Here is a 72,089-nt window from a genome sequence, read left to right on the forward strand (position 1 = left end):
TTATTGGAGCCCTTTTAATTATGTTGGAAGCTGTCTTGCATCTCAAGCGTGGGAGAAAGTTGGGATATAGATCAAATAAATATAAATAAATTGTTGTGGTTGTTATGGGATTATGTAATCTCCTACACATCAAATTATACAGCAGCATTAGCTTTATTAAAAAAAATTGGGAGGAACAAAATAAAAAGTGACATCTTAGGGATTAATAGTGTTTACGCAGATCACAGTTCATACGATAATAGCAAAATGTTGGAAAACTGCAGAATTGTTAGCATTACATTCTTGGTACATAGAGCTATGGAAAATCCCTGTGGCAGAAAAATTGACAAAAATCAGTGTAGGTTAGTAAATGATTTTATTTTATATACAAACCAGAAAGGTATTCAATATCTGCCAAGGTCCTTCCTCAAACTACAGAACAGAGATCAAATACAAATTATAACACAGAGAACCAAACAAATAATCCCTAAACTATTATTGGATTCATTTCATAATTGTAATATAAAAGAGGAAAATACGTTCAGTATCTCTGAACTTATTTTCACCGTCAACCATCTATCTCACCTTTATGTGCTTTCTTTTCTACTTACTTTTTATTTTGTCATTTGCAAATTCATTTTTTAAAAATTATATACACACCACAGCCTCTTATTCTTCTAGGAATTCAAAGGACACCCCTCCTCCTCCCCCCCCCCTCTTTCGCAGTAAAACAGCTATCTGAAATCTGGTCAGGGCTCCAAAGAAAGGCATGGGTGTAATGCAGGAGGCCACAGGGCTAAATATTGTTTACTTTTGGTTTTTGTTTGGGAAGATCCTTCTCCATTTGAGATACTAGCCAGTTGAAGCAGACCAGATAGGCTAGATGGATAAATGGTCAGATCTGAGTAATTTCCTAAAAACCATCTCCAGGACTGTTCTCCCCCTATGGAAGGAAGACATGGCACACTGCACATTTAAACTGCCATGACTCCATCCTATGGAATCATGGACACTCTAGTTTGTTGAGGTGCCCTCCTCTGAAAGTCAGCCCTAGGGACCTTGTCAGATGTGTCGATGGAATTGCCATGGATCACCTTGGATCATGGTGATTCTGGTAGTGCCCACCCAGGGGGTGTGTGAACCTGTCATCCCGCGTCATCCCGACCTTCCCCCATCTCATCACACAAGGGAAAGTGTGAAGAAAACGGCTCTTTCCGTTGATTTCAAGAGAAAGATGGGAAGCTTCCTGTCTTTCGTTGCCATCTTATTTTCAGCAGTGGCAGGGGTTTTTTTTTGTTTTTTGTTTTAGTTCAAACATGGAGGCTCCCCAGAAGTACTTCTCCAGGGTGTGATGGGAGCCGTCAGCCTCCATGGTCAAACTTACAAAAACCCATTGCTGCCACCAAAAATAGACCCATGTGAATAGGTCCTATAGCTCTCTATCAGAGAATTCTGAGTACCTCGCAAAATTTGCAGATCTCAAAATTACATAGCATAAGCAGCATACCAATTGTTCTAACTTTGTGGTGTGGATCCACCTCTAGATAGACGGAAAGGTATGACCAGTACAGTTGAGACTACTACTAAACATGGCTCCTCCCTTTGCCTTGCAATACATTGTCTGCTGATTTGCCACCAGGGAAAATTGGCTGAGCAATATACTTTTCCAGACTTGTTTATTTGCTCAAGGTTCCTCTCTGCCAGACTATGCCAAATACACCAAACACTAGATTTTTCCTGGCATCTTATTTGTAAGGGAATTGAAGCATAGCCAAAAACAAGGCAGATGATTTCTGTATCCAAAGACCAGGGTATAGATTCAGGTCAGATCTGCAATAGCCATTTACACCTTTCCAACTGTCCTAGTATTTATTCAAACTCTCAAAGGTGCTGGACCCAGATGAGTCACCAGCGTTGTCCTCTTTGCCACAACCAACCACCTAATCACTCCAGAACCCTAAGTGATGCGTCCAAGCAGGTGTTTGCATTAGATTGTTATCTTCATAGTATGCTTAACAGGGAATAATGAGCTTCAATGCAAACTTATAAAAGGCATGACAGTTTCCCTTCTTGAGACATAACTGAGGGTGGGATTACAATATTATTAATTTTCAATAAAACACACCATCAAGCTAACAATTTTCAACATCTTTTTGAGCCAGGAAAATTAAACAGAAAATGATGGTGTGGGAATGAGATAAACAATTCTGCTTCCTTTCTGGATGCAATTAAAGGTATGATCTGTTTCATTTAAAAACCCATGCAAATACAATTCCTTTAACACAACAAACATGAATAGTATACATTTTCAAGGGTACTTTTCCCCAAGCTTTCAGAAGCAACTTACTGATGAAGAAAGAATTATAACACTGCAAGATGCTATGTATACAAATGGCCAGCTAGTTCTGTCACGTTTAGTCAATCTGCTCCATTGTTGTTGTCAGGTTGACTTCAATTTACAGAAACCCTATGAATGAGGGACCTCCAAGTTGCTGTTATCTAAGGGGTTCTTAGATCTTGCAAACTCGAGGCCATGGTTTCCTGGATTGAATATATTCACCTCTAAAATGCTCTTCTTTCACTACTGCCTTCTACTTTACCAAGTACTATGGTCTTTTCTAATGTCACGTCATCTCATGATATCTCATGGATCTTCTCCTACAGGGTTTGAAAAAGATTGTTTTTTTCTTTTTAAGAAGATGTATTTTGGTGTTTTCTAGTAGATCACCATTGTTTATGTAATCAAAGCTTTGGTCATCTTTGTATTCAAGTATAATAAATGAGTCATCAGTACTGAGATTTCTACTCTACAACCAAGAGAGAACTTTCATCCTTAATTCCTTGTGTGAAATTCAGACTTTATACATGGCATGATATTGTCCATGCAGCAAGTGAATCCCAAGAAAACAACTCTGCCTTTTGCATGTTTTTGCATTCTACAGCCAATAACAGAGAACTGGCTGTAGGAAGACTTGTCATATAAGGCTTGGTCTTCCTCAGTTCCTTTTTTCTCGCCCCCCCCCCACTCACACACACACAATGTTATGTTTTTTCCTCCATGTGAGTTTGCACACATCTGTGCAGCCTAAACATGGTTTATTTACTCCCTATTTTGGTATCCCTCTGAAGGATTGGGCAATTTTCTTCTGCTCCAAGGTCCTAGAGAGATCTAGAGATCACACTTCAGGATCCCTTTACTGCTTCTTGAATGTCCACTAGGCTAATGTTTGTCCCTAAGTCCCATCAGTCCAATTAAATCACTGTACCAAAGAGGATTTTGTTCCTCTAATGCTTCTGTTTATTTTGTAAATCACTTTGTCACCTTTCTGTGTGTCATTTTACTAAGCTTGTGCCCTGAAATTCATTAAAATTTTGCACAGCAAAATGATAACCTTAATTATCCAGACAACCTGTGTGACCCAAATTACTTGATGCATTAAAGCAGTACTAGATGCTATCAGAGGTTGCCCACAAATCTTGCCCTCAAAGTTTGTGTGAAGGAGAGTTTGTGGACACACATAAAGAGAGAATAAAAAGAGGTAACACACTTCCTACTAAATATGTTTCCATATAAATGTTACGTCGTGTATTAGAAAGCAATACTACAATATTTAACAAGGCTTGGTAAATGTGTATGTGCGTATGCATTTCTAAGTTGTTTTCAAATTCATCTTCCTGTGAGCAAATGGCACTACAGCTGTAGTATATTATGCAGCTGTAGTATATTACTGGTATATCCAGTGAAACCTGCTTTCATTTTCTTACCATTCAGATTCCATTTCTGAGACTAATTGCTGAGCGTGTTATCTCAAGTTTCTCAAATACTAATCATTTTTAGCTGTAGAAATTCTGAAAAAAGTACTTACATTGTAACATTCCATACAAAAGACACAGCAAGGTGATTACTAAGGTTCACAGTGCAAAAGCTATTTGTGTTTCAGCCTGTTCTAGAAATTGTAATTTATTGTAATTGTTCTAAATCCAACAGACAATTGTTTGATAGTAGGGCATGACAGCATGCTTAGGCACACTTCAGTGGTTTCACCAATATCTTTCTTAGAAAATAAAATACCTAAACTGGCATGGAGAATTCTCACAGCCTTTGCAGATGTTGCCGAACACCAACACCCATTATCCCTAACGAGGGTCATATTGTGTTGAGTACTGTGGGTAAACCCCAAATGGACTCCCCTTAGCTCAATGTTGGGGTCACAAAAATTGGCAACAGTAAAAGGTTTCTGAACACCACCAAGACATTTACTCAACACTAAGAGGTTTCCAAAGACCACCATGGTATTTACACAATGTGCAGTGTTGACAGTGAATTCTGCAGAAAGTGCTTTAGCTGTACTTCATAAAAAGGAAATTCTGGCTATTTAGTACACTTTGCAAAATTTATTATCAATTAATATTTGATATGTTTACCTTTTTTATATACCTATATACCCGGGATCATGTAAAAATTTCTCAGGTGAAAAAGGATTGAGTGGACAAAGTTTGAGAAACCCTGGGTTGAGAGCTGATGGGAACTGAGATCCAACACCATCTAGAGTGCCACAGGTTTCTGACCTGTAGCCTCAGAAAAAGTAGGAAATGTGCAGCCCTCCAGATGTTGTTGAATTGCAACTCGGAGCATTCATCACCACTGACTTTGCGACTCCCAGCATTCAACACCATCTAGGGCAGGAGTCCTCAAACTTTTAAGCAGAGGGCCGTCCTTCAGATTGTTTGGGGGCCGGACTATAGTTTGAAAAAAACCTAAACCGATTCTTACATACACCACACACATCTTATCTGTAGTGCAAAAAAAAATAAAAATAGAAGAGCAATACAATATTTCAAACAAAGAACAATGTTAACTGACATAAACTTACCAGTATTTCAATGGGAAGTGTGGGCCTGCTTTTAGCTGAGAAGAGAGTCAAGTGAATTAGGATTGCTGTTGTTGTGTGCCTTCAAGTCATTTCAGTTTTAGGGTGACCCTAAGTTGGATAAATTATCTTGGGGGGGGGGCATATCCAGCCCATGGGCCTTAGTTTGGGGACTCCCAAGTTTGCCCAATTCTCATCCTTGATCTAATAGGGCTCCCACTCTGTGTTTTAAGGTCCTTCATTTTACATTTCTGCCTGCCTACCTGGAAGCATATCCCTTGAGTGGAATTTACTGCTGAAACAGTGTGCTTAGGATTCAGGTGCATCTCCCTAGCTTTCTACAGACAACACTAGAAGACAAGTCACGTGATGCTTTACATTAAGAAAAAAACATACACATTCCCAATATACATGAAAGGTTTTCAGGACAATGTTATGGATCAGCTCTGTTCTAGTCTTCCATTTAATTGCGATTAAAAGGAGCAAAAGAGTTCTCTTCACCAAGCTGTAACAAGTCAAGACCTGTAGCACATTACTGGCATCAGAGCCCACAGCTTGCAGCCCATTTTTATAGCCGTTCTGAAGTCAAAAGCATTCTCTCCAGAAGGCATCCTTGGCCGAGTCAAGCAAAGCCACCCCCCTCCCCACTGTCACCCAAACAGGGTAATAACTTTATGCACTGCAGGTTGAACTTGCAAAAAATCAGCCCAGACTTGTCTTTGCTCTTCATAGGTTTGCAATGAGATCATTGTGCTCCATTGAGAGCTCAAATTCTTTAGCTTGACAAAAGACATAGGTGAACGTGTCACGCTTTTACTGTTTTGCAGAGCTCAGATTCTGCAAAGATAACACGAGCTGTTCAGTGCTTGCCTAGGCTCTGAACGTGTGTTAATCTAAAATGGCTGCTCGGTAATACTTTAATTGCAGTTTCATGGCAACAAATTGCCACTTAGCTGTAATAAATTTTCTTGTGGCTTAGTCGGACTAACAATGAAGGCATGCACCTGAAAGAAAAGAAGACAATGGGAATCCAGAATGTTATGTTCTACAACGTCAAGGCACGGGGGAGCAAACCACAATGCCAAGCCAAAAGAGTTTTACACCAAAATATTTGGCACAAAGAAATATACACATGCCACAATCTCACTTCTCATCTTTATTATGAGAGCACTCTTCATAATACATTTCCCGGGTACCAGAGCACTGTATATTTTTAAGATCATTTAAAAATAATCTAGATGACAAATAAATATGAACTGATTGGCTAGCAGTCAACTTTTTGTAGCATTAAAATAGCAGTACTGTTCTCTTGACTACTTAACATAAACAATCTGTGCGAACATATATGGCCAATGCTGTACAGTAACAGAGCTAAATGTTTAAAGCAGAAGTGAAGAATGTTTCCTTTCAATGGTCCCTGATGCAAAGAAATGTAGGTGGTGAATGGAGCTGGATCAAAATCACCTACATTTTCAAGACTGCATATTTACATCCAGTCCCAATCCCTCAGTGTCCCTCTCCCATGAAAATTAAGTCAACAATATTTTCCACAAGTAACCTTTTTCTATTATGTTACAGTTATAATTCTCTTTTATATAAGACACTGGAATCAAAATCATAAAGGACAAAGAAAGACCCTCTGACATGGCATATAGGATTTGCTTGGGAAAAGCTTGAATCATCCAGAGCATGGTGGAATGAGTAGATCTAATGGCTGGTAAACTAGAGAGATATTACCTATTAACAAAGCAGCCCATTTTTTCAAAATTAGTTCATCAAAAATAATAATCATGAATCAATATTACATAATATAAACATGAGAACTGTATTAATTCATGGGGATGATTTCAGATTAGTTCAATTGCCCGTTCAATACCTGAAAGCTGCAGATTTTGAACATTCAAAAGCATCTGTAAGCAAGATATACATAACATGGATTCTTGAGATCTTTGTGCCTACAGTAACTTCTTGATATAGAGAAGTTTTCCTTCCTTGTCCTAAACTTTAAGGTGGGAGTTGTGGTCAGGAGGGCCACCATTTTAAATAGTTCTTCATATAAGAGCAAGCTTTTCCAGTGCCCCTCCCAAACCGCCACTTACTTCCCCACCATTACAGCCCCTTTTTATTGTTTGATATGCCTCTAGTTTCAAGAGTGTTTTACCCCAGGCAAGCATACTAGTTAAATATGTTCCATTGTATATTCATAACTCCATCAGTCCTCCTCCAATTTAGCACATCAAAGCAAAAGCTTCATCACTTGCATGTGGATTAGGCTAACATGAGTGACATTTGTAATCTTATAGGTCTGCAACTTAAGAAATGCTTTTAAGCTTGCTATTAAATAGGTAGCTGTGCTTTAAGAACCAGTCATATAATAGTTTATTTAAAGACTTTAATGAACTTCAGCCTCTTCATCGCTAAATGCCACACTATATTACTTACTGAAAATTATTAGCCATCATCTTAGTACTTCTAGGTTATATTAGACAACTGTAAACCTGGCACATTCTGCTTTAACAGCCGCAGGATGAGTGCTTATATACGGAAAGAATGAATTTTAAAAGGATGTCTACAAGAGTGCTAATACATAAGCTTTATACTTCTATGCCTCAATCTCCTCAAAGGAAATCAGACAGCATAACTCACCGACTTCTACTGGCTCAAATATTTTAGTGGAACCCTGTTAAGGTTCACCTCTAAAACCATTTTTGTGTTTTATTGATTGTTCCTTGGATTTGGACCAGAATCATTTGAATATACAGGATGTTGAGAAATATTCATGTCACATATTTCAAAAAAAAAAAAAGACCTGTAAATGTATGCAACAAACTGACATAAATGTGTTTGCTTCATGGGTTGAGAATACACTCAGTTTGACTGGACACAAAGGAGCTGCTAACTCATACTCCATCTCCTCTTCTTCATTCAGATTTCCAGAGTTTAATGCAAATTATAATATCTCAATTGTAATTTAACAATTTCAACAAGATGTACCAGGGTTAGAAACCATTAATTCCTCAGCTCAGATGTAATGGCAAACTATGATCTGCAATACAATTAGAGGTCAATGAGAATGCAAGGGGGAAAAAGCCATACTTATGGTTTTTTCATGCAACATGGAAGCTTAGTTTAGAAATGTACCTGAACAAACCCATAAGATACTCCAAGAAAGAGATCCACCACTGAAATGTGCATTAATTTTCACATTGGAATCTGAAGAATAGACACCTAGCATTTTCCTAGTATGTGTATTTTCTACAAAATATCACATTCAAGACTCCAAATTTCTAATTACTTTGTCAACAGGCCTGAGAGATAGAATTACACAACACAATCTAATTGGCAGATTGATATCGAACACCACAAGATCCTGCATTAGATTAGGAAGTAACTCAGGCACCACATAGCTTCCTCTGTTACTCTTGAACTATTACTCTTCTAATAGTTCAAGAGTACTCTTCTAATGTGAAATTTAATCTGAATACAGAATTATCCATCTCATACCTTTCATTTAGACTTTCAGTCAATGTATTTAGAATTGTCGGATATTTATATAAAAGGAAAATGAACATTTCACATTTGCCAGTCCTGGAACAACAGTGGTAATTCCTATGTGGAGATACTGAACACTGTTCCAGGAAATAAAGTTGATTCCGTATTAAACTGGATACTGTTGGAAGTCTTCTCTTATTACACTTTAGCATTGGCATCTTTGGTCACAGAAAGGATCCAGTTTTACCTCCCATACAAGAATAAGTCCATATTTCAGAGCTAATTCTTCTGCTGTGCTTTTTTCCAAAAGTAACTTGTGATATTCTGTGAAAATATTTCAACAGTTACAACTGAAGTTTCTTGAGGGCCTTAGCTTGCCACCCCACTAATCATTTACCAATGTCGGATGCGCTCTTGCTTCATGTCAACAACATATTTACATTTCATGTTTTCTCTTTTCTTCCACTCACTTTTGAGAACCATTCACCTTTGGGAAAATAGCTGTTACCAGTCCTCAGCTATTACATTTTCTTTCTAGTATTTTCAATATATGTGCATTGTTTTCTAAATGCGCACACATTATCACAGCTGTATTAGGTTTGTATGTTAGCTGCCGTGTACTTGCTTTTGAATTTTGTATACCATGCTGTGTTCCCCTTCTCTGTATACATCATGCTGTGTTTCAGATTAACTGGATAAAATAGAAGGGTTTTGCATGTATCTCACCTTTCTTTTCCTTGGCAAACTATTTAATGAAACTTTCCAGCAAGTTTCCATTATGTTACACCTTTGCAGCATCAGAACACAATAAGCACATGCGGCCTATTATTAGAGACAAAGGGCATTAGGAAGAAATTGAACTGCACCACCATTTTATCGACTATAATGCCACAGAAGGATCTGAAGTGAAGTTGTTCTCTCAACATGGTGTTTTATATTGCAAACTAGAGTCCTAAACCAGTCTCCAAACCCAGGAAAAATTTGAACTTCAAAATCTGGATGGTACAACAGTTTTTGGATGCAGCCCAGCCTTCTCAATTCACATAGAAATGATTGTATAGAGCAAGGTAGGAAAACACACACACACACACTTCCTATTGTTAACAAAGTTTAGGTGACTTAGGTGAAGAAAGCACAAGATTAATCGCACCAAGAGCTTAACTAATGAAACACCGCTGTTATCTGAATAAATATTTGAATGACTAGACGTTGCTTTTCAGTTCTACAGAGCTGCCAAAACTGACCCGTTATTTAGAGTTCAATGCATTCCTTACTCCCATAAAACTGTTGAAAAGCAGGAAAGTCAGATTTTGAAGTTTTTAAAAGTGCCCTTAAAAGTGACAGCGATGTAAGCTTTCATTCCTTGACAGAGGTTTTCCATGGCATACTGAAGTCCAAACTCAATTAAGGATGTTTTCATTTTAAGTTTTTATTATTTAAATACACCATACTAGAGCAAATGTCTCTGAAAGTATCACAAATAAAAGATTTTTTTTCTTCTTCATTCAGCAAATTAGGAGTAGGTGAAAATTTCTACACAGTAGCTGCTATGAGCTTGATTTTTTTTTCTTTTTTGTGTCATGGGAAGTAGCAACATTAGGACAAAACACACTTACATGCATACATACATTGTATTTTACAGAGATACAACAAAAGTGTTTGTGATAGAATATCACAAGAGCCCCATCCTTCCTTTAGCTCATGTCTGAGTTTTGAAACACATTTCCTTACAACACTTAAATATACAAAGAGCAAAGAGAATGTTGTTAAGGTAAAACACAGGGTACAAATTCTGGCCAGTGCCCTGCTAATTGTTAATGAGGGTAGAAAGCAGACTTGAAAGCTTATTTTAATTAGCTTCATTAGTCATTTTCCCCACCCCTCCCACCCAAAGTTGTTCTCCTCCAGTGGATTTTTTTTTCATTTTTCTCTACAGTCTCCCATTAGCCCAGATTCATGGAGTCCTTAATGTTCATTTTCAGTCATTGTAATACACCAATAAATGTGGGAAGGGCAACCAAGAGTAAAGAAGGTGCAATGGCATGAAGCTGGCACTGATGCTAGCTACAAGGTGACTTGTCTACTGGAGACATGGGATCCATCTGTGATGAACAAAGTTTGAGATGAAGGCACGCATTCTGCAGTACTCTGACCTTTTAGCAGACCTGGAAGAAATAAAAATGGGCATCTTAGCTAAAAACGTTTGACTTGAGCTGAACATAACTGCTTTCATCTCCTCCTTATTCACTTATTTTATTACATTAGTTCCCAACTGTGACTCAATTAAAGGTTTTTCTGCAACAGTCATCTAAATCCCTAAAGAATCCAGATGGGAAAATAGACCACAAAATATTTTTTTTCTAGTTTGACACCAAGATACACTTTCACAATTAATAATTACAAAAAAGAGCTTCTGGTGGGAAATTCTACAATTCCTTATTTTCTTTTGCACAAGATGCATTTCCTTTGGACGGGGATGAAATGGCACGCCTTGCCTTTGAAGCACCAAGTACAGTGATCGTCTAAATTAGGAAAAATTCTGTCTAAAGAAAATAAGATACCCTCCCCAGGCAAGGCTGGTTAACATGCTGCATAGCACAAAAGCTAAATATAGACATTTTGGAATATTTTCCTCCCATTTAAGATTCCTCGTCTGCTATGTTAGTTAATGTTACATAAACTCTGTAATATATGAAGTCAAACATGTGCCTCCACTGTGATGTGTTAATGAATTGCGATAATTAAAAATGCCTAGCTAGAGAGAAGCCTAACTTCCACGGATAAAGTAAAAACGATCGACAGTTTTAAAATGCAATCTGTTTGCAATTACCAAAATGAAATAATATATTTGATTTTTATGGTTTTTAAATGACATTTTGAGCTTCCTAAGAAGTTTTTTTTCTACCCTTTCTGTAAGTTACTAAAAGCCTGAGGTCTATTAGTAACTGCAACCCCCCACTTTCAAGCTAATTAAAGTGGTGGAAGCTTGGAGGTTTAATTCCCCAGAGCTGATGCTCAGTGTGAGAAAGGTAATTTGTCTGTCCAGAACAAAGATTAGGGAGCAGCCAGCAAGCATATTTAATAAATGAGCATCAAGTGTCCTCTACTATGGACACAGACAATACCAATTATGTAAGTACAAGGGAATTGTTGAGCGATATGTAAACTAGAAGATTCTGTGCAAGAGAGAGAATAGCAAAACGTAATCTAACTCATGCTTTATTTAAAAGTATAGGAGCAAGAGCCAAGTGAATACTCCGATCACTACCAATGAAAGGAAAAAGTATACCTTGTAAAATAGGGGCAGCATGAAGGGGATCAAGCATACCACCATGAGCTTTAAAGGAAAGCCCTCAGCTGCAAAGCATCCATCAATCTCCATGGAGTTTGTTTGGTCGTTTAACTATGATTATTTTAATATCCAAGTCACTGGTGATTGTTAGTTTGTTTATCGGAAGGATACTATTTAAGAAGCATCTTCCCACACAAAGCCTAATAGGAAGCAGTTCTGTTCAGGAACTTAATGTTTTGGTGTATAACATTCACCCACATCTGATGAGCAAAATGCACATAGGGTCAGACTAGCCATTTCTCTAGAAACTACTGCTCACCCTAGGCAAGCAGATAATTACAACACTGATAACTCGTGAATGCTTAGCCTAAGGCATAATGTGTGTTCAAACAAAAGAAAAGAAAAAAGGAAGAGATGTGCCACTTTGGTCCATAAAATTATGACGTTTCTCTCTTATATAAGAAAAGATACTGGAACCAGCTCCTTATTCTCAAGACCTGACCAACATCAACTCCTGATACCAATTTAAAGACAGAAAAAACTGATGAAACTCAACTCCATTATTCTCTAGAGAGATTATTTGGCTAACTTCAGATGATTAACCTTTTATTAAACCAGGGAGGTGATAAAGGAGAATATGGCTTATTGTTTTCAAGTAAGATAAGGGGGATATCACTGGGGCTTTCATCATGCCTTCTTCTGCACCTATTAAAACCAGAGGCATTTGTGTTGGCTCCTATATACAGCAATCACTATTTGAATGGCTAGCAAAGCAAAGCCTTCCATGGTACAAGTGGAATGGCGCTACTGACACTCCCCTCTGAGTAATGGGCGCATAAGGAACTACAGAACATGCAGTACTGGAAGAGGGCACAAACCACTTTTTCTTAAGACAATGTAACTCTACTGAATGACAGTACTACCATTCTCATCCAAATACATCCATGGGCATTATGAACCACGCATTGTGCTATACTGGTATCATGCATTGATAGGGTCACTTTGCTGCCTTCTGTTTTTCTTCTTCCCTTTTAAAACATGGTAGCAATGTCTAACAACCACAGAAGAATGTGCTCTTACTGTACCCTTCCATCATAATGAGTTACATTTAGGATGGATGCAGTTTTGTAATTGCAGCATATGCTTGTTTCATTTCTACACTGACCGCCGACATGACTGTACTTTTGCAGAAGCACAGAAAGACATGCAAACATATTAAACTTTAGCACACATACACAATACGTAGATAAAAATGAAATGCTAGACCATTTCACTCTTCAAAACGCAAAATATCTTGCCTACTTTAATGAAGCCATTTGCTAGTAAAATTTGCCAGCTAGGGCCGAGGCTGTATGTCTTAGGATTCCAAAAAGAGTATCAAAAACTCTCTTATTTAGGAACAAGCACCAATGAACTCAGAAGGATTTACTTTCTTAGAACATGTATTCAAGCTCTCAGCTTTAAATGTGCTCATAATTATTATATAAGTGCCAATATTTAACCACATTCTGGAGTATAGAGAACTACTAAGTGACAATTTCATGTTTTCTGAACATATTTACCCTCTAATGGCAGACATTTATGTATTCTCTTTGAAGCTGCCGAATTCATGAGCTGCCCAAGGCTTGCTTTTTAAAAACTTTATCCTCAAAATTCCTACTAACAGATAAATGTTATTTTTTGCTATCCTTAGAACAGACATTAATGAAGTTCCTATTGTAAATCCATAAAGAATTACCAAGTGAAGTGTGCACTTTGTTTCAATGCAATAACTCAGTGCTGTGTGATTGCCTGGGTTAATGATGAAAAAGTCAAATATACTATCAGAGCTGATGGAAAAATCCATCACCAATTTGAAATTAAAATTCATCTGTGGTCAATAAGATTTAATATCCATGCAAGTGGCGCTGTAAAGAGTAAATGAATCAATGTCATCAATACATAATCAGTATGAAATATGATGCGAATAAAATTATGTGCAAGACTTGTGCATTCAGTGTTTTCTGGATCAGTGTGGAATGAACAGTCCCTTAACTGAAGGTTGACAGTAATTATTATAAATTAGGCATAGCAGTTATCAAAATCCACTCACTTCCATAGCAACTATGGGACTTATTAGGGAGATTAAAATAGATGTAAGAACTGTCCAGTTTCAGCATAGACACAAGACAACTGTTGATCAAAATTGTTTCCTATTCTGCTACTGCAAACCAACTATATTGTACATTAGAATTGAAATCCAAGTGATATGACACATACATAACTGAATGGAGCCAACAGGAAGTGAGAACATATTTCTTCAAATCTGGCCAACTCAAGCTATTGGACAAAATAAACTTAGTTACTTTCCTAATGCTTACATGATGGTTATAAAACCCACTACTGCACAGGTAACATATTTGTTATCTTTCTGAATATGTACTTATGAAGAAGCTAGACTGCATGTACAATAGCCAAAAATTTGACAAAACGTTTCATCAAACAAGCCACAAGACACTACCATCCCTCAATCCATTTATGTGGGATCCAGATTAAACAGCAGCCACTTCTCAAACTCAAAAAAACCTCTACATTTAGATTTCCCTGTTAACTACATTCAGTTATGTGACACCATTTGAAAAGATAGGTAGTACAGGCTGGACATACGTTATTCCCAGCTTAGCTCTAATAAAAGCTATAAGCAATTGTTCAGTATTCACCTTCTGGTCTGGCAGTAGTGGATTGCTCTGAAGTGAATTCAAATGGCCATTGATGAGAGCTGTAGGTCTATCATGTTCGCAGAATAAACTGCCATTGATATAGTGAAACCTGTCTCCGGGGACCAGGCGGTTCCGGCAGGTAGAGCACGTAAAACACTGAAATGGATGAACAAAAGCAAGGTTAAACTTTGGTCTTGACAGTGCCAAAATGTGCTAACATTTGGATTAGAGAAATAAAGGATGCACGGCTTTGTCCCAAAACAGAAACTGCACCTGTTGGAACTGAGTTGTACTTTTAGACATGGAGTGCCTCTAATCACCAGGATGACAAATGCATTATATAAAGCCATTTTATTCATAACTAAGGCCATGTAAACCTCAGGAAATGTAAATTATATTCCAACATATATATATAAAGCTTTGAATTGAAGCTGCAACATGGAAAAGGTGATAGAGGGGATAAGTGTCAGTAAGACAAGCTTTCTTACCTTAAGATGATAGACATTCCCTTGTGCCCTCATAACCAGCTCACTAGCAGGAATTGACTGCCCACAAGCACTGCAAGCGCCACTATTTCCAAATAACCTGAAAACAAGAAAGTTGACACTTGTTACTTCCTCCCTATGAAGGAATAAGCCAGCACTGAAATAGCCATTTCAGCTTGTAAAAATCCTCTTCTGAAACCTGTTTGCATACTCTGGATACAGTAACTTCAAAATGCAACACAAGCCACAGAGTCGTAGAAGCATCCCATGCCTCTCAAGATGTGGATGCACGGGATCTAATAAAATATTGACTTGCATCTTGCAACACAAACCAATTCTCTGCAACACTTTTTATCAGATTACTGGGGTTTGTCATAAAAAAGGGGGAGACAGAATTCATGACTAGGGTTTAAATGCATTGTGTCCTTGAAATTATATGAAGAACTTTTTTGTACTTTAATCATATCTTGCGAGATGAGTCATCAAAAGGGTTAAGAGGATTTGATTGTATATCTAAGACGACATCATGCTCAGTGTATTGAAACTCCAGTAAACCTCCATCAGGGCAGAGTTTCCATTAGAAACTCTCGGCTATCCAGGTTGATATATAATGTGTATGGGTTAACCTTTTCAATCATGGTGTCAACACTTTAGATTTGCCTCTGCTCATCTCTTTCATCCTAACCTTCTCTCTCTCTCTTGATAATGAAATGCTTGCTCCAACTTCCCTCTATCTGCTCCTGAGTCCACAATTTAGATTACTTCATCTCTGCTAGCAACAAACTGAATGAAATTTCGATTTGAGCAGAAAGTAATTTACCGGGATCTGGACCCATTTGTCATCATATCTCTCTGGGTGTTTGCTGTATCACTGCAGTTTTCCTATGCAATCAAATGAGACCACAACATCTGCCATGGGTGGGGGGGGGGGGGGAGAGAGCAGAGGAAAAGCAGAGGGGGAAGGGGGGGGAAGAGGACTGTAGAAAAATATACACAATTCCTTTAATGCATTTGAAGCCGCATATACAGTGGAGATAATAATTTAATGAATATTGAACTCCCACTTTTACAGTGTGTAAGATTTTTTTTAGAGATTTGTAGTTGCTGTTTGCTTTCCTGCAGTTTCTCACTGCAACCAGAATATATTTAAATGATGAACCCAGACACAACTGCCTTGGGTTCAAGCAGGGGGATCCTGAATTAACTGGCTCACACCTCACAGGGTAAGAAAAAGAGCACTGGATGTTAAAGCATTAACATAGTGGTGTTGTAGTAAAGATGAATTGTTTGCACTGCTTTTTTCTTTTGTCCAACAGTAAAGTCATACAATTTTTGTATGGTCTAACAGTTTGGAGGATTATTTTTTTTAAAAAAAGAACAACAACCAGAAAATGCTATAATCTGAATGTTTGCTGCATGCTTCTGTATCAAGGAGACAGAGAAAGAAAAAAAATAATTGCTTTTGAGTTTTCCAGAATCAGTGCTTGCAGAGGGAGGCTTGTCATGTTCAAACTACTAATTTGCTGTCGCCACTTTATTGAAAATAGCCTGTAAGTTGTTATTAAATGTATCGACTGAACGACAGGGAGAGTAGTAAAACTGCCCCTTAAGATGGCTTTTAATAGGAAGCCTGAGAAACAAATTTTGCAGCAGCATCGATTTGAAGAGTTCAATCAAAACTCCATTTCAAAACTAATTAGTCTGAGATCCGCAACACACTGACACTTTCTTGTGAGTCAGAATGGGTACAAAGGGAAAGCTGAAGTGATACACTGCCAAGACCTCCAGCCTTAAAAGGACAGAACTGTCTAGAAAACTGGAGGGATGCTATTTTGGTATCGGCTCAATCAGAAGGACCAGTACAAAGTATTTACAAGCAGTACTGCAATTCCATACCCAGCATTACTATGTGTATTACCCTTTCCCCTTCCATCTACCCAATCACCATAAGCACCTATGGCAGTAGTCTATAAGAAAGTCATTTAAAGAGGCAGTAGGCAAAGCTTCTCGGGGGCTATCCATAAAACTGTGATCAAAGAGGCAACAAAATTTACAACAGAGGGTCTTTCAGTGTGGCAAAGTGAAATCTCATTGCTCCATTAATGTTCTCTTCCTAGAAAAAAAGAGACAGAGAGAAGGCACATGTGCACCTATACACACACATACACAGACGTATATAAATCTCCTTAGGAGGCAGCAAACACAGCAAAACTATCTCACAGTTTGCTGGTGAAGAGGGGGGAAATTCAAATGCTGCAAACCACTGAAAAGTATTTTTCATCATTTTGATTTTATTCTGCCTCATCTCCTCAAAAAGCATTCTGTCCTAACTCCTCCAAAACAATTGTACATTTGCAATTGAAACGAGAATGTATTTTAATGACTGCAACAGTCAAAACTGCAACCCAAGAGCTACCTGGGCATGAGCACTCTACACACACACACAATATTTATTTTCTTAAATAATGATTTTGTATTTAAAATATTCTTCAAATATTTATTAATTTGCTGCATTAAGCCACTGCTACTAATGAAGTGTCCTCATTTTATCTACTTTTTTTTTAAAAAAGTGTATTATTCTTCCAGTTAATGGCCACATACTCTATAGTAATTCCAGTGGAAATTTTAAGAATGTTTTGTTTTCCTAAGGAACAAGACAATGACTGCTAACTATCCTCTTTCTGAAAAGTTGCTTTTACATGGATTCTGTGAGAGAGCAAAGTTAATTAGCTAATCAGGGAGACTGTCCAGGACAGTATTTAATTTAAAAGGCTGGAGGCTTTAGGTGCTCAATTAAGTAGCTATCGGTCTCAGACTGGACTTTAATGGGCTCTTTTCTCTTTAACTCCAGCAATGGGGGAGAGATACCCCAGGTCAGGCTAATTAAAGCCAGGGGACTCTTTAATTGCGATGACAGAAGTGGTTTCAGTTTCCTTTCTTTGGGTCTTGGAGTCCAAGAAGGTTGTTAATATTTCAACATTTGGGCAACATAATCAATCACCAGCACTGAGATGTTGTATACATGGATGAAAGGCAGGTTTTACATCTTGTAGTATTATGTAATGCCGCCTTAAAATAAATCTACCTCTTTCCCCTTCCCAACCCACAGTCAAAACTTTAACAAAGGGGCCAAGGACAGTAAATTGGAGACAAAAGGACAATTTGGGCACCTTAGTCAAAAAAATCAGTTTACCTATTTGTAATAAACTGTAGAAATATAATGCACAGAGTAAAGATTGTGAGCATTGTGGAGATACCACAGAAACCAAAAAGCCCTGGATGATTAGGTTCTGAAGTCACCTTTTCTCTTTGCATGTAAAGAAAGGGTGGCATATCTGTACCTGAATACATCCAAATTTTCATTTGAAAGAACTGCATATTTAGATCTACTGATCCACAAGCAATTGGTTTTCCTACACTGGATCCAAATTCTGCACCAGTTGTATCAGATGTAACAAAGACTACATTGAAAATTATGCCTCAAGCCAAGTCCATTAAAGGTACTTCAGCATAACTACAGCCCAAGCACCTTAAAAGCACCAGAAGCTATTGATACTTAAAAGGGGGGGGGGGGGGGAGGCGGCTGTGGAAGTGCTGCATTAGGGAAGGGGGAAGAGGGAAAAAAATATCAGCCAAATTACGCTTGGTTAATTCAGAGTAACAGATCTGCCCCCAAGTGAATTGGAGGCCTTGAATTAATTCTGTTATGACAAATCAAGATAAACGTTCCCCCTAAATTGCATGCGATTTAATTAATTTTTGAGATCCTGGATTTTTTTTCCAAGCTAATAGTTCACATGCTCCTGTGCTGTCATTGTGCTTGAGTGGGCAGACTTCAAAGTGATATTAAATAACCAACTATTAGATTTACCTAGCACGTCCTATTGGAAAAATGCCATTTAATTACCTAGCCTGTTCAATTAAAGGGACAGTATTCCCTGAATATAGCAGCTTGCTGTTGATTACCAGAAAAATGAACCCGTTGCCTGGCGGCTCTCTTGCTTTCCTCCCCTCCTCAAATAGCTCCTACTGTGGGATAGCCATGTGAATGGCAATGAGAGTATCAAGGAGGAAGGAGAGCATCTTTTGCCTACTGGAAAGGGGATCAAGCATCCGCCCTCCCATGTCAGGCACAGCAACTGCCCTCCATCCTGAGCTCAGTTTGGACGGCTGGGTTGCTGAACACCTTGCTCTAACCATTATCCAGGCAATCTGATCAGGCCATTAATAAACTACAGCTCTGTCTCCCCACCAACACCCCCACAAAACCCAACTTCCTTCCCCTCCAGACTGGGCATAAGGAATCACAGAGCTATACTCAGAGACACTTGTACAGAAAGAGTTCTCAAACACTAGCCCTTTAAGAAATGCCTATTCTGCTTCTCCATGTTCCTTCCCCCCACTTTTCCAATCCTATCCTCGCCAATTCTCTCTTGCTCTCTCCAAGGCCAATTTTGTTAATTAAATGTTTTGTTTGCGACACAGCTCTCATTCATTTCGGACACGTCATTCCAGGCAGATCTAAGCCAGGGACGAGATCTCATTAGATAAAACCTATCAGAACTAAGAGAAAATGGAGGAGACACTAATTAAAGCTCTTAATTGTGTAGATTCACTGCCACACTGCTGCTTTATCAAGAATCTCATGGCTGGGGGGGGGGGCGCTACCCACCACTCTCCTCCCTTCCCAAAAAAGCTTTCAGTTCCCCCAGGGTAGCAGTGTTACAAGTTACGGGCCAAAAAAAGAGTCAATGGGCTTCCATTTCTCCAAACACACACACAGATACAAATCTGGAGCAGTTCTTAGACAGATTGGGTAAGACTGACTTCATAAAGCCCCAGCTCAGAAGCTGTTTAAAGGCTCCTTGCTTTAAGGAGAGGGGTAAGGGGGCTGGCTACATACCTATCATAACATAACATCTATTCATTTCAGAGGCTGCATAACAACTTTTCTTTCCACTTAATAAACATATCCCACTGTAACTACAATTAAGGACATTTTTTTGAATTTCTGCAAGTCCTAAAACAACAATCCAGTACTCAATTCTCACTCCCTTCCTACCCAAACCTCAATTAAAATGGCAAACATATATTGCAGAATGCTGATGAAATGATAGATTAGGACACTTAGTTATACACATGCCCAAAAGCCATCAGGGTCACAAATGGAAATTTATACAACTGCTTCAGTAGGCTCTTATGCTATGGGATGGATAAGTGCATACCTGATATAACTGAAGTGTGCTGGATTGTCATTATATTGGGCAAGCTGCTTAGTTCTATTGAACAGTCAGAAGGATGGAACAAAATCCAGTCCAAATTTACTATCTGATAAGGCACCCTATTTATAATCGCCTATAGTAGGACTGTAATAAGTTTTGGGCACACAAAAACCTGAGGCAGAGATTCCAATAAGCTGGTCTGAACTTGCCTTAGGGATACAGTAGGCAAGTTCTCTTTTTAATTAGTAGTGATCAGAAGAGGTTTGTTTGATGGTTTTAGTAGAGAGGGATGGAATCTGTACCGTTCATTGAATCTGAACAGTAGTGTCAATTTTTCCACTTCAAACAAACCTCTTTTTCTAACCGTTCTGCTCTATTTAATTAGAATTCTGTCTCGCTTATACAGTTACTTCGGACAGGGATCAAGAATACATCACTGTAAGCCTGCACATACTGATTTTCGAGCATTTACTTTAAAAATCCAGACACTTAGCAAAATTAATGTAGCAATCCTTTAAAACCTCTCTACAGCTATTTTGTTTCCTGTATTATGCTTAGATGATTAAAGGTGCCAGTATTACAATGGGGAGAAAGGCTCAGGTGCCATTATTACTTTAGTAACATTTTTCAAAAACAGCGATTGATGCCTCTAAAGTCACCCTAAGGTTTCCAAAATCCAACATCACACTACATACAGCTATTCCATAGTCACATAAAAGTTCAAAGCAGGAGAAGATTCAATAATGTTTGTAACCAAGTATCTGATGAGAGAACATAATAAGATTTCAACTGGGAAGATGGTTCCTTTTTCCCATCCAGGACCTGGGATATTTCCTCAAATGTAATATGAACAGTGAAGCTTCAGACTATAATGCCAACACCCCACATCGCCTTTGCTTTGCTTTTTTTCTGTGCCAAAAAAAGGTGGAAGGGGGCTGTTTAATTACGGATTGCTGAACTAGAACACCTCCTTAAAGCATTCATGTGCATCAGTCTATCAAGTCATTTACTCAAATTAGATGTGTAATCCTTCAAAATGCCTCCTTGCAAAATGAGTTTAAAGGAGTTCGGAGTTCACCTGAAAAGATCCAATGGGCACCTGACCGCTTAAATTCCTTTTCATTAATTGCTCCACAACTAATTGGGGGAGAGGGGAAGATAATATATCTTTGTAACTTAAAACAGAGAAGATTAAGAACTCCTGCTGTAATTATAAATGTCTGAGCCTTTAGCCATATATACAGGCATTTTCATCTACACTGAAAGATACACTCCACAACAACATGAAAGGGACTGGGCTGTGTGTATCCACTTTTTGTTGAAGATGCACCCCTGACCTTCTTAACAGTTAATCAACTCTTTCCCAATGAATGCAGATAATGAGTCACTCCCTTTCCAATTAAAGGTGTGCAATGCAAAGAATAGTACAATATGTTGTCGAAGGCTTTCATGGCCAGAATCGCTGGGTTGCTGTGAGTTTTCCAGGCTGTTCCAGAAGCATTCTCTCCGGATGTTTTGCCCACATCTATGGCAGACATCCTCAGAGGATGTGGGATCTGTTGGAAACTAGGCAAGTGAATACCTCCCAACAAAGGATCCACCCAGCCAGCAACCAGCCAGACTTTGAAACTGCAAGGCTATTCAATGCTAATGAAGGTGGCCAATTGCAACATTCACACTTGCCTCAAGCAGACAAGAGTTCTTTCTCCCACCCTGGACATTGCACAGATATATAAACCTCACTTATCTAGTTTCCAACAGACCTCACAATCTCTGAGGATGCTTGCCATAGATGTGGGCAAAACATCAGGAGAGAATGCTTCTGAAACATGGCCATACAGCCTGGAATACTCACTGCAACCCAATAGTACAATAGTTACTGAATAGACAGCTGTTCCACTTTTTTTGCCCATCCACCAGTCCTAGTTAACTCTACAATTGCTGTCCTACATAGGGCTGGGATAAACACACACTTCATCCCTACAACAGTCTTTGGCAGGGCTCTGTTTTAGAGACCTTAAATGTTCAGAAGCCCCCTAAATGTTTTATCTACTTACTCTCGTCACAACTGGTCCAATATTTCCACCATAACTCAAGGAATTGCTGCAACAAATCAGGATTGTAGCTTTGAACTACCACCACTTGCAGGCACCTGGTCATTTTTCTTTGCTTCACAGAGAGATATGAAGTTGGTATCCATATTTACAAACACCTGTGGGTCCCCAGATGTTTTGGCCTTCAACTGCCAGAAATCCGAACAGCTGAGAGTTGGAGGCCAAAACAACTGGGGACTCACAGATTGAAAACCGCTGACATACACAGACCATTTAAAAACCTAGCCAATGAATGCAGCCTACCTTCCCTCTGCCTCTCTTACCTGATATAATCGTTTCTGCACAGGATCATGCCGCTTTTAGTGTAGCAGGATGTGCCAATTTCTCCCAGTTGGGCTTGGCAGCAGGAACACTTCAGGCACCGGCTGTGCCAATAACTATCCATGGCATAGAGCAAGAAGCGGTCAGCAATCTTCCCTCCACAGCCTGCGCATCTCTTCCATGAGAGGGAGCCACTGGTGACCGGGGGAGGCTGCGAGCTGCTGCCCGGGTTCACCATGTTCTGGACAGGAAAGAGAGCAAAATGAGAAGAAGAGAAGGTTAACTTATCAGCCAGGGAGCCCTTGCATCTTGCCTAATGCAGCATAATGTGAGGAGGAGCGGGAGGAGGGAGGGAGAAGGATGGGGAACAGCCGCTTGTTTACTTTCCAGAGTCTTTGTTCTGGGTTAATTAGCCGCCTCCCTTTCCAAGTTGGCTAGCGGTGCCCAATGACAGTGTGAGCCTGCAATGCTCCTGTCAAACTCAGAGTGACCCCCGCTTTGTTTGCTGCTAGGAAAGTACACACACCTGGAGTCACACAGTCTGCATGGCCCTCCCAGATATAAATTGTTGGGGCCCCACAACACTAAAAAGAGAAGGGTGGGAGCACAGCCGAAATGCCTGGCTACAACTCTTGGGAGCCCCCGGTGGCGCAATGGGTTAAACCCCTGTGCTAGCAGAACTGGTCAGTAGTTTGAATCCAGGGACAGCGGGTTGAGCTCCCTCTGTCAGCTCCAGCTCTCCATGCGGGGACATGAGAGAAGCCTCCCACAAGGATGGTAAAACATCCAGGCATCCCCTGGGCAACGTCCTTGCAGACAGCCAATTCTCTCACACCAGAAGCAACTTGCAGTTTCTCAAGTTTTAGAGAGGGGGGGGAAAAAACTCTTGGGAAGCACAGCTGCACTTCACAAGTTGGAAACAGTTCTGGGGCTTGTTTCATTCTATTTTACAAGCGGGGGAAACCTACGAAGCTGGGAAACTGGTTTTTCAAGGTCTCCTTTCTCATTCCATTGTTATCAGCAGGGGCCCAACGACAATTATCCCCATTTACTGTTTAGTTTTTTTGAAAAAAGATCAAATGAGGCGGAGGAGGTCTTCCCTCGCCCCCCTGCAAGAGAACGCTTTGCCGAATAATAATAGATCACTAGACTTTTAAGAAGCCTGTTAACTTCCTATACAAACACAATCTACTTTTGTCTCACTAATCTGCCCTTGATCAGCAATTTAAATGCTAAACGCTTTGTTGCCCTGCTAAAAAAAAAAGTTTGGAGGTAATAGCAAAGAGGCACAAAACAATCAAGTATGCCCCACTCAGGAAACAGTGAGCATGGCTGGGGTGGAAAAAAAGGATACAAACAAATGTACAAGTGTGTTTTTCCGCTTGGTAATACATTCTTCATAAAAGCAGGGCACTGGGGAGATTAATAATGGAAACAATTCATAAAGCTTGCTTGAAACTGATTAATGCACCCGGAGGAGTCCAACAGACTTGGGTTTCTTCATTCCTTTATACCAGGCATGGGCAAACTTCAGCCCTCCGGGTGTTTTGGACTACAACTCCCACAATTCCTGGCCTCAGGCCCTTTCCTTTTCCCCCTCAGCCGCTTAAGCGGCTGAGGGAGAAAAGGAAGGGGCCTGAGGCCAGGAATTGTGGGAGTTGTAGTCCAAAACTCCTGGAAAGCCAAAGTTTGCCCATGCCTGCATTCAGATATCAAAAATATCAAGTTATTTACTGTCAATTTAGCAGTGTTTCTCCTTTCATTAAAGGTCCCTGCTCACTTTAAGGCATTCAGCTATAACAACACATAGGAGGAAACAGAATAGCAAACTTTTTCAACTTAGTTACAACAGCAGTTTCCTTAAAATAGGCCTTTTTTAAGAGAGAGAGAGCGAGAGAAGCAGGTTTTCCTTCCAAATAACTCCTGATCATATGGTTCAGTTGACCACACAATAAACCAGCCTGCGAACTGCACCAATTAAGACTGTAACTAAAAACCCCGAGACTTGGGGGAAAGAGAACCACTCTAAAAGCCATTAGCATTGCATTTCTCTGAATGCATCATATACCTTTATGTAAATTGATTTCTGATGCATTTAAACTCACGAAATGGCCTTTTGTTACCATTTCCAGCAATACGAACCTGGCCTTTTTTTCTGACTTTCTGATTAGAAACAAATCCTATTTCCACACCTCCTGTAAAGAACCCCAAAAGTGTCCCCCTCAAATGCAAACCCACTTGTGCCTTGTCCACCAGGGTCTATGTGGGAAAAGAAAAAGTAAATATTGTACCTAAAGGGGAAACGTTACCCTGACAGAAGCACCCAGTAACCCCATTAAGCCAAAGCTCTTAAGGACAAGCAATACCTTAATGCTGATTAGATCTAAAAGAGATGAATCAAGAGGACTGACCAGAAAGTGACTCCTTCCCTCGCTCACGAAGGAAGGATGGGGGCCCTGATCAAGTTTCAGGCAGAGTTGGGGAGGTGGCAGGAAAGAAGGAAGAGAAAAAATACACACACACAGGGAGAGAAAGAGAGAGACAGAGAGGAGGAAAAGCTTTTAACTGAACTAGCCTCGCTCTGGTAATTACACAGCCATTTCGGGTCCTGGAAACAGAGGCAATGAAACAAAAAGGAGAGGCGAAACACACACAGAGGGAGAAAAAGAGAGGGGGAGGAAGGGAGGGAGAAAGAGAGGGAAAGAAGGAAGGGAGAGAGAGGGGGAGAAAGAGAAGAAGAAAGAGAGGGGGAGAGAAAGACTGGGGAGGAGAAAGAAGGGAGAGCGAGAGAGAAGAAAGAGCAAGATAGGAAGAGAAAGGAGAGGGGAGAAAGAGGGAGAGAGAAGAAAAAGAAGGGAGAGTGAGAGAGAATAAAGAGCTGGAGAGGGAAAGGAGAGGGGGGGAGAAAGAAGTGAGAGAGTTTAGAAAGGGGGAGAGAGAGAGAGAGAAGAGAAAGAAGGGAGGGAGAGGGGAGAAAGAGAAGAAGAGGGGGAGAGAAAGAAGAGAGAGACCGGAGAGGAGAAAGCAAGGGAGAGAGAGAAGGAGAGGAGAAAAAGAGGGAGAGAGAAGAGAAAGAAGGGAGAGTGATAGAGAATAAAGAGCGGGAGAGGGAAAGGAGAAAGGGAGGGAGAGAAAGAAGAGAGAGGGTAGAAAGGGGGGAGAGAGGGAGAGAGAAGAGAAAGAAAAAGAAGGGAGAGAAAGGAGAAAGAGGGAGAGAAGGGAGAGAGAGAGAAGAGAGGGGGAGAGGAAGAGAAAAAAGAGGAAGAGAAAGAAGAGAGGAAGGGGGGAGAGAGAGGAGAAAGAGGGGAAAGAGAAGGAGAGAGGGGGAGAAAAAAGAGGGAGGGGGAGAGGAGAAAGAGAGAGAAAGAAGAGAAATAGAGGGAGAGAAAGGAGAGAAATAGAGGGAGGGGAGAAATAGAGAAGGAGAGAGCCCTTTGACAGAGACTATTCATAGAGACACAGCTTGCAACTCCAAAAATTGAAAATAATAATAATGGGATGCTTTAATTCACGGCTTGTTTTGAAATCAGCTCGATCCGGGGGGAGAGAGAGAGAGGGAGGGAGGAAAGAAAATGCCTCCTCCTCCTCCTCCTCACTTGAGATTTCTTTCTCTTGCCACTGTTTCCCAAGGAGTGTTTAGCTGCGAAGAAAGAAGTGCAAAGGAGGGGGGGGGGAGTTGACGGGCTTGTTTGGCTTCCAAATGCGGGGAGACGAAGGGAGGAAGGAAGGAGGGCAAGGGCAAGGGAAAGGAAGGGCAAGGGCCCGCCGAAGCCGCCGTACCTGTTTCCCCTCTATGGTGCAAGAGGCCGAGGATAACGTGGTGGAGGAAAGGCGGGGAGGCTCTTCGTGGCCAGAAAGCGGAGAGGCGGGAAAAGGGGGAGGTTGTTGACGGAGCAAGGCAGCGAGCGAGCCCGCACGGCGCGGGCGAGAGGGGGAGAAGCAGCGCCCCTTCTCTCGCGTCTCTCGCCTCCGGAGTCAGCAAGCAAGCGAGTGAGTCCGTCCTTCCTTCCTGCTTCCTTCCCTCCTTCCTTCCCTTCCTCGGCGGCTAAGTTTTGGCCCGCTGCTGCTGCTGCTGCTCCTCCTCCGAGCCCGGGTCCTCCCTCTTCCTCTTCCTCTTCCAAAATGGGCTCCTCGGTGTTTAAAAGTCCCGAAAGCGGCGGGTTGGTTCAGCGGGCGGGAAGCGGAACAGCTCCGGCTCCCAGGCTGGGTCGGCGCTCCTTCCTGCTCTCGAAGTGGAGGGAAGAGGAGGAGTTGTGGCCGCGGTGGCGTCGCTGTGGTCGGCGGGACGCGCGCAGGGAGGCCCCGCTCTGGCTCTGGCTCTGGCTCTGCTTGCTCGGCTTCTGCTGCTCCTCTCCCTCCTCCGCCTCTGCGCTCTTCTGGCCCATGTGTTACTGACAGAGCAAAATCCCAACAAGTCCGCAGCTCGGCCCCCCGCGTCACAGCGCCTCGCCCAATCCCCGCGCCGCTTGTTCAGGCGGAATAATAAAACCGCCCAATCGCGAGCAGGGCGAAGGAACCAGGGGGCGGGGAAAAGGCCGAAGCAGGAGGGGGGAGGAGGAGGAATCGAATAGAGAGAAGGGTGCTTCTCTCTACTCTTAACGCGCTTCCACACCGCTTTAACTACTCTGCCTCATTCCTCTGTTTTTTTTAGAGCCTTCTCTAAAGCCAGTGGGATTTTGGCCTGCATCAATAGGAGTCTAGTATCTGCATCTAGGGAAGTCATGCTACCCCTCTATTCTGCCTTGGTTAGACCACATCTGGAATACTGTGTCCAATTCTGGCCACCAAAATTGAAGGGAGATGTTGAGAAGCTGAAATGTGTTCAGATGAGGGCAACTAAAATGACCAAGGGTCTCGAGAACAAGCCCTACGAGGAGCGGCTGAAAGAGCTGGGTATGTTTAGCCTGAAAACGAGAAGGCTGAGAGGAGACATGATAGCCATGTATAAATGCGTGAGAGGAAGTCATAGGGAGGAGGGAGCAAGCTTGTTTTCTGCTTCCCTGGAGACTAGGACGCACAACAATGGCTTCAGACTACAAGAGAGGAGATTCCATCTGAATATTAGGAAGAACTTCCTGACTGTGGAACTCTCTGCCCCGGAGTGTGGTGGAGGCTCCTTCTTTGGAAGCTTTGAAACAGAGGCTGGATGGCCATCTGTTGGGGGTGCTTTGAATGCAATTTTCCTGCTTCTTGGCCGAGGGTTTGACTGGATGGCCCATGAGGTCTCTTCCAACTCTATGATTCTCCTCCCCAGGAGCATCAACAAACTATAACTCCCAGAAATGGATAGCATTGAGCCTTGGCAGTTAAAGCAGGGCCAAACTGCATGAATTCCACTGTGCAGATCAAAGAGTTGGAAGAGACCTCATGGGCCATCCAGTCCAAGAAGCACTTCTGACAAAGCACCATCCAGCCTCTGTTTAAAAGCCTCCAAAGAAGGAGCTTCTACCACACTCTGGGGCAGAGAGTTCCACTTCTGAACAGCCCTCACAGTCAGGAAGCTCTTCCTAATGTTCAGATGGAATCTCCTTTCTTGTAGTTTCTTGTCCTTTCTTGTAGATGTCCCAAAGGCCCTTCCACACAGCCCTATCAAAAAATTTGGCTTGCGGAAGCAAGAATTCGTAATACAGCTTCAGTGGAGACACCTTTTCCAATGATAACTCTTTCAGGAATGAATTTCCCATCCTAGAGGTAGATTTCTTTCACTTATTTATTATTTATTTAAAACATTAATACCCCGTCCTTCTCAACCTCCGAAGAAGGACTCAGGATGGCTTCCAACAGGCAACAATATAGAGCATACCATAAAATATAACCATTTCTTGTTGTCTCATCCTTGTTCTTAACTATGAGCCGTTTGTAAGTCGGATACTTGTAACTCAGGGACTGCCTGTACTGACTAGGGTTGATGGGACAAGCTTCTATCACTGTTTATAGGGATGCTTCCTCTGCAATAAAATCCCATTTTATTTAGTTGTCATTTCTGTGGCGTAATGTAAAATAAACCACGTGTAGTTCACATTTGATCAGCTCACACACTGCCTTGCCAGAGAAAGAAAATAAGCCACGCAGATGAACAGCGAAAAAAAAAGTAGTTTACTCTTTGTCAATCAGAACAACATATTTACAATGTGTTCAGTTGCATCAACTCACATAATGTCCTTTTATGAGAGATTTAAAATGGTCTTTGTCCATGTGGAGAAATTCCTACAGCAGCTCATTAAGCAAGAGTACACTCTAAGCTATCTCTCTGGGTGCTTTACTCTTCTCTCTCTGCTGGACACCTGCATAGCTCTGCTGAACAAAAATGTAACGGTAACCAAAAGTCCCAGGCTCAGCTCAGGCATTGCCTGACCAATCAGATTCATGCATCTTATTTTGCAATTGACACACACACACTCAATGATTCCTTGAAGGCTCCAACAATTTCTACATAAATATATGCTTCCTAAGCTCAGAGGGAAGAATGCTCTTCTCTTATCAAACAGAACTCCAGCCATGTACATTGAGCATCCCTTATTTGGGATTCCAACATCCAGAAATATTAAAAAGTCATCCACTTGGGTGGCGGAGGTAGGGATGCCTTTGCTTTCTGATGGGTCACTATACTCACACGTAGTTTCATGCACTAAATTATTTGAAATACTGTGTATAAAATTGCCTTCAGACCTTAAAAGATATATATGAGACATAAATGAACACCATGTTTAGACTCCGGTCTCACCTCCAATTGTGAACGGATGTGCAAAGAGAAGTATTTCAAAAATCGGGGGCGGAGGGAAGTGGGAACTAAACCTCTGATCCCAGGCTTTTCAGACCAGGGATAGCTTTATCTGGAGTCTGTGTTTCATATGCTTTTCGAGGTGTGCAGCACCTGTCTGCAAAAGTGCCCTGTGTATTAGCTAGGCCAGAGCCACCCAGTGGACTACACAACAGATGACAGGAGGTTTGAAATGGCATTATATGATCAGTGTTGACTCATCTAACGCAGTTTAACAGTGTTATATGAGTCTACACCAGGCATGGGCAAACTTCAGCCCTCCAGGTGTTTTGGACTTCAACTCTCACAATGTTAGGAATTGTGGGAGTTGAAGTCCAAAACATCTGGAGGGTCGAAGTTTGCCCATGCCTGGTTTACACTGATCATGTAATACCATTTGCAAATAGCAATGCAGATGGGGCCCAAGAGGTCCTCCTTTGTACCTCCTTGTACTTTATCACACCAAGAAAGGTGCTTTCAGACACAACAGGTTTTGTAGTCTGCTCCAACAAGCGTAGGACTTTCCTAGTCAATATTTTTCATAGAATCATAGAGTTGGAAGAAACCACATGGGCCATCCAGCCCAAGCCCTTGCCCTGCAGAAAAAGCACAATCAAGCACTCCAAATAGATGGCCACCCAACTTCTGTTTAAAAGCGTTCAAAGAAAGACCCTCCGTCACACACAGAGGCAGAGAGTTCCACAATTGAACAGCTCTCACGGTCTGAAAGTTTTTCCTAATGTTCAGGTAGAATCTCCTTTCTTGTTCTTTGAACCTATTGCTCCAATCCTATTATCTAGGGCAGCAGATATATATATATTTCCTACAGATATACAACAAATCAGTACAGCATGGTTTTTCATATTAGTGCAAAAACTTGGAGCATCCCAACTTAGAAATGATGAGTAGTTTGTAAGCCACTTTTTGAAAATAATATATCTAAAGTACATGAATTACTGTAATTTCTATCCCACCTTTCTTCCAATATGGAACTCAAGGTGGCTTTCAGTATATTTACAAACGGAGTATAGATAAAACAATGTATGGTGCAAAATTTCAAAATAATATGTTTTAAAAGGCACTACTTTAAAACATGACTCATGAATATGGAAGAACAACACATGCCATTAAGAGATCTTTCTACAACAGCAAATTTGCAGCCAGAGGCCTAAACAAAAAGGTCTTTGCCTGCAGGTGGAAGAAGAACCAAACAAGATTCTTGTAGGAGGGAATGCCTAGGAGAAGCCATAAAGAAGATCTTCTTTGAGTAAATCTACACTAGAAATAATCAAGTTTGACACCACTGTAACTGCTATGGTTCAATGCTGTGAAATCATGGGAGTTGTCGTGTTTAGCCATCTCTGTGCTGGTACCTCACAAAATTACAGTACTCAGGGTTCCATAGAATTGAGCCATGGCAGTTAAAGTGGTGTCAAATGGCATTAATTGTGCAGTGTAGATTCACTTTTAGTCCTTGTCACAGGGTGGGACCAAGAGAAAGCCCTCCCCGCTTATCTTAAAATTTGAGCAGGCTGATACAGCATTTCCATGCCAGACAATAATATAATCTAACATTTTAAAAATAAATCGAATATTTTAATGTAAATTTTAATACATTAAACGTAAACATAATGCTAGATAATAAGAAAAATATTCATGTTAATAAATAACATAAACAGGTTAATTGGTTAAGCAGGGTGAACATAACTTTGGATCTCCCTCTCCAAGTCTCATTGTACGTATACAGACTACTGGACTAATATCCTTTATGTTTATAATACAAGCGATCATTTAGCCTTCAAGTCTGCTGAGAAAAATTACCAAATCACTCATTTACAGGCACTTTTCTCAGTCATTTCTGGCCCCAAAGAATCGGCTTTCCTGTCTGGTTGTCTAGACAGATTGCTTACCTGTCCAAGGTGAACAGATAAGTATTTGCAAGCCTTCTTTGATCATGGAGGAACTCGGACTTTTGAATCCAAAGATTCATGTATGTAAAAAAAAATGTTGATCTATTTGGAACAAAATTCCCATGCTTTAGAAGTCTCTCTTCCTTCTGTAAACCATGTTAGTGCAGTTAATTTGGATTTAGATAATGAATAACATTGAATAAGACAGTAAAGAAGGTGCAGATAATCAAGAGAGACCTCTGCAAATCACTTACTCCAGGGCAGGCAGCCTGATGTCAATGGAGTGGGACTACTCTAAAGAGCAAACCAGAGGTATTAATGCTGATTATGTTGATATTAAAGTAATATGGGGTGAGGCCTACTAGGCTGCGTATTCCCCGGAAATTGCAGAGAGCAATTTTGGATTCACACACTTAACACTTCACCAGCTCCTTATGTGCTGTGCTCCTTGGGACAAAATTCGATCCTCTGATTGGAAAAGTTTTTTTTTCAAAACCCACCCATGTGAGCAGCGTCCCACTCATCAAAGCAGTGGCCATTGATTTTTAAGTACTCCTTGTTGAAATCAATGGGGAGTTCAGCTTAAAAATTAATGCTACTGTAACTCGCTGTTATTAATACCCCATAAAATTTTAAAAGAGGAATATGTTTTACGTTCAACTGGCAGTTAGCAGCGCATTGTGCCATTTAAAAAGGCAATACCATCGGTCTTTAAAACAAACAGCGGAGCAAACTTGAACCGAGTCGGAACCAGTTAAAGGAATTAAATACCCAGTAGCATAAAATTCTAATGGAAAAATGAAATATTAATTCCGCGCATAGGACAGTTGTCGAGTCCCATACATAACAAAAGTTATGAGCAAACATTCTCAAAAGAAGGAATATTCATAAAGGTGGCGGTGGAAAGGGGAGCTTTAGGTGTGTACAATGCTATCCGCATGTAATGGGTAACAAGTAAGTGCAATCTAATAGTCTAGCTGCGTAAAGTCTATATGCTAGGTATGTATTAGATCGGCCCCCTCCCTCCTGACCTTTTGGAAAAGAGTAAAAACCTGACTCTTTGAGCAAGCTTTTGGTAACATGGCGTAATTGGATAAATACATTATGATGAAATAAAGGACACGGAACAGCTTAGGCGATGCAAATGGATAAGGAGTCGAACTGGTAGACATTAATTATTATAGTTTTAATTGGTTTTTATATGGATTTTTATTCTGTGATATTAAATGTTTTTAATTGATATGTATGTGTATGTATATTTATGGCATCTAATTGTTGCCAATCTGTACGCCGCCCTGAGTCGCCTTCAGGCTAAAAAGAGCGGGATAAAAATGCTGTAAATAAATAAATTCCCCGCCCTTTGTTGGTTCAAAACTTGAAAAGATGACTTGCATTATTTGACATACTTTGATAAGATTGAACTATAGAATCTAAACATTATTTATTTATTTATTTACCATATATATACCCTGCCTTTCTCAACCCTGACGGCTTATTCAGTGCCTTAAAAACAACATACAATTAAAAGAAACATATAAATTAAGGGGGAACCTATTGAGTAGATCAATAGGTACCGCTTTGGCAGGAAGCTAACGGTGCTTCAAGCAGTCATGTTGGCCAAATGACTTTGGAGGTGTTTATGGACAACTCTGGCTCTTCGGCTTAGAAGTGGAGATGAGCACCACCCCCCAGAGTCGGACACGACTAGACTTAATGTCAAGGGGGAAACCTTTTCAGAGGCCTGTTCAAGAACTGTTCACCTCTGAGGAAGCTTGCCATAGATGCAGGCGAAACGTCAGGAGAAATGCCTCTAGAACATGGCCATATAGCCCGAAAAAACCCACAAGAACTGAGTGTTTCCTCAATCTCTCTTACTCTCTCTGGACCGCTCTTGCCCAGAGGGAAACAATATAGATGCAAATGAACTAGGAAAGTGGGCTGATCAACAAAATGACTTCAACAGAGACAAATGCAAAATTCTACATTTAGGCCACAAAACCCAAAAGCACAAGTATAAGATGGGGGACACATGGCTCTGCAGTACTACATATGACAAGGACCTTGGGATCGTTGTTGATCATAAGCTGAACATGAGCCAGCTGTACGATGCTGCAGCAAAAAAGAGGAATACTATTTCATCTGTATCAATAGAAAGGAGTAATTGTTCCACATAATTCTTTGGTGTCTTCAGCTGGAGTACTTCATTAAGAGGGATATAGACAAGTTGGCACAGGTTCTCAAAGAGCAACAAAGATGATCAGAAAAATGGATAACAAAATGCAAAATGGATAACAAAATGCATGAGGAAAGACTGAAAGATTTGCAGACATAGCCTCTGCTACCCTAGAAGACAGGGTCTAGTGCAGTGTTTCTCAACCTGGGGGTCGGGACCCCTGAGGGGGTCCTGAGGGGGTGTCAAAGGGGTCGCCAAAGACCATCAGAAAACATAGAATTTTCTGTTGGTCATTGGGATTCTTTGTTTGACCCAATTCTATGGTTGGTTGAGTTCAGAATGCTCTTTGATTGTAGGTGAACTATAAATCCCAACAACTACAACTCCCATGTGTCAAGGTCTATTTTCCCCAGACTCCACCAGTGTTCACATTTGGGCATATTGAGTATTGGTGCCAAGTTTGGTCCAGATCCATAATTGCATGAATCCACAGCACCCCTCTGGATATAGGTGAACTACAACTCCCAAACTCAAGGTCAATGCTCAAAACCCTTCCAGTGTTTTCTGTTGGTCATGGGAGTTCTGTGTGCCAAGTTCGGTTTAAATCCATCGCTGGTGGTGTTCAGAATGCTCTTTGATTATAAGTGAACTATAAATCCCAGCAACTACAACTCCCAAATTACAAAATCAATCCTCCCCCCAACCCTACTAGCACTCACATTTGGGCATATTGGGTATTTGTGCTCAATTTAGTCCAGTGAATGAAAATGCATCCTGCATATCGGATATTTACATTATGATTTATAACAATAGTAAAATGGCAGGTATCAAGTAACAACAAAAACAATATTATGGTTGGGGGTCACCACAACATATGGAACTGCATAAAGGGGTCACGGCATTAGCAAGGTTGAGAACCACTGGTCTAGTCTGATGGGTTGATGTTACAGGAAAGTATAACTTGATTGAGCTTTACAAGGAACTCCTTGGCTGTAAGAGTGGCCCGGCAATGAAACCAATTGCCTAGAAAGGTCTCCTTCTCTGGACATCTCCAAAAAGAAATTGGACAGATACCTTTTGGGGATGCTTTAGCTAGAGATCCTGCATTGAGCAGGGAGTTGGACTCAATGCTCATAATGTCCCTTCTCACTCAATGATTCTATTAATGTTATAGGGAAAAGGTTCGCCTCAGATATTTGCTGCTTGAGGTGAAGGAAACCAGCACCCCAGTTTCAAGTATGGAACCCAAATGGACTTGTATTGAATGCATTAAACTGGTACTTTATTTAAGCACTGCTGATCTCTTCCATTGCAACCAGCAGCAGAAAGTCTCCTTTCTTAGAAAAGTTACAATGTTCCCTTATTTCCTTCTGACAACCCTTTAAAAAATTTCTGGCAGGCCTCAGCAAACCGAATGTCCTCTCTCTTTAAGGCCTTTCAGTAGGCTGCTCTACTGCTTTTAATTGTTCTGTTTTCAAAATGCTTCTTACTATTACTATTTTTAATTGTTTTTAGTGTTATTGGGAGTTTAATTATATCTTTATGTTATCCTTTTGACTGTTTCAGTTGTAGTTGTTTTAATTTCTATGCTGCTCTAAATCCCATGGGCCGGGGTGGAATGGGGTGGGAAGAGAGCACGGGATATAAATACGGCTAACAGCCAGAAAATCAACGCAAGTGGTACAAAACAGATGAAATCACCCATGTAGCTTGGTTTTCTCAACATAATGATGCCATTCTCATCCCCTCTTTCACACAAACACACATACACATGTACTTTTTAGCCCTTCAGATTTTGTTGGACTGCAATTCTCATCAACAATAGTCAGTATATCCAATTGTGAAGGAAGATGAGACTTGAGGTCCAATAGCATCCAAATCACCACCTTTTGCCCACTCTGTAGGAACAACAATAGCCAGTGACTTCCATATCACTGGGGTACAGAATCCCTTCTGGAAGCCCTTCCAGATAGGCCCTATATCTCAGTATCTGATCCCAGGTTTTTGGTTTATTCCAGATTATCTGACAGTGCGGACTCATATAATCCAGTACAAAGAAGAAAACCTGGGATATGGGGCCCTGGATTTTAGTCTGAACTTTAAGGGAGCTATCCAAGGTGCTGAATACAAATATAGACTCAGTATTTTGAAGAATTCCTCTGAATTCCAGATTGAAACCCAGGACCGATCCATTGCACTTGCATTGCAACCTCATAATTGCCACAGCATTATAAACATACAAGAAGTTTTTACTCATCTCAACAAAGTTTCTAAAACCAGCTATTAAAAGGAAGAGCAAAGTAATACTTCCATATGTTAGCAGGAAAATTTCAGCCAGAGGTATTCCTTTATGCATAGTGATGCAAAGGCTAACACTATCCCATTTGAAAATGTGGGGAAATGAGTGATGCCCATTCTAGTTAAGTATTAAATATATAAATAAAGCCAGACGGACTTGATCCACAGCGCCACCTGTTGGCCTCCTTTATTTCTGCAGCACCTGCCTCAGCAGGACCAAAAGAATATATCAAAATCTGTGGTATCATATTTTGAAGGGGGAAACATGCAATATAATTCATGTGACTAAAAATATAATGGAATAACAAATTACTTTCTCGTGTTTTCAACAACACCAATAAAATTCTCATTTCAGCTCCTAAAAAATAAGCTGATACTATTCATATTTCTACGTACCTGTGTCATTTTTAGGGAAGTAAATCTTGGCTTGTTTCATTCTTGCATGAAAGAATGAATAATTTCAAAAGTTTTCTCTGCACTGACTGAGATGACAAGAGGTTGTGTACATTTTCAGTGATTCCTTAAAACTTTTCGCTAAAGAATCCTTCATGTAAACATTGATTTTAGGGGGGGGGGGGACTCTTGTTTTGTGCAAAGATATTTTGCACAGAAAACCATATGTAGTTTTCACTACATGCACACACAAACACAATAAAATTCAAACAATCAGCAAGCAGAAAGATCATTTGGAAAAACCCAAGAAGGAAGAGGATAGACCTGTGCCTATTCTTAAAATGTAATCCTTTTTACAATTTACAAGATTCATTCTGTTGTTTTTATGGACCTCCAAGCAATCTCTGACTTACAGCAATCCTATTGTTCATTTGTTTGGGGTGTTTTGTCAAAGGGGAATATGATCTTCATCTAGTGAATTTCCTTGGTTGAACTGGTGATCCACATTCTGGTTTCTCAGAGTCCTAGTACAACACTCAAACCAGCTCTGTTGCTAGCTCTGTTTAATTACAATTTGTTGAAAAGGCCTCAAAGGTGAGTTTAAGTAAGTTATTTGAAAATACTCGGGTATACATATACATTTGATCGGGGGTCAACAGTGTATTCTATAGGTTGCATGCAGCTCTTTAAGATGGCAAGAAAGCCATGACTCCAAGTTTGCAAGATCTGGGCAGGGATTAGGGATTTTAGAGGTCTGTCTTTCATAGGGTCACCCTAAATTGAAATTAACTTGAAACAAAATCTGGGATTTTTTGTATTTACAATGCACACTCTTAGACCCCTTCTACACTACCATATAATCCATATTATCAAAGCAGATCATCCACATTATCTGCTTTGAACTGGATTATATGAGTCTACACTGCCATAAAATCCAATTCAAAGCAGATAATCTAGATTTTTTTTATGGCATCATAGAAGGGGCTTCAGATAATCTGATACAAATTTAGTTTGTTTATGATTATTTAAGTCACAACAGAGCATGCAAATTAGTAAAAGTCACAAAATATGAATTGGATTTGGGCTGCAGAAGAAAATTCAATAGACTCTGGCCTGTCCAAATAAAAAAAGCCAGTTAGTATGGTAGATGAAAAACCAAGATTTATCCCAGCTTCACAAATCAACAACTCATAGAGTTACTTTTAGGACTTCAGTTCTCTGAATCCCCTAGCCATTGGCCATGCAAACTAGAGATTCTGAGAATTGTAATCCAAAGGAGTTGTTTTCCCATGCTTTGATCCAGATCATAATAGCTCTTTGGTTATCACCATACTGCATAATATTGCTTTATTTCACTTTCCCCCAAGTTTGGGTTCAAAGTATCTCATATATTTAAATCTTACTACAGCTGCATTGGTTACCAATTGAGCACCGGATCACTTTCAAAGTGATGGTACTCACCTTTAAGGCCTCTCATGGTCTGGGCTGATGTACCTGAGGGACCGCCTCACCCCCTACCATCCCCAGAGATCCCTCCGTTCTAAGGACCAAGATCTATTGGAAATTCCCAGTGTCAAGACCTTGCGTCTAACAGCAACCAGACGCACCACCACTCTGGAATACTCTGCCACCTGAAGTCCGTGCCTTGTGGGACTTACCAGCTTTCCGCAGGGCTTGTAAGACATACCTGTTTCGACAGGCCTTTGATTTTTGATATTACTGTTTTTAAATTGTTTTAAATTGTTTTTAAATTGTGTTAGATCTTAGCCATTCTTGTAAGCCACTCCGAACCCCAGGGGAGTGGCAGCATATAAGTTCGAATAATAAATAAATAAATAAATAAATAAGTCACAACAATGTATTTTAACATATATACTAGTAATTAGTGAAAGTGCCACATCACAGTCTGCAAAGGCATCCAGTTGAATGTAAGGAGGTTAATTTATTGGGTTAGGTGCAAAATTCACCATGGGCATAAGGTCCAGATCTTTCCAGGTTTTTATTAATGTGGAGTAAACTGGAAAAACACTGTTTTCTCTGCATTAATTTGCTTTTACCTGAGGCATCACTTGGACACCATGTTTTGGGCCTGTCTGGAAGGACCCCATTTTAACCTGGAAACAACTCTTCAGTTGCCAGTGGTTATTATCTCGACTACTCTTCACCACTCAACCAAGACCACACAAAAATGGATCACTGTTCTACAGGGGCTATAAGAAGCTCTATGCACTCTTATATTTCTTTCTACCATGAATTCCAACCACATGAAACCCCATTTTCTTTGTGCAACCTTCAAATAAAGCCAGGCATTATCTGTGAGACTGTTTGGCTTTTGCTCATTTGGCTTGAACCTTGAGAAGAGACTCAATATTTCTGTATGAAATAATGTTTTCAATTGACAACATAAGAGAATAAATAGATGTGGATTTTATCATAAATAAATTCCACTAATTTGGTTAATTCAAATAGTTCATAACCTCACAACCTCTGAGGATGCCTGCCATAGATGTAGGCGAAACGTCAGGAGATAATGCTTCTAGAACACGGCCATATAGCCCGAAAACCCTACAACAACCCAATTCAAACAGCTTGTTAATATGTGCTTTTGAGTCATTCCTAACTCATGGTGACCCGAGGTTCTATCGTGGAAATTTCTTGACAGGATTTGTTCAGATGAGGTTTGCCTTTGCTTTCCTCTGTGATTGTAAACCCAGTGGGTTCTATGGTTGAGTGAGGATCTGAACCCTGGTTTCCAGAATCTGATGGCCCTTTCACACAGCCATATAGCCCAGAATATCAAGGCAGAAAATCCCACAATATCTGCTTTGAACTGGGTTATCTGAGTCCACACTGCCATATATTCCAGTTCAAAGCAGATAATGTGAGATTTTATTCGGCTGTGTGGAAGGAGCCTTTGTCTAATCCTCAAAGTACTATATCATGCTGCCTTTTAACACAAGGTTCTTATTATAATACCATTATTTCTACTTTATGACATAACATCCATAACAAAACTGTTTTTGATAAAGCGATTTTCTTTCTTTAGGCCTGACCTTACTTCAAAATGTTCAAGAAACAACATCTAATACAACAGATGTTTCCACCCTGACAACAAAATACTGAACATGTTTTGAAGATATTCAAATCGCAAACTGAGCATACATTTCTGTAGTTAATTTTAAGACAGTGTTATCCTGGAGAAAAAATCTCCTCCATTAGCGTTGTATTTCTCCTCCCTTTCTTTCACTCTGCAGTCTGTTGTGAGCTTAGAAAATATGCCCAGAGAGTCGCAAATAAAGAACAATATCCAAGAATAATTTGTTCCACAGGAAGAATAAAAACTTAAACAGCGTTAGCTTTCTAAATATTTCTGCCAGCAAGTTAAAAATTCAAAGAGGACATTAGCATTGTACCCAAATGAATACATACTCATCTTTTGGTTCATTTTGGCTGTTTCTCTTTCTATCTGCCCAGATAAATATTTAGGGCAGCATTCAAATTCTTTCTTACTACTTGTGCCATATAGTAAATTCTGGAGCATCATTAGAATATCTGCCAGTTATGAGCCCGGCAACAGAATGAATTATTTACTATAACATTGCCAGAAAGAGTATATATGACACCCTTGTGAAGTTTTGATAATTTCAAAACACTCTCTTCCACAGACAGATCCAGGATTGATACCTCATTTCACCTGTTTTGCACCTATTAGTAAGTAAGACAGATACAAGTGGCCTCTCTGAGCTGCATTAAAACATATGCATGTTACACCCACCCTTCAACACCATCTCAAGATGAATCATACTGGACAGTTCTTAAGGAATTTTACTATTTGTGTGCTATATTCTCATTTCTCAATACAGGAGCAGCATCTAATTGGAGTCTGCAAAATCCATCATAACCTGTGTAGCCCTTCCTAAATCATGGATGGTTCAGCTGTTTGATGGGTTTGGATACACTTATCTTTTTTTAATGATCCTCTCTTCAACCTGAAGAACTTTAAAAACTGCAGAACTATTTTTAAAATAAAATCTGAGTACAGTAGGCCTCGCCACTTTTCTGGGGCTTAGGGGCACTTCTAAGAAAGTGGGGGGGGGGGGGAATGAATGAATGAATGAATGCTATCTTTTTTGCCTGCGAGTACACCTCTCTAGAGATCTCTATGTCCTCTAGGCCCTACAGTTACCCTACATCAAACTTTGATCACAGAATGCTGCTGGAGGACCCACAAAAGCCTAGAGAAATATTTTTCTCTAGAAATCTTTAGCTTCTCCAATGCAACTCTGTGGTCAACTTCCAACTGAGGGTTGGTTGTATTGATTCCTTTTAGGAGCTATAAGGGATCTGACTAGAACAGTAGTTCCCAACCTATGGTCTGTGGACCACCAGTGTCCACAAGAATGAAAATATGGTCCATGGCTTCACAATTACTATATCATTGCCTTGAAATCATGCTGCAACGAAAGTGACTGGTTTCGCAAAACCCTCTTATAGTGCCGAGGCAACAGGGATGTCAGGAGGGGAGAGACTTACTACCCACGAAAGATTGCTACTACTACATCAGCTCTAGATTATTAAATATGATTTTCTGTGAGCAAGCAGATGGCGACTAGTGGATGGCATATGTTCTGTATCAGAAACTAGAGCTGATGTGGTCTAACCAATGCAATTTTCTGAATCAGCACCCCAAATAACCAAACCAAATCTAAAGATGACCAAAACTGATTTGTAACCCTTTGGTACTAATGTTGGAGAGTGGTCCCTGGTCAAAGTGGTCCCTGTTCAAGTGGTCCCTGTTCAAAAAAGATTGGGAACCACGGACTAGAATAATCTTATGAAAAGGCTTCCATCACCGTTCTGAGGATCTCGTCCTCCAGGCTTAAGTGTACTGCACTGTGTTAATTGAGCACTGGACTAGAAAAGATTCTATACTGTAGAATTAATGCAGTTTGACACCACTTTAACCGCCATGGTTGAATGGTACAAAATCTTGGGAGCTGTAGTTGTACAAGCTCTTTAGCCATCTCTGCCAAAGAGTGTTGGTATCAAGTGTCTGGTAAGCAAGTGTGCCATGTTTGGTTTCACATGAGAATGGTTAGCAATAAATTGTGCAGATCCATTGTAAAAGCCTAATTTGGGGTACAATCCATGGAAATCAGTAACCAATGAAATGCATCATCTTCAAGAGTATAGTAGATTGCTCACCCATAGCATTTTGTTTGATGGGCTGAAGGACCTTCAGACATTATAGGACTCCAGTTTCCATCAGCCCCAGCCAGTCTGAGCACTGGTGCTGCATGGCGGGAGCAGTATTTCATACTCCCAGCTATGTTTTATCTGAAAGTCTTGCTGACAATCCGGCAATTAAGACAATATTCATGAGATAGAATGCATTCATAGAATAATGGTTTCCTGCTATTAAAAAGATACTGTGGCAAAGTTGTGGGATTTATGGAAAGTCAACTTGAAGACAGAGACAAAGGATTTATTTTCAGAGCTGGTGCGTGGATCCTGTGATTCTTTTGCAATCACTTTACATATTTCTATTTTACTACATGACTGATGAAAATGGAATTATTTTGTCTTGATGTATGCGGCTGCAGCAAAGTGACAGTTGCTCATCTTACCGTTACTGAGTAGCTGCACTCTGCTTGGTTTAAGAAAGAGATTTATGTTGTGGTTCATCCAATCAGAAAGCAGCTAATCCATTTAAGCACAGCCTGTATTTTCTTTCTGTTAAGAAAGGGAGGCCTGTTGTTTCTAGTATCATGATAGCCTAAGTTTATAAGTTTTTAAGTCAAAGGGAAGAAACTCTATACCCACTATTCTTCCCTCATTTTGGCTGACATCTCCAAGAAACAAGTTAATGTTCTGGTTTGGGCTTATAAAACTCCAGGGCTTAAGTCCTATCCTCACTTACTTAAGGGACAAGATTTGTTCAGAGGGGGTTTGTGATAGCTTTCCTTTGAAAAAAGGCTCCCCCACACTCACAAAGTTGGGGAAACATCAAGAAAGGCCTTGGGACAGTCATGATGAGTAGGGCTTCTTGAAGTTCAAAACATCTGGAAGGCCTTCTCTTAAAAGCACAATGCAAAGCAAGCCAGATAAAACAAATAGGATTTAAAAGGCTCAGACCTGACTTACTAACCTATCTGAGAGAGTACACTTGGCATAACGTTTCATTATGCTCATAAAAAATTACATGCACATGTTGCATGGTTATTTGTCTATTTATTTTATATTTGTTATGCCCAGTCTTTCTCCAAGAATTGGGACTCACAAATAAGGTTGCCATATTCCACTTCCTCAAATCCAGGCATGGAGAATTATGAAAATTACTGTATTTTTATTCCAATACTGCAAATTCTGCACATTGATTGTTGCAGTTTTATAATTCTATTATGTTTCAACCTTCAATGCCACTTTTAACAGTTGGTTCCTCTATAAGACTAGAAGGCTGAAGATTGCCCATGCCTGGACTAGCCAATGAAAGAGAGATGAATGGCCTTTGTTGTCCTTTCCAGTTCTATGATTCTACATTGATAGATTGTGTACTGTCTTTTATGAAACCAACTCCCAAGACTATGATTTTATGATCATTCTGTCTTCTAGTGAATCCAGTTGGTGAATGAAGACAGGACTAGAATCAAATCAATGTCACTTAACAACAAGAAGGAAGGATCAGCATTCTCAGGAGAACACCAACATTTGTGGAAATGGGGAAACATGAAAGAATACAGAGAGAGAGAGAGAGAGAGAGAGAGAGAGAGAGAGAGAGAGTTTGGTGTCAGAAGGACCCACCATGGTTTAGTAGTTTGAACTATGATTCTGGAGACCAGGGCTCAAAGCGCTGTTTGGCTATGGAAACTATCTGCATGACCTTGGATAAGCTACTCTTATCTCAGAGTGCTCTCAGACAGCACCAAAACACAGGACAAAGAAGTGTGGAACCTCAAAGGGAGTTCAAACACAGACCTATCAGTCCAGCTGCATAGTCCCCTGCTTTTTGCAGCAGATTAAGATAGAGTGTGGAAAAGGGACATCCGGTAGAAGTTTTGTTTTTGTTTTTATTCACTCCAGAGATGTGCAAATGCCCATATGAGGTCCAGTGCATAATGGAGCAATTAAAAAAAACTTCCCTCGGATCTTTATCTTCCCCAATTGTTAATTCAAGATCTATTTAACATTACAAAGTGCAAAAGACAGAATTTGAGAGAGTTGTATTTGCTTTCCACTTGTGCTTTCCTGAGCCACCTGTGTCTCCGTTTGACAGCTGATCAACTGATCAGCTGTTTTGGGCTTTTCAGAAATGCACATGCTCTGGAGGAGTACACACAGGGGGCAGGGAAGGAAACCACATGTTTTCCATGACTGCTGGGATACATAGGCATGGAAAGGTACGTGTTTTTCAGGAAGAGTCAGGTTTAAAGGGCACCTTTTAAACATTTGTTTAAGGATGTTTTCCAACTCTTAACCCATCTTCTACTGATTCCTCCGCCCCCCAAACCCCCCAGTCAGGCATGTAGCCAGGAGGGACTTTGGGGGCTTCAGCCCCCCCCCCCTGAAATTCTCATGGTGGTCTGCAAAAAGGCCTTATTGGTACATTATTTAAACTGTTATGTTTATTCATATCATGATGTGATCACCATGTTCAATATATCTCATATGCATGGGGGTATTGGGGTAACGATACAAAAGGTTTACTAGGGTAGACCCTCTTTCACTCAGACTCAGACCCCCCCCCCCCAATCAAAATCCTGGCTACGGGCCTGTCCCCAGTATAACCCACTTCCTCTCAGGTTTTAATGCATGTGCAGAAGGGCCCCGGGAAGGGTCAAAGGCAGGCATCCTCTGAATAAATCTTACCAAAAGCTACCGTAAGTTGGAAATGACTTGGAGACACAGCAACTGCCCCCAAAACAACCCAAGAAGATAACACTATCAGTGCCAATGGACTGTACTGTTGTGTCTGATAATAGTGGAATGGTGTATCCTGAAGAATGGCATAGATATCTTGTTGACTCCATGCCGCAATATTTTATTGCATTTTTGAGCTCTAAAGCCATATTCCAAGTGGAAATGTGCTCTGACAGACTGAAGACCCACATACTAACTAGAGTTCCATGTTGCAGCAGCAACATGTGAAAGCCATTTCAAGAAAAATAATAGAAACCACATGTAGGCTGGCCTTGAATACTCATTGAAAGCCTTTTCCAATTGGTGGTTAGCCTAGCATGATTTGGGCAGTTATCCCGTCTTTTCATTTGATAAGCAGCACTAAACCAAGGGTTGACAAATAAAAGTCCAAAGACTTCTGATAGCCCATGAGTTTCATTCAGCTGGTCTAGGGGAAAGTAGCAAAATAGTTAAGAAGATTTGCTTTGGCCATACACTTGTTATACCTTTTCTGACTACAAAGCTCAAAATCACTTTGATTGGAGCCAGCTTAGGAAGTAAGTTAGCAAACTCCTGGTCTAAGCCAATAATTCTCATAGTAAAATGCCAATGCAATCTACTGATAGTTCCTTAAAAATGTTACCAAGGACTTTGCCAGAATTTTGCCATCAAAGTCAGGTACACCCATCAGATTGAAAAGGAAAGTTAATAAAATTTTAAAGGAGGTTGTCATGGTGCAGCAAGGAGCCAGCATGGTATATTGCTTGAGTTATGAAGTACATCTCTGCAGACCAAGGCTTGAACCTCTGTTAGCCATGGAAACCCACTGTGTGACCTTGAACAAGTCACACACTCTCAGCCTCAGATGGGTAAAGGAACCCACCACCCACCCAAAACAAATCTTGCCAACATAACTCCATGGTAGGTCCAGTTTGGGATTGCCATAAATCAGAAATTATTTGAAAGCACACAATAATAAAGTGCCACAAGATTTTCTGTAGTAATTAAAATATAATTCCATGTTTTTTTCATTTGCTAAAATTGATCAATCAGTTTTCAACACGTTTCAAGAGATCCACAGAGCAAACAGTTTGAGGACTACTGTCCCAGGCATTATCATTACAATCTATTTTAATGTATTTTATGCCTAATCACCTTCAAGATGGCATGGACTATATAGGTAATAATAACGAGTACATTGTGGGTCTGTTTTTCCCCCAGCATTTGTCAGATGGACATTAATTAAGTTGAATAAAAGTAGCTTGCTGTACTGTTGTTAAGAAGCTGCATGTGATTCCTTTTTTAAAAGGCTTGTATCATGTGCTTCAGCTAATCATAAAGCAGCTTACTGGGAAATGTATTTAAAAAAAACAAAATTCTGTGCTTTTAAAAGCAAACTGGCTTCTGATTGGCTCAAGTTCTGCTTTAACTTTAATCAGTAATTAAGGGTCAGCCATCCAGTAAACTCATTAGTTTACACCAATTACATTGGATATAGTAACTAATGATTCCTAGGATCATGCCATTTATTTCCAGGCTTTCAAAGGATAATTATGGTGTAAATCAGATAGGGCGTAAATCTTTTCCATACGTTTTGGTTGGTAATTGAGAAATAAAATGGTTTCCAAATGTATTCATTCTCTCTCTCTCTTTCTACCAACACACTTTTTTTTGTTCAGCTAGTAGATTTCTCCCGGGACTCTTTAAAGCATAAGGAAAAGGTGATGTCAACGGGACTCCGTGCCGGGCCAACAAAGACAGGGCTAATTAATAGAGATACAAAGAAAATCTTGCCCCCTTCACATGGTTATTCAGACCTTCAACATGGACATCACACCCTGGTCTGGAGGTGAAGGGAGAGAATTCAGAGAATGACTGGTATTTCAAAATATAGGTGAATTTAAAATCCCTTTTGTGTGTGTGTGTACTGCATTACAATGCTGCCAGTTCTCCTGCTTTTAAGATGATTTAGTCTCTGGAGTATTTGCCTTTGAAGTTTAATATGTAGTTTCATGTCTGCACAACATTTTCAGTGCATTAAACAAATTAGTCTCTGGTTACCAAAGTTTTTCGACATTTGCAAGTTGCCATTTAACTAAATCTATTATGTGTCAACAAAGTTGATCATTTAGAAGAATGAACTTTGGGGATGATTAATAAATAAAACAGCTCCTCTCGCCCTCCGTGTTTACTTGAAAGCAATCTGCTCAAGAAAGGCATTAATATCCTCCAAATTATTATCGGAATAATTGCTTGACTCCTTTTAGTACACGCATTTTTCCCCTGTCTTCATTTCCCTTCAGTGCAGACAGCTTTTCACTCAGATGGAGAAACTTCCTATTATTTGTCCTCAGCCCACCCCTCACCCAGCTGAAATGAAAAATAGGAATTATACACTTTTCACTAAGGAATAATTAATATGTCTCAAGTATTAGAACAGAGAATTGCAGTGTGACTTTGAATGGTAGCCTCTGAGGAGTGGCATTGTTTGTTCTCTCCGGTCTTTAATGAGCTTTAGTAAATGGCCAGGAAAAAAATTACCTTCTTTCTGTAATATGAGAGAAGTGGAGAAAGAAGGAAGCTATAGAATCCCTCGGAGAAAAGAAGGAACAACTAGGAGGGTCTTTCGCTTTTTTTTTGTTGTTGTTGCTTTTTTTGGACTAAGGCTCCCAAAGACATCCCCCACTGCTGCAATGTAAACATGTAAAATTATTTAATGTTTGTGTATCACCAAATAAGACAGAACTACACACACACACAAATCGCTTCCCTTAACATGCTGACAGGGTCTGGCTTATGTTGGGGGACAATTACATTTGGCTGAGTGGTCGGGAGTCTTTCTGTCTCCCTCTTCATCAGACTTCGCTTTTTCCCCCCCTAGTAAAAATCTGTAAAGCTTCTATTTTTCTCCTCATTCCATCCATGCAACTCCTGAGCTGCATGTTTCTAAAATCAAAATGAGCAGCTTAGATCAACATTAAAACCGCTGACCAGCAAAGGAAAGAAGACTATGTACTGTATATGTGCATTTACATACACACACTTTTTTTTTACATATGCACACACACAAATATACATACATACAGTCATTCCTCCACATTTGCAGTTCTGGCTTTTGTGGAGTTGATTACTTGCAGATTTGATTAAAATGTTCTCTCTCCATGAGTCACTAGTTCCTCTAGTCACCATGATTCGGTGGTCAACTTTCTCTAGTCATGCTGGAGGACTAGAGCAGTGGTTCTCAACCTGTAGGTCCCCAGATGTTTTGGCCTTCAACTCCCAGAAATCCTAACAGCTGGTTAACTGGCTGGGATTTCTGGGAGTTGTAGGCCAAAACATTTGGGGGCACACATTTTGAGAACCATTGACCTAGAGGTTTCTAGAGAGTACAACTCTCTAGGAAATCTCTGGGTCCTCCAATATGATTCCAGTGGAAATAGTTGTTAGGGTCATGCTGGAAGACTTAGAAATTCCTAAAAGGTGTTTTGGGTTAAAATTAGCAATTTCCTTATTTGTGGCTTGTCACTTCCACAGGGGTCTTGTGCCCTAACTCCAGAGAATGTGGAGAGGTAACTGTGACCTCCTGTGCATACTGATAGTAAAATGGTGTTTCTTATATAAAATGGCAAAATCAAGGTTTGGTTTTTGGACACACACACACATATATATATTCTAATTATAGATGAAGCAGCAAAGTTTATTGAATAGTCTATTGACCGCATCAACATTAAAAACAAAGACAGAAACGTGCACAAACAGACAACAATCACCATCCCAAGACTCCACAACAGCGAACCAACACACATTCAAACCTGATTAGGTTTAAAAAATAACTAAAAATATCATCATTAAAATGTCAAGATAAAATTTCATACCACAAAAATTAAAAACGAAGGTTAAAATGAAGGTTAAAATAGACCAGCTATTACACAATCCCAAGCCACTTCAGATATCTGCGTCACCCCTACAGTTTACCCCAATCGCCTCCAGATACGCAGTTCTCAGCTGCATTGCTTTATAAAGGAAAATCTAATTATAGATGGTGGCATCCATGGAGGCAGAATCCGTTGATATGAAGGGCTGAGTCTACCCTTTTAAAGTTTGGACTAAAGCTCAGAATGGATTTACTAATGACATAGCCCATAGGTGTTACTGCTTCTGAGTAAGCATTCATAGAGGTTCACTAGAAGGAACTTCAATACAAACATGGGCATATTTATAATTTCTGTCATTGGCCACATTTCACTATGTCCCATGAAACACAGGTGGTGTCCCAATTACTGGGACACTATGATTGTGTAATAGCCAGGCAGGTACAATGGACACCATCGCCTACTCTCCTGTTGTTCCAATCTGGCAGGGGCAGTTCTAGGTTCTACACTGCCCTCCATCCCAGTATCTAATCCCAGATTATTTGCTTTGAACTGGATTATATGAGTCTGCACTGCCAGATAATCTGGGATAAACAGACAATCTGGGATCAGATCCTGGGATATAGAGCAGTGTAGATCTTGACCTCAAATTGATGTGGCTTGGTTATAAGTGTCCGGATGTTCCTCTGTGAAATTTTGGAGGGCATGTGATCATCTCTACTGTCAATCTGTCACCAAGTAAAATGACATCTTTTACCAAAGACTTTGGATCATAATTCATTTCATACAAATTTACACATATTCATAGTTTTTAAATTGTTTTACACAGTTTAACTGATTTTAAAAGCTTGTTTTAAGTTGTTAATTTCTTTCAAATACTCTTGTTTGTTTTTGGTTTTTTAATTTTTAAGTTTTTTATTGAGTTAATGGCATACAGAAAATAAGAAAGAAAAATATTTGCAGATAATCAATCACACATAATACAAGTATGCCATTCCATGAACCCCACACCCGTGAACCATTACCCTTGACTTCTGGCACCACCCAGTGTGAAACTAGCATCTCAAAAAAAAAAAAAATCCCTGCCCTTCTGCTACATTAATGAATCCCCCATTGTGACTACTTTGAAATTCATTTTTGTCTTCTTTTCAAGATATCCAAATGCAAGCCTCCATTTCTTGACAAAATCTTCATTGCTTCCTCCTCGTATAACATTGGATCACTTGGCCATTTGGATATATTCTAATAATTTTTCTCTCCAGTCCTTTAGCAATAGTTCTTTTTCTCCTTTCCAAGATTTTGTGATTAATATTCTTGCTGCAACAAAACTGTATTGACCGATTTCTACATCTTCTTTACAGTTTTTTTTCCCACCAAATAGTCCTAAGTCTGTTTTTTAGGCCTGGGTAACAACGCAAAAATTTGTTTCTAAAATCGATTTGTATTTGGGGGTTTTTTTTGTTTCGATATTTAAAATAATTACAAAATTTTCCCTTAAAAAAGTTCGGTATTTACGAAATTTCGTTAATATTTACAAAACATTTTGTAAAGATGGCGCCCTTTTTTTTCAATATTTTTAAAATATTTTTTTAATTTAATTATTAATTTAGTAGAATAGGCAGGAGAAATTAAAATTATTATTAAGGAGGGAAGGCAGGCACTCACTCTGGCGGGCCCTCTCGCTCGCCGCTCACCCTCTCGCTCACCGCTCGCCCTCTCGCTCACCGCTCGCCCTCTCGCTCGCCCTCTCGCCCTCTCGCTAGGATGGGTTCCTTCCAGGAGGGGCTCTTTTTCCCAGGCTGCCAAACTACAACTCCCAGGATGCTACAGCATTGAGCCAATGTGGTGCCAAACCTCATCCAGGCTGCAGTGTAGATGGCTGCAGGATGGAGGGGTTTCCTGCCTCGAATTGAGAGAGAGAGAGAGAGAAGAGGAAGCAAGTGAGACGTTTCCAAGGCTCTGCTGATCTGCTTCTGCCATGGCTGAGAAAGAAGGGCACAATGGGGGCTGCCTTTCCAACCAGGAGGGAAAGAAAGGGGAGCCTTCTTTGGAAGAGAGCTCAGAACCCCCCTGCGAAAGGTGAGAGAGATAGAAAGAAGAGAAAAGGAAAGCAAGAGAAGGAGACCTCCCTCTCACCCTCTCGCTCGCCGCTCGCCCTCTCGCTCGCCGCTCGCCCTCTCACTCGCCCTCTCACTCGCCGCTCGCCCTCTCGCTCGCCCTCTCGCTCGCTTGCTCAGCCGGCGCCGAGAGAGGAGAGCTCCCAGCAAGCATCGCCAGGCGGCCATCTTACGTATTTCCGAAATGGACGGAAATACAAAATTTTTTGGCGCCTGCCATTTCGATATTTAAAAACACTTCCGGGTTTAAAAATAAGTTTTGTAATCATTTTGTAATTGCTAAAATTAACGAATATTTAACGAATTACAAAATTAACGAACGAAACCGCCCAGGCCTACTGTTTTTGTTAACTCTTCAGTAAAATATATTTTATTGCTTGCCATCTTGAGAACTTTAGCTGCATGGCACAATATAAACATTTTAATAAATCGGTAAATGATATATCACTCCAAAAAGTTACAGGGATTGCTTTTTAGAAATATGAGGGGAGAGGTGGCAATGTGAATTGTGGTGTTTTAGTTCAAGGATTGGAGTGAGACAATGAAAAGCCAGGTTCAAATTTCCTCTTGATTGTGAAGTTCATTAAGGGATGTTTGGCTGGTTGCATGCTTTTAACCTAATCCACTTCACAGCATTCTTGTGAAGATAAAGGGAGGGATGCATGCTGGAAGAAAAGTAAGAGAGAAAACAAATAAATAAACAAACAAACAAAATAGTTTTAATAATAACTCCTAGTGCAAGCACAGAGTACCAATGGATCTTGGCTACTGAGATTCTAATTTTGATTTGTGCTGTTCCTTGACAACAATTTGACTGGAGTGATTTCTGAAAAAAATCCTAAATGGAACATGGAACACTCTCCTATTTAAAAGCCCAGAGAAAGTAAAAAGGGACAAGGGAAAAAAATCTGTCTGTTTTTAAAATGACTTTTCAATTAAAAATCCCATTAGAGCTTTCTAAAATATCCCAGAAAGCCTCTGTCTGTGTTAAGTCTTTCCCTCAGAAAGCTAGTCCAAATATAAAAGTTTTACAACATTTGGCTTCAGTGACTGGTAGGAGAGGAGGCAGTTCCATAACACTGAAGCAGCCTGTTTCTCAAAATGCTTATTTAAGCTTCCCGATATGAAATGTAGATTATCAGGGAGAAGAACACTTCCTGATTTAGCAAAGAATGTCAGTTGAGGGTTATATTGCAGCAGAACAAAGTAAGGACCATCTTTCTCCACAAATAGCAATGTCTCCTTCCCAAAAGCCTGCGCAGTTTCCTGAACTCATGGTAGTATACATCTCCCCCTTGTCTTCACAGCACCCCTGAGGTTTGCTGTGTTGTGGAGAGAGTCTATGGCTCACCCATCATATTGGCCGATACTCTTGTAAAATGGGCAGGACTGATGACCTGAAAAGTTGGTTCCTTATTAAATGTTTTGAGGGGGACTAGAAACTTGGTTGCATCGTTTTGACATTGGTTACATTGTTTTGGAGAATAGGTGAATCCAGCACAGGTCATCTGCATTAGTCATACTGGCTTACAAAGAAGATGACCTATGCGATATACAATAATGAACTTTGGTTTTGGTTGCAGCTGCAGAAGCTTTGGATGGAAATGGCTCCCACCCCTTGTAGCAGATTTAGCATAGGGCCCAGATTCAAAGCATGGGCTCATATAAGATCCAGTAATGAGGTCCACCCCTAGGTTTCAGTGGAACCACAAAATGGTTTGCACCTAAGTGCAATGTATGTAATTCCACATTGTATCCAGGAGGTGGGTTGTTTTGAGTTGGTTTCCATTGGTTGGCTAGCAGGTAAAGTGATGCCTGGATCCATACCTGTGCTGCAGCTCTACAATTACAACCAATACAAAGCTGTGGCCTCTTTTAACCCAACAACTGTAGTTGGGTTATTGCTATGCAGAATCTCAGTCACCACTGAACTCACAAGATATGGTTACTCTTTTGAGGGTAAAAACAGCTAGTTGTGATGCCAACTTGTTACCTCTAGTACTAGAGGAAGTATGCTTCTAAATTTAAGTTGCTATGGTTTTCTGTTTGTGGACTTGTTGACCAGATACTTATGGAAACAATGTGAGACTAATTAAATGACTGGAGACTAATTCTCATTACTGAGAATTCTTGTTCAATCAACTGGAAAATTTGAAGAGAAGGATAAGGAAAACAGTGTCTTGGGTATGCGTAGTTCAAGTCTGCCTTCCACTGCATAGTAACTATTGTATACTGCTTCCTTCGTAGGCAATACCACAAGGCCTCAGTTTTATAAGGCCAAGATGATGTCAACAGTTTAGTTTGGGATATGAACTCCTAGGAATATTTGGGACCCGTATCATATTAAAAGAGGTCAACATTAGCCTGGTCCACTCAGTTTCTTAAACATTTATGGTGCTCTATGTCCCAGGAGATGACATTCAATGAAGATAGCAATTTCTAACTTTGTTTGGGACATGCAGAAAGTTCCCTCAGATATTTTGAACATGACCATTGATTATGCCAGAAGAAACTGATGGAAAGTTGTAGTTCAAAATTATCCACTGGTAGATCATGGTAGGAAACCTAGCACCAATTATGGCTTATTGCACTGATTTAACAGAGAGAAAAAATGAGAGAAAACTCTCCAATCAAATATCAAATCAATACTATTGCTAATGTAATGACAAGGAAGATGCTACCACCAAGAAAGTCCCATTTCATGTACAATCTACCTAATCTCACGAGAATAGATAGAGGTAGGACTTTGAGGCCAATTCCAGAGCTACATAGATTCATATGGGAACAGTTCTTTTGGGACAAAGGAATGGTCTATAGACTGCATTCAACGGATGACAAGGTGCCATTTTTTTTAGTAAAAAGCTAAAGATACAGACAGTTACGTATATGGGGCACTGCACAGCTTCTGGGATAGCAAAAATACCAAGCAGACCAGAAGAAACACACAGACGCTCTTTCCTCCTGCGGTGATTCTCTAAGTTATTTCTCCCCAGTTGCCTGTGAACATCCAGAGCATCATTATTTGAGATTGTTATACTATTAGCTTTAAAATTTTATAAGCCATATAGAGTAGCACAGGTGTCAGCTTGAAAAGTTAAGGAGGGTTAATAAAGAAATCGTAGAAAAAGCACTGTCGTTGTGGGTTTAAAAGAGAGACAAAGGAAGAAATATATTGTCACACCATATACACACACAAATAAAACCAGGAACCCTCACAAATAAAACCAGGAAGCTTAACTCAAAGCTGGTGAAAGCATATTCTTTTCAGGCTCCGCTGAAATTTTCAAAATGTTTTATGTTTTTGATAAGAATTTATTTATTTGTTTACATATTTATTTATGGATTATATTTATGTCTGAGGGCCAATGGAATATATATATATAGTAAACAAATAAATTAATTAATATTCTGCCCTTTGCCACAAATTGGGACTCAAAGCAACTTTCAATTAAAAATGCAATACAGCTAAAAGCATACAAAAAGTGAACATGGAAATAGACTCAAACTATTGATAATATAAAAATGCTGTGAACCTACACTTTCAAAAATAAAACACCATTAAAAGATTTTAAAAGCAGTTAATGCAGTTCAGTTTAGAATAGTACAGCACCTTCACCCCATTATTTAAAAAAAAGAGCAAAATGTGAAGAAAATTCCTCCATACTATTTTCCAGGTAATTGGGAGGGAATAAGGAAAGAAAAGAAGAAATGGAAAGAGAGGGAAAATACCAGTTAATGTATCTGAAGGGTATTATTCACTTGTCGGCAATGGTGTTTATAAAATGTGTTCTGTTACATACCCTGTATTCTCTAACTCAGGTTTTTTTTCTTGAGGAAAGTATGTTTTGCCTTTATAATAATTGCTAGGAATTTAGTATGGCATAATAATATTATGTTGTTGTGAGGTGAAAATGAAGGAGGATTAAGCATGTATATGCTCCCGAGCTTTTTGAAGAAGGATGTGATACAAATGTAAGAAATGAGTAAAAGACAGCATGAGTAGAAGATGCAATTGACTGACAGATCAATTGATTGACTGTATTTTCAAATTGCTTGATAGCAACATCTCTCTGACTGCACACAAAATGTTTTTTTAAAAAACAAAGAGAGAAAGTAGCAACTTGAGAGTGCATATCACAAAAACAAACTAAACTAGTACTATATAAAATACTAGCTGTCCCCTGCCACACGTTGCTGTGGCCCAGTCTGGTGATCTGGAAAATAAAGTAATGAGAAAGTGTTGATTTTTAATATATGTAATTTCTTTATCCTTGTGGGTAAGCAGTATTTCTTGCTGTTTCTTTGTCAGTGTTGATGTGGAGATTGTCTGCTTTGCCTACTCTGGAACATGCAACATTTAATTGTCCTTCTTTAGGGGTCCCTTTCAAATCTCTGATACTATATCTGTGTGTGTGAATAGGATATATCTATCTATATCTATGGCTGGATGGCTCTTTGTCAGGAGGGCTTTGATTACGTTTTCTTGCCCTGGTGAAGGAAGTTGGACTGGATGGCCTTAAGTATTTTCTGTTGGCCATGGGGGTTCTGTGTGGGAAGTTTGCCCTAAATCTGTCGTTGGTGGGGTTCAGAATGCTCTTTGATTTTAGGTGAACTATAAATCCCAGCAAGTACAACTCCTAATTGTCAAGGTCTATTTCCCCCAAATTCCATCTGTGTTCATATTTGGGCATATGGAATATTCATGCCAAGTTTGGTCCAGATCCATCATTGTTTGAGTCCACAGTGCTCTCTGGGTGTAGATGAACTACAAGTCCCAAACTTAAGGTCAATGCCCGCCAAACCCTTCTAGTTTTTTCTGTTGTTCATGGGAGTTCTGTGTGCCACGTTTGGTTCAATTCCATCATTGGTGGAATTTAGAATGCTCTTTGATTGTAGCTTAACTATAAATCCCAGCAACAACCTGTGACTTCCTCTAACATACTTATACATAGCCATCATGTCTCCTGTCAGCCTTCTCTTCTGCTGGCTAAACATGCCCAGCTCTTTAAGGCTCTCCTCATAGGGCTTGTTCTCTGCTTATCATCTTTCATGGTATTGTGTAAGCAGCCACTCTAGATAGACCATCTTTGCCTGAATATCAGGTTTTCTCAAGAACCCTGCAGGTGTGAAATAGGATGTCAAAATAACTTCCTTTGTCTGGTCTCTTAAGCTGCCATCATTTTTCGTGGGCTAGTACAAACTGATTGTATTGGTTTATAGAAGAAATGCAGAGCATTGTCACACTAAACAGTTAAAGCACTATGACTCCGCTTTAACTGTTTAAAAAGACAGAACAATGGCAGTGAACTTTAAGAAGCCATTTCTAACTGCATAGATGCACAGACAATAAACAGATTGTGCCATTTCACAAAAGTGAAAAAGAAGGAAAACTCAAGTAGTAGAAAGCAAGTCCAATCATATTATTGTTGAAGAAAGTGTTAGTCTGGCTTCTCCAAGAACAGAAGTGCTAACTATTCGGGTATCAAAGACACAGCACCATCCAGTGAGTTAGTATTTGTAGATGATATATCATTCTACAAAGGAAATATAAAACAGAACTGAGTCAGGTTCAGAATCCCATGGCAGCGATTGTCAGAGCAGATTATGGATTATGTGGAATGGCAGAGGAATAACTAAGGCAGAAAAAACTTTACAGGTCCTCCCAGAACCCAGTGCAATGCAACAACCTTGCTGAACTTTAAAGACCTTCTTTACTACAGTCACAGATCATTGATTGGAAACAAAAACACAAGAATATTGAGAGCCAGATAGAGACCCACGTTGGCTGAATCTGGCGCTTGAGCCAGAGGTTGCCAGCACTTTATTTAAAGAATAGTCTTCAGTTGCACAAAAACAAGGAGAAAATAAAAAGTGAAGCAACCATCTAGAGACCTGGCATATTGTTTCATCCAATAGTTCAAGAGTAATGCTGGGCAGCTAGAAGACCTGATTCTGAGTATTTAGAATTTGTGAATTTTAAATAAATATATAAGAGTTGTCAAAGGATTTAATGACCAGAATCATTGGGTTGCTATGACTTTTCCATGTTGTATGGCCATGTTCCAGAAGCATTCTCTCCTGACATTTCACCCACATCTATGGCAGGCATCCTCAGAGGTTGTGAGGTCTGTTGGAAACTAGGCAAGTGGGGTTTATATATCTGTGGAATGTCCAGGGTGGGAGAAAGAACTCTTGTCTGTTTGAGGATTCCCCCAGGTAGGGAGCAGCCAATCCTTGAAGCTGCAAAGGTATTCAAGGTGATCAATTGCAACTCAAACAGAAAACAGATGTCAGGAGAGAATGCTTCAGGAACATGGTCATACAGCCTGGAAAACTCACAGCAACCCAAAAATATAAGAGTTAAGTCCCAACAATCAATATTGTGTTTTCAACATTATTATGAGTTTTGTGAAGCATCAGCACTTCACCTAGGAAAGACGCAGTCTGAATAACACTAAATCCAGGTGATCAGCTTAGCCCTCTCCATTCCTTGGTTTGTTTTTTTAAAAAAAAAATTGGTTATTTATGTGGTTCCAAGAAATTGGGAATCAGGATTCAGCAAACAACAAAGAAAAAGCTTCTTTTTTTTTTTTTTTTTTTTTTTACAGAACTGCAGAATTGTGCTCGCAAGGGACATCCAAGGAGTTTCTGAAAATGTTAATAGGACTGTATGACTGATGGAAGAAAACCAAGCTGGGAAGCTGTAGAACACCTTTCCCACCTTTAACATACTTCTGATGGAGTGTTATGATTTATACAGCACTTAAACCCCCACTATGAGGAGCAGAAAATTAATTCAAGAGGGAGCCGCCAATGTGCTACGCCTGCACACCACACATTTATGTCTTTCTTTTATCAAACACTCTGCAACTTCTTTAAAAGTTTAATGCATGCTATTGTCGGATTTTAATCTCTTGCCATGAAGATGGGGTGCTATTAAGAGCCCAATAACTGGTCACACAGCCACAGCCTTCACTCTGATGCACTGCTGTGACCTGTTCATATTAATTATCCATTAACATTAGTGCATAATTAATATCTATGTACAAGACATCTAATGCTATATAAAGGTCTGGTGCAAAGGCAAAAGCCAAAGGGTACCAGACACTTTTAAACAGTTAAAACAGCAGTAGTTACTTTTTTAACTGTAACTCCCCAAACCTTGTCTGAAGCTTCAGGGAGCTATAATCAAAACATTACTTTTTAAAGGTCTGAATATTTCTTAATCACAATTTCAACAAAAGCAACATACTCAAATCATAGCAGGTATAGACAGAGAAATCCCTTCTTCCACCAGCAGGAACCATGCACTATTCGAAAACACAAAAGAAGTTTAGGTCTATTGTAGCACCACAGCTGTGGAACATCCTGCCCTTGCAGGACTGATGGGTGCTGGCATTCCACCTCATCAGATGGGTTGATTTGCTCATTGTACGCCGCTTGCTATCTTCACTTTCAACAAGGATCCCATGACACGATGCATGTGTACTTCCAGTAGGGCTCCGTGCCAAAAGAGGAGAGCAAGTGGCATACGGGCAAATCAATCCATCTTATGAGGTGGAATGTCAGCACCAGTCAGTACAGCAAGGGCAGGATGTTCCACAGCTAGGGTGGAGGCTTCCCATGTTGTCTTTGCATCAATGGCAGTGAAGTGCTTCCCCCATGGGACAGGGTCCTAGGTAAGTCAGACAATGCGACGCGTGAAGCAATGGGTTCTCCACACCCGCCCCCCCATGGATTTGCTAACATCACTGGCCACAAAAACCAACCCACATATCTGAGTCAACCGCCGTTAGCTCCTGTAAATTAATATGGATGTTTGATGTTTTATACTTAGGATTTATGTTAGACTAGCTGTACCCGCCACGTGTTGCTGTGGCTAACCTTCCCTCCCTCTTTCTCTTCTTTCTTTCTCTACTTCCTTCCTTCCTTCCTTCCTTCCTTCCTTCCTTCCTTCCTTCCCTTTTTCTTTTTTCTCTCTCCTTCCTTCCTTCTCTTCTTCTTCCCTTCCATCCCCCCCCACCTTTTCTTTCCTTTCCTCTTTCTCCCTTTTCTTCCTTCTCTACCAATTCTTGGACTGCAACTCCCAGCATCTACCTACCAACCTACCTACCTATCTCTATTAAATCTATCTGAAGAATTGCTGGAAGTTGTAGTCCAGGAATAGGAAATTGGAAATATTTAGGGATTGGGATGCTCTAAAAGAAATCCAAGGAGAAGAAAACTTGCAGCTTGGAGGCAGTACATTTGGATCATCCTCCTCTGCTAAAGGGCCAGGTCTAGGGGATGCTGGGAGCTGTAGTCTGGAAGAGAGTGTGGATATGCTATTGTGTGTTTTGTTTGCCAGGAGGAGTCATTTTTGCACATGCGCTGTAGCATCTTTTTGGGTTTTTTTTTTTTTTGCTTTTAACGTCCCTTCCACTGTGTTTTACAGTGTTTTTATGAGTGATGGTCACCCGTTGGCCTGATAGGTGTATTATGTCCAAATTTGGTGTCAATTCATCCAGTTGTTTTTGAGTTATGTTAATACCACAAATGAACATTACATTTATATATATATATAGAGAGAGAGAGAGAGAGAGAGAGAGTCTGTGGGACTCCGCCCTAAGTTTCCTTGGGGAGATAGGGCAGATTATAAATAAAGTGTTATTATTATTATTATTATTATTAACACCACAAGATGAGTCCTCTACTGGCTGTTGTATTGGATCACACGTCGGACACTTCCCAAGTGTCTAGGACTGTGTGATGTATCGGCAAATAATGCAGATCCCAGTAAGGTGGCCTTCTGCAGCTGGCAGATGGTAATCTTGTCAGTGCCAATTGTGTTTAAGTGCAGGCCAGGGTCTTTAGGCACTGCACCCAGTGTGCCAATCACCACTGGGACCACCTTTACTGGCTTGTGCCAGTGTCTTTACATGTTAATGTGCCTTCACATTATCTGTCAATTTATGATGACCCCATAAATTGCATAGGGTTTTCTTAGGTGAAGAATACTCAGAGGTGGTTTTGCCTGACCCATCTTCTGAAATATATCATGCAATACCAGTTATTTGCTGACAGGTGCTGAAAGATGCCCATTCAAGTATTAATCAGGGTTGACCCGGCTTAACTTCTAAGATCAGACAGGATCTGGTGCCTTTAGGATATGTAGGCAGATAAATTATACTTTATTCCCTTGAAATTTAAACCCGTTTCAACCCATTTTATGAAGCATGCTAAGGATAGAGCTAGATAATGTAGTTAACGATGAGTGTCTGTCACTAAAAACAGGAGCCCCACATTTCTCATTCTCTATCTGTTAGTAAAACAAACTACATGATGTGATATCTTTATACTTCTAAATTCTCCTGTGACCACTTCACTGTTTTCCATTTGAGAAGGCAGAGAAGTCTAAAACACAATGAAGTCACAAGATGGATCTTGCTTTTCTATACATTTTCTATGCCTAGAGCTGGACCTCCCATTAGGCAGTCAGCCAAACACTGGAAGTGTACAGAAATCACAGTTCCTTAGGTGTTTTCCCTGAGCCCCTTGCTATCCCCCTGGCCATCCTCCTCTTTTTCGTTACAGAACTGGATGTTAAGACATGGTTTATCCTATTCCCGTGAATTGTTCTACTGCCTGTAGATGTGGTGGATGATGCTGTTTTATTGCTAATATTCAGTTGGCAGGCTGTGATTAACCTCTATATGTGGGATGGGAAAAGGAAGTATCTTGTCCTTCACCTCTATTGGCAAAAAAATCTTTGGCTGGATCTGTCTTTGGGAGAAACAAGGAGGAGAACAAGAGCTATTCTCTTCACTGACGACTATTCTATCTCATTCTAGCATTGGTATCAGTGAGGCAGAACGAGCCATGTGGTCTGAGAAATGAAGGGAGCTGTTTTGTCGGAAGCTCTGCTTCAAGATCTCAGGCAGACAAGAGTCCATCACTTCCTATATTGCCAAGGAACAGAACCTGGGAGCATGCAACACTTTGATCCCATTCCCATTGAACATGATCTCGACTCTTTGCCTACAGATACGAGTAGTATCTCAAGAAAGGGACGTGTCATTTAATCCTCTTCATTCAAGAAAGCCAGCAAAGTCTAACTTTTTTTAAAAAAAATGCCAAAGCAGGTACGAGGGAGATAAGGAGATACAAAGGGATCACTCAACAAACTGAGAGCTGTTTCCCCTGGAGGCTTCGGGTTAATATCCAGCCAGGTAAATCGTAATTAAACACAGCCATTTTTATAGCAATGTGTGGGAAACACATTGTATGCCTCTCCTCTTGCTTCCAAATGGCTGGTCTCTGCTTCATTACTTTGCCTTTCCATGGTTGTCAGCAGGGTTTACAAAGCATCAGGCCGGCCTGGACAATGACCTTTGTCTGTCAGTCTTAGGAATGGCCTCTCCAAATTAGGACTGATTAACACTCTGGGGAAAGTTTGTTCTGCAAAGATACTGTTGAATATCTTTGGGCATGAGAGACGCAGTTTCCATTTGAAATGTTACCCATACAAGAAAATTATTATTGATTTCTTTAAAAAAGGGGTTATCTGAACACTTAAGGGGTCCATCATGCCTGAGCATTTGTGTCTGTGTGACAGACTTTGGTTCTGTTTACTTTTCTCATTGGCTATTTACCCAATCACTAAATATTAAAAAGAACATAGAATAGCACATGCTGCTGGCACTGCTTGAAAGTTGAAGTAGAGGGAGGAGGCACATGGCATAAAACCAAAAGTTAAAAGTTAACATTTGTTACAAGCTGACTTAACAACTTATGCCTTAACAGCTGCTGATTCAAAGCAGATCAAGACACAGTAATTGATCATAGAAGCTCCAATCCCAACATAGAACTAGGAGATCTTACAGCCCAGACAACATTTTACACTCATGTTTTCCTTGTCTGATGCTACCCTTAAATAAATACTGAAGGCCTGATGCAAATTCCCAGGATTTGAAAACATTACTTTTTCGGATTACAATTTATAGAATCAGCCAATCTTTCAAAGATTACATTTTGTATTGAACTGTAGTCCAAAAAGGGAACTTCTCTAGGTCCTGGCACCATCCACATCTAACCAGCTGCACTCACCATTTAAATAGCCAAAAGGGATCTATTAAAACAAAGACGATTGAAAACAAAACAGTCTACCTGGTGCTGGTCTCTGACCAAAAACTTTATTTCTTTTTTTATGTAAAAATGACCAAACCAAGGCAATCTACTTAATCTCTACTCTTCTTCACATTGTTGTTGTTACATGCTTTCAAGTTGACTCAGACTCTGTTCAGCATTTCTAGGCAAGATGTATTCAGAAGAGGGATGGCATTGCTTTTGTGAGATGGTGAGAGAGTGTGATTTACACACAGTTACCCAGTAGGTTTCAATGGGCACGCAAGGATTTGAACCCAAGGTTCCAAAAGGCTCAATGTAAAGCTGCCCTCAAAGCCCATGGACTGTAAGGCCTAGGAAAATCGCCTGTTGTATCCAAACCAGCCTTTTAAAAAAGCATCTTTGAGTGCCATAGGGTTCTTTATGTTTGATGAAGTTGCAGTATTTGTTGCTGTATACATGGCCATTCCATTTCCCCCCAGACTCAGGTGGCCCAGGGACAGGGCTTAGCAGTGACTACTGGGTGCAAAATTGTTTTTGGTCATTGCTCATTACATGTATTGACACTAGCCAGAACCACACAGAAATCAGAGAAGGGAAGAGGAAAGGAGCAATTCTTCCTTTCCCCCTCCCTTCTCCATGATTCCTCCTTTCCCCTTTCTCCTCCTTTTCCCTCATTGAGAGGGTTTCAGTGCCATGTAGTGTGGACACAGAGGCAGTCCTAGGTAATTTTCAATGGTAAGCAAACAGTATTTTGGTTCCCCCCCCCCCCCCCCAAACCAATCATTGATATATATTTTCTGTTCGTCGTGGAAGTTCTGTGTGCCATATTTGGTTCAATTCCATCATTAGTAGAGTTCAGAATTCTCTTTGATTTTAAGTGAACTATACATCCCAGTAACTACAACTCGCATATGTCAAGGTCTATTTTCCCCCAAGAGTGCCTCAAGAGCGCCCCTGGGCAAAATCAACTATACTGCGAATGCTTCCTTTGCGTAATGGGTTGAGCCGCCCCTGTGTGGACACCAAGGTGGCTTAGAGGTTGGCTGTGCAGACTGCCCCACACTGATCTGGAGTATCCTTTTAATTCTTGGACATATTAGGGGAGTAACCGTGTCTTCTCCTTTTCCCCCCTCTTTTATTTTTTAAAGAGTTGCAGTGTTACAGTGTATTCTCATATCTTACACAACAATTTCAAGGGCAAAAACGTTTTTAGAAAAAGGAACCGTGATTAAACTTCCTTCAAGCACCACAGAAAACCATGCCCCCATTTAAAAACAAACCTTTGGAAGAGTCCTAGTGTAATTCCAGAAATACAATAGCCAGAGAAAAATGGAACAAGTAGAAGCAGAGACAATGCCAACTGGCAAAACTGAAAGAGTTGAAAGCTCCCACTATTTTAGACCAATCTGGAAGAATCCTATTTTCAGAGTTTACTGTCAAAGTTGGTGTCCTCATGCTTCATAGACCATAGGCCACTGCAATTATTGTTCATTTGGTCAGTAGCCTCACTAGGGTGGATGGAGAGAAGATGTAGATTACACCAGATGACAACAAAATGAATTGTCTAACTTAAAAAACTATGGAATGTTGCAAGAGAAATATATTATGTTTTTATTTAAAAATATCTCTGCAGTTAAATACAAACATTTTTCATATGCTTTCATCGATTGTGTAAATATGCCTACAAAGGAGGACGTTCATATTCCAACCAGATCTAGCATTATCACCCAATTACAATAATACTTTAAATCACGTGGTTTCATCTGTGTGCACTGCAAGCATGTGCTGTTTTCATAGGGTTTTTTTAAAAAATAGTTGCTGATGTTATCAGATTTTCTAGTATTTTCACTACAATATTCCAATATGGTCTTGTATGAGAGGAAGCCCATAGGGGTGAAACCATGAGTTACTGCGCTGCAATTGATCCTAATTAACTTCTCAACCTTAACATCACAATTCAACTACTGTCCAATTTGCTGAAGTGACAGAGGGAGATGTCCTGTTTAGCCACTGGCAACTGCTTTTAGGATTGCAACCCAAATCAGGCTAGTCTTCACTGAGTATCTTGGGCCAACAAAAAGGTGGGAGTAAAGAGATGCAGAGGGGATGTATCAATTCCCACCATAATGGATAAATGTGACAATTAACGTCAGAAATGGTGACAAATCCTTCCTCACTGGCTCAGACTGCTTGACAGCTGGGGTAACTGAATGTCCTAGCATTGCCAGCCTCCAGTGTTCAAAGCGCATGAGTCATTCCCCCCCCCCACCCCCTCCGCCTCAAAATAACAAAAGTGGCTTTGAATTTATGAGACTTTAAAAACATAATAGATTTTGCATTGTTTCCTAATGGCTTCAGATTATATTGCAGCAGTAAGCTCATCACTGCCGTTCTGCACGGCTGCAAGGTACAGAAGGGACATCAGGAAAGCAGTATTTGATGAGGACCAAAAGAACAGTATCCAAAGGCACATCTTCTCCCTGGATTTCTGCCCCTGGCTGCTTTACCTGTGATGGTCCCCACCTTGCCCTTTGCCTAGATACATTCCAGGTGGGAAGAAGATGCATGATCTCACATGATAAGGAAATCTATCTGCTGGGCTTTCACCAACACACATTTTAAACCCCTCCCCCTCATTTCTACATTGTTAATTTGGGTTAATTCTGTCAAAATGAACTGAAACAAACTTCTACCCCATTGGCACTGGCGAAATTCAAGTGTTGTAGCTATTCCCAACACATAATGAATGTTATTATCAGTGTTATTCTCATGTTCAAAGATCCTTGAAATTATTCTGCAGAGGAAGACATGAACGGTTGTCCTCTTCAGTGAAAAGATCTCATAACTTTGAGTATGCATATTTATGGTTGTTAATAATTGGATGTGATGACAAAATCTACTTATTAAAGTTTAGTCAGTATCCCATCATTATAGTTACATGTGATGATGCAAAATCTTGGCCATGGCTTTTGTGCAAAAAAAATGTTTTTTGTGTAAAAAAATAAATAAGTGGCTTCTGCACAGAGAAATAATTTTCTGAATGGGGAACCTGTTTTAAAAGCAAACACTTAGCAATATATATTGTGCAAAATAATTCCTCTTCAATACTTCTGATTTAGAGAGAACTGTGAAAAAGTATTGCTGTCTAATATGTTTCCAGTTGGATTTCTTGATGGTCAAGGAACCCATTGTTCAACCAGGAAACAAATAAATATGAATATACATCCCATTCCCAATGAGGGACACCCAAAATGAAAAAGTGGTGCCAATGCAACATGGAGATACAAACTCATATCCAATATTCCAGACCAGATATATATAAAATATGGCCAGTGGGCCACATGTCCCCCCCCCCCACCCAAAGGATTTCAGGTAATCTACGATGACTACCAAGCAGAGCATGCCCTGGGGAACAACAACATGACTACCAACCTCTAAGCAAGCTGCACCTTCAATGCCAGCCCTCTTCTTCCAGGCCAGCACCAGTAACAGGAGTCAGATGCTGGTGCCCACATCCAGCTACTGCCCCCATGCTATGCACATGAATAGGCTCCTCTCCAGCTGAGTAGTCAGGCTGGCAAGCCAGTTAGCCACCCCTCTTTTGCCTGGTGGCTCGGACTCCCTTGGGGAGCGTGTGGAGTCAGCATGTGCACACTGTGGTGGCGGGAAATGAATGCACCAAGCCGCAAGTGACACAAGCAAAGGAGGGGCAGGGTTGGAGGGGGTCTGATAATAAATTAGCATGTATAAAGCTTGCTAAACAGGCCAATTTTCCTTTTATGAAGTACAACTGAAGTATTTTCTGCAGAGTTCACAGTAGACGCTGCATGTTGTTGCTAACAAATTTGTATGAATGGTTGGTGTTCAGAAACTGTTTACTGTTTTTTGTGACCCCAACAGTGAGCTAGGGGACCTTGTTTGGGCTCAGGACCCATAGTTTAAGAAGCAGCGATCTAGACAAATCAGCATTCAAATCCTTCAACTCTCAAATAGTAAATATGAAAAAAGACGATTGTACATTCTTATCAAAATCTAATTGGACCAAGAATGACCAACAAAGCCTGAAAAAGCTGGGTTTTGGACTACAGCTCCTAGAATTACCCAGTCAATATAGCCCCAAGTAGATTCTGGAAGTTTCCTACCATTGAGGGCCCATCCAGACAGGCCTTAAAACCAAGACCTGTCTTGGTTTTACCAGAGGTGTCCAAACGATATATGTGGTAAAATCTAAATTTTAAGTAAGATCCAGGTTTTAACAGGTGTGGGTCCTGTGTGGATTTGGCCCAGGAACCATGTCATGCAATCCCAAGGCCCAATCCACATAGCCAAGAGTGCACCCACCCCCTCCTGCCAAAATAAGCCCTTAAAAGTTTCAAAAACATACATGGCTGCCATTATCTTCCTACTTTCACCCTCCTGGTACAAGGAAATGACACGCCAGGAGACTGGGAAGGGGGGCAGGAGGGATTTTCCTCCACCTTTCCTGACACGTCATTTCTTCACATCAAGGGGGGGGGGGGCAAGAAGGAAGATAACTTTTAAGGGCTTATTTTGGGGGGCTTTGGATTGGCTGCATGCCATCCCAATTGCTATTGGGATGGCATGTAGACTCCCCCTGCCGGAAAGCCCAATTTTTTTGGGGGGGGGGGTACACTTAAATCCATGCCAAAGTGGATTTTTATACCCACTTTGGTGTGCATTTAATTCCTGTGTGGAAGCGCCCTGAGGCAAGATCCATCTCTTCTTCACAGTAGGACTTTCACCTACTGCTTGAATTATGGCTTGTAGGAGTATAAGATGAGAAAAAAATTGCAAGTGGTTTTGACAATAAGCTAGCTAGTTGAGAAAGAAGCTACAGGTTAGTGGACAATCCATGTATTAAAAGTAAGCAAAGTCAAGGGCTCTCCATCAAGCAAGAAAGACAGACTGGTCTTTAAGAATCAAACAAGCCATACTGAGAGCTTCTAAAGCCTGGCAGAGCAAATACATGCCAAGCTCATAAAAAGCTGCTCAGATGGGAGAGCAGAGGGAGAAATAACTTGCATTCTTATGTTCTTAACACCGATTTGTTTAAAGCACTTACCAAAAACTGTAAAAAAAAAAAAAAGCCTTCTCTCACTCATGCACAACATACATTGCCAGAATAAAGAAATCTTTGGTGGAGATTGAGCAATAGGTGGATTCAAAGAGCCGGGCCTTAAAAGTTTGTTGTCATCATGATAAGTTTTGTCTTCCCGATTTCTTTCTTCAAACGTATCTTAGGGACCAATGTTTCTTTCCAGACTATACCTGGCATGAAGGATTTAGGTGCCTCCTAATGAAATGCAGGTGTCTTCTCCACGCCGTTGCCTCCCTTCACACTCCCTCTTTCAGCCTTGTCACCATTACCCCTTCCAGCAGGGAAGCCCAGCACACTTGGCTCCTTCTAATTGTATTGAGCAAATCTTTGCATCCATGACAAAGAAAACATTCCTCCACCAAACCGGTGTAATACTTAATGAGTCCTTGTATCTTGTGATAAATTTCATAATTATTCAGACCCTACTAGTAACGCCGAAATTCATCAGTCAAAGCAAATTAGCCGAGATTCATTAGAATAAGACATCTAGTAGGCACATGTACTTTATTAGCCTCTTACACCAATAGTTTTAATTGGGTACATATTTCACAGCTTTGGAGCTACTCAAGTGAAGGGCTCCTTTTATCTCTTTTATTTACAGTAACAAGCGATCAGACAAACAGTACCATAATTAAACTTGCACACATAGAAAAATATGTTCCCTTCCTTCTCTGAACACGGGCCTGTTGAGACCTTGAGGGTTTTTACAAACTGGATTTTGGCGCTTCGTTGATGCCGTATAAGATGCAAAAACAAGAGGGACTCAAGCACAGACAAAGGAAGACTTCTAACTTTTTCCGCCTCCCCCTCCCAACTTCCTAGTTTCCCTCTATTTCACCTTCACGGGGGTGTTGGGCGGGGAGAGATTGCTCCATTAGATATTTTAGTGATGAGAAAAGTGATTAAAATCCAGAAGATTTTTAATTATTAATATGGAATGTAAATGATGTTATAAAAACGGGGAATGTGGGAGAAATTTTACACATTCATGGGATTTTTACTCATGCATAATAATAAGTTGAAAACACTTTCATTATAATACTTTCTAAATTAAAGGGGGGCAGAGCGCTCTGGCAAGGCGAGAGTCCTGTCAATAAATGATAAATGGCGCCATCTGCTGGCTATTGTATAAAATATCGTAATCGATGCCTGAAATTTGTCCTGGCTGTCAGAACATTTTGTGTTTTTTGAGACGCATGGGCCAAGGAGAATGGATCTATGAATTTTAACTCTAAGAAGTGGCCAAATAATGAGATGCTACTTCATTATTAATATTAACAATGAGACTCCAAGATGTAGCAATGGGGCATTGGGAACAAATGCAATGTATCAAGTGTTGCATTTATCTATAAGCTTTCTTTGTCCCTTGAATGTAGGAAGGCATTCTCCAAGTGTGGGTCTGTTGAAGACAGAGAAGGCCCTTCCACACAGCCATATAACCCAGAATATCAAGGCAGAATAACCCACAATATCGGCTTTGAATGGGAATATCTGAGTCCACACTGCCATATATCACAGTTCAAAGCAGATTTTATTCATCTGTGTGGAAGGGACCAGAGTTAACGTGGTCTTATCCATAGGCATCTGATATGCAAAACCCCACCACTCCCAAGAGGCAGCTTCTGAAAATCCCATGGAGATCCATTGCTTTGCCAAATCAGATTATTGATTGATCCAGGTCAGAATAGTCTGAACTGACTAGTAGTTCTTCAAGGTCTCAGAAGAAGTCATTCCTAATTATTTCTTCTTTCTTACATGAGACAGATACATTGACAGTTAGGTAGATAGATCGTGTAACAAATAACATGGAAAACACATTGAAATAAATGCATTTTAATAGGAGGCATCTAAGTTCGAACTTTTTACATGTACACCATCTACTCTAATGCTGAGCTATGGCACTCCCAGTCCTGTGTACATACAATATAATCTATATAGAAAGAAAAACACAAAACGAAGCTATCCTATTATGACATGTATACCTGCTCATATTTGATATTGTGTTAACCCATCAAAAGAGAATACAATTCGGCTATCCTTTGTCCAGGATTCCAAAATCTAGTATTCTCCAAAGTTGTGTACACAGCCCAATATCCCAGAATATCAAGGCAGAAAATCACACAATATCTGCCTTGAACTGGGTTATCAGAGTCCACACTGCCATATATTCCAGTTCAAACAGATAATATGGGATTTTCTGCCTTGATATTCTGAGATATAGTGCTGTGTGGAAGAGCCCTGAGATAGTGATACCTTTCTTTCATGTACTTAAATTATTAAATATGTTGTATATAAAATTACTTTCAGGCTATGTGTATAAGGTGCATATGAAACATAAATGAATTTTGTATTTAGACTGGGGTCCCACCTTCAAGACATCTCCCTTATGTATATGCAGGCATTCCAAAATCTGAAACATGGAATACTTCTAGTCCCAAGCATTCTGGATAAGGGATGCACAACTTGTACTGTTTGAGTTTCAGACTGTCTGGCTTTTGCAGCTGCCGACTTATCTACTGTTACTGCACCTTCCTTCCTTTCTTTCTTCCTTTGGGGATGAGAAACCTGGCTTGGGGAAAGAACATGAAAAAGGATTCTGTGTCATTTGGGACAATAAGCCAGATCTGATCCTTGCCAGAGTGTTGGTAGAGCTCCATGTTCCCTCCAGCAGGCTGCAACAGGTGGTCATTGCGAACTATGGAAGTCTTTTCTGTAGTCCCACATCCTAGTAGACAGCTGGCAACCCTACCCATCAAAATAAGCACTTTGTGGAACACTGAAAACCTTTAGTCAAAGAAAGATATTTGCCAATGGGAAGGTGTTTGTGCACATCTAAAAAAAAAAAAACATTTGGTGTGCTGTTGCCATCTTTATTCAACACTACATCAAGAAGACAAAAGCACACAGTGCTTCTCCCTTCTATTTCCTATGCATCCTTTGCCAAACCACCTGTCTGTTTCAGCCTCACGTGTTACTTTAATTGCTAACTGAACAGTTTTTAAAGGAAAAAAATCATATTCTGAGCAGTAATAATTACACAATTACAACACCTCTTAGTTTAATAGTTTTGCTCCAGGTGTGTGTTCTGGGATAAGTCTGTTCAGTTTTTGTTGTGAGTGAAAGAAATGGTGCAGCATTTCTAGATTCACAAAATTAGTTGGATTGTGTTGAGAATACAAGGATTTTGTCTTTGTTTCTGAATCACAATTTCACTTTGGAGAAGGACAAAATGAAAGTTGACTGCAATGGCAATGTGTTTGTGCATTTGAGTTTTTGTTTATTTATTTTATTTTTGTCTTATGGCACAAGTTACATATCAGAGAGATTGGGTTGGATCCAGATGTGTTTCTGTCCATCAGCAGAATGGGTATGGCTAAGAGAACAGATTCTCTCCCTCATTCAAATGCAGCTCTTGCTTGACCATCCGAAATCTGCTTCATAGGGGTGAGTTGCCTTCAGAGCCATTGGGAGGATAGAAGATGTCAAAGTGGAAAGTAAGTATATTACCATTTAGGAAGTAGAAGTTTGTTCATGCAAGATTCAGAATTGACCAATCATATTTTGAATAAAACATCAGAACTGCTATAGGCCTATGGATTTGTTTCCCGTTGCTAAAGTTATTGCTTAGGTCAGAAGTAGAAAAAGTGTGTGTCACATGCATCCCTCCCAAACCCATTGCAAATTTTTCATCTTTTCTTGAACCTGAATCATTAGTCTCCACCTGAAAAAATATACACTTCAAGTATCCTGATTCAGCTGGGACATTCTCAATTGCTCCTCTGTCATCTTACTTTTTTAGATACTTTCAATGTTGTAGTTCATCTCTCCTTCTCCATTACAATAGGTCCTACTATTAGGAGCATACTTTTTCTGTTTCAATTCCCATTCCTGTTCCAAAACATGCACATTCCTATAAAGTATGTATTATCGGATGCTTATTTGGAGCAACAGAAATTATTCTTCCCTTTGGGTACTAACATTGAGGTCTTTAAAATATCAGATATAATGGCTTGTGCATTCTGGGTAAACTGCAATTCATTTCAGTGTCCCAGATTTCGGTGGGGGGCCTGATCCATTTTTCAAGAGACTCTTGAATTCAGGAATATCTGTTTTTGCTCTGGGATGCCAAAAGTTTTGATTTCTATCTGGCCAATTATGGGGGAGAGGGACTTCCCAGGCTCCCTTTCCTGTAATTTTAGGCATTTAAGCTGTTTCTACTCTAGAGGAGGGGAGCTGCAGGCAGACGCATTAAAGTAGGGCTTCTTAAAGCTGTTTCTACTCTAGAGGAGAGGTGCTGCAGGCACTAGCATGTTTGCTTTCTCTCCTGGGCCTGCACCATGCCACACACTCTTTCCAAAGCATTTTAAGGAGGCTTCCCCACTTCTAGGTAAGGAAGAGCAATGACCTCCTGGAGCTATTGGGCTTCCTTTAAAACCCCTCTTTTTTTCTGGCACATTTTTGATCTCCTTGCTGTTTGGGTTTAATGCTTCCATACAGATGTTTCTACTCTCTGCTCTAGACGAGAGGTAACTTGTAGTAGTTTTCAGGGAATGGAGTTTTCTTTTTGTTTGCTAGGATTAATTAAAAGATTAAACTGTGATGCCAAAAAGCAGAGGAGGAGCCGAGATCAATTCCCACTTGTTTTAGTTGCAGGAGGGTTTTTGTACCGGGGTGGCCCTTACTGTTATATGCTCACAAAGATACCAAAGGTACTGAAGGAAAAAAGATCCACACACAAGTCTGGAAACCACCATCTCAGGTTGGCGTTATATTCATGTTTTTCCATGTATTACTCCCCTATTTATTAACTGAAAAAGAATTGCAGGGGCACAATGAAACACCATTTTCAATATTTTGATGGTGGCGAGATGCCTTCAAGTAATTTCCAAGCTATTGTGACCCCAAAGCAAAGCTATCATGGAATTTTCCTGAGAAGATTTGTTCAGAGATTTGCTCAAGGTTACCCTGGTTTCCACATCAAACCCTGGTTTCTATAAGTCAGAGATAACTTGAAAATACACAACTGCTGCAGCAACATATACTACCCCTCCCCCTGAAAGTTAGACATGTTTTTTTATTTCTTTAGTGTGCTCTGTGCAACTGTGATCAATGCTTTCAATAACGTCTTCCATGTATCATGATTCCCTGTCCCCTTTAACATCATTCTTCTGACACCTGCTACCATTGTGAGAACAAACCTCCGGGTAAGACAAGCTTTTGACTGACCCAGACAAAAATTTGAAAAGTTATAATTCAAAGTTGAGGTTCCAGAATAGCCAGTCAGTATGACCAGTGGCTATCATAGGAGTTGTAGTTCAAAAAGTAACTTTTTCAAGTCAACTTGTGGTTTGAGGAGAGGTAGTGTGTGTGTACTGTGCAGTTATTTTGAAATGAGTGCTGCCCTGTTTGGTTCTCAGGCCATTCCAGAATCAAGCAGGACACTTCCTATGTTTTTAAATATAACTAACACTATTTCAGAATTGCTTTTTATTAATCTAATGTATTTTAAAAGGGACCTACAATGTAATGAAATACTCAGAAAAAAAAACTTTCCTTAGTTCTTTCCCCTGAAATCCCAATAGATAACTTTGGCTCAGCACATCTGGCCTTCTTTGTAATATAAGCTTCCCCTCATTTATCTCTTCCGTTTCACTTTCTTGTCCTTTACTGCTGCATTATCATTTCATACTTTTCTCCCACTTCTTCTCTCCCCAAACTCCTTGTATTATACTAGGTTGTACACTCTAGATTCAAATCTTTGTTTAGTCTGGCAATAAGAACAGACCAAATTGCTATGGCTGAAACTAGAGTCTGTTCTCCAATCTCTCTGACTAAGGCCCCTTCCACACAGCTGTATAAAATCTGCTTTGAACTGGAATATATGGTAGTGTTGACTCAGATACTCCAGTTCAAAGCAGCTATTGTGGGATTTTCTTCCTTGATATTCTGGGTTATATCACTATGTGGAAAGGCCCTAAGACCCCAGAGGTAACACAGTTCCAATAAATGCAACCATGACCTCTGCTTCTA

At 40.2% G+C, this 72,089-nt stretch overlaps 1 protein-coding gene across 2 annotated transcripts; it reads right to left on the minus strand.

Annotated features, from left to right (window-relative positions):
* Positions 1–9,751: 9,751 nt before the first annotated feature.
* On the minus strand, positions 9,752–26,816 carry LMO4 (LIM domain only 4). 2 transcript variants are annotated; one of them, XM_060773886.2, is made up of 5 exons: positions 26,196–26,816; positions 22,418–22,656; positions 14,822–14,918; positions 14,334–14,489; positions 9,752–10,507 (listed from the first exon to the last, which is right to left on the minus strand). In XM_060773886.2, exons 2-5 carry the CDS (start codon positions 22,651–22,653, stop codon positions 10,499–10,501), a joined length of 498 nt encoding a protein of 165 aa, XP_060629869.1. In that variant the 5' UTR covers positions 22,654–22,656; positions 26,196–26,816; the 3' UTR covers positions 9,752–10,498. The 2 variants fall into 2 exon arrangements, with proteins under 2 accessions (XP_060629869.1, XP_067323881.1); XM_067467780.1 differs by lacking the exon at positions 26,196–26,816 and adding an exon at positions 24,782–24,804.
* Positions 26,817–72,089: the final 45,273 nt, after the last annotated feature.

Source organism: Anolis sagrei, chromosome 4, assembly GCF_037176765.1.
Source record: "Anolis sagrei isolate rAnoSag1 chromosome 4, rAnoSag1.mat, whole genome shotgun sequence".
Lineage (NCBI taxonomy): Eukaryota > Metazoa > Chordata > Lepidosauria > Squamata > Dactyloidae > Anolis > Anolis sagrei.

Bases quoted from the DNA above. Each gene is read 5' to 3' on its own strand.
- LMO4 (XM_060773886.2), bottom strand. From the start codon at position 22,653: ATGGTGAACCCGGGCAGCAGCTCGCAGCCTCCCCCGGTCACCAGTGGC. The intron at 14,919-22,417 runs GTAAGAGAGGCA...TCTTGTTTTCAG, and splicing joins TGCAGAAACGATTATATCAG to GTTATTTGGAAATAGTGGCG. The intron at 14,490-14,821 runs GTAAGAAAGCTT...CATCCATTTCAG, and splicing joins GGAATGTCTATCATCTTAAG to TGTTTTACGTGCTCTACCTG.